Here is a 72,089-nt window from a genome sequence, read left to right as displayed (position 1 = left end):
CCCGATTCCGAGGCGGAGAAAATTTAAGATATGAATATGCAATAACAGCTATATCTGGGAGAAATAATGCTTTCTTTCATTGAAATTTGCTCTACACGTTAAAATGTCCCAAAAAGGCCCCAGTTTGTTCTGTGTAATAACCTTTTAAATAATTTTGTTTTTTCACACGCAGGGTAGTTTATTTCATATCATTGATCAGACCTTAGTGGACAAATAAGAGTTTGCAAGTTCCGGTAACACTTCTTAAATATCATATTACGAAAATCCTTTTTTTTTTAAAAAAAGCTGATTATTTATTTTTTGTTGCTCGCTTTGAAGCAAATTCATGTATGCGATCATGTGACCTAATTAAGCCGAGGAACGACATCTCTCAAATAATTAGAGGGCAAATTACGAGTAAGACTACGTCAATGATCTCGGGATTATTGGGTACACACAGTTTAATTTCACATGATGGAATACGATATATTCCACCCTTTCATCACGATTCAAGAGGTGCTAATTAAACCGTTTCGGTCGCTCCGTGATGAGTTTGATAGATGCTATATACTGATTCTTTCATTGCAATTCAAGAGGAGTTACTAATTAAGCGATTTTGGTCGCTCCATGATTAGTTGGATAGAGAATATGAAACAGATATAACAGAATTTGTGCTTTCCAATTAGCACAAGACAGTTTTTATTCACGTTTGTGTGTGTGTGTGTGTGTGTGATTTGGATTTTTAACGTAGCTTTTTAACGTAGCTTTAAAAATATTTAGTCATATCGCTACGATGTCTATAGTGTGGCAGTTTATAGTGATGTCTAGCTTCTTACATTTAGCTGTCTCCTCTTTATATTAAGAGTATATAGCTTTAATGTAAGAAGCTTCTTCTCCATCTTAGATCCTTAGTGTTCACTGCATTACTTTTTTTGTATTGTTTATCTTATGCTTGTGATGGAAAACCAGTTTTGAAAGATATTTATCTGCTTTTCTGTGCTGGCAATATGGAAGTACCTTCCAATAATTATGCAACATTATCTTATCATTATTATATGTTGTATGTTTTTTTATATTTAAGATAATGTGTTACATTGAGTTGACCACAAATACATGTAGATGAAATTGTTAGTTATACGAATTCACATCCAGAGTCTAGTACACAGGAATGAGCTCGATCTTGTTTAGAAATATTTAGAAACATTGATTTATATTTAGTAACATTGATTTATATTTAGTAACATTGATTTATATTTAGCAACATTTGAACATGATGAGAATATGGCTAAATTTAATACGATCAGTGGGGATATTCCATTCTCTCACAGCTGTAGGCACGAAAGGGTACTGATTCAATTTTGTTTTACAAATGAGCATGCACATTATTGATATTTCTTAGCTGGTGATATTTTCTTTGAATTTCATTGTTAGGAAGTAAGATACAGAGGTGGCAATGTTATTAACTGTTTCTGAAGAGCGCTACCATTCTATACTTATACGGCCTGATAACCCAACGTTGTTTCTAATATTTTTTTTCCGCCGAATCCTATCTAGTGGCACCAGCAACAAAAATTATGAAGCAGTTTGTATTTTCTTCTTTTTGTTTTTGTTTTTTCTTTTTCGTACATGCTGAAACTATTTCTAAGAAAGTAAGTATAGTCTAAAGTAAAACAGGGTCCTTAAAGAAAACGAACAGAACCGGCCGACTGAACTCAAACTAAAGCTAAAAATCCAACATGTATGATGTCCCGTAGCTGCAATCCGAATAAATGCAAGGTTCTGCAATAGTTTACGACGTGTTTCTCTTCTTTACGTTTTTTAATTTCAAACATCGTCCATGTATATTTTTAGCTCGTTGAATATGAGACCTTTACTAAGACTACAATACTATCTAAAGTCTTAATACACTTACAAACTTCAGCAGCATTCGTCCTCAAGAGTTAGTCAACCGACACAAAGACGTGATCTTAAGGAAAGAGCATTAACAGGTGTTAGATTATAGAATTTATACTAATATCTCAATGTAAAATGTTGGGCATTTTCAGCACGTATGTAGCGTTACGATCTTTTGGTCTTAAACTAAGCAACAGAAAAAAGCGAAAACCAGGAAGTTTTGTAAAATTCAACAAATAATTTATTTCAGTAGAAAACAAAATGAAAATTTAAAATGAACTTGCATCAGTGTGAATTAAGTCCCAGACAGTCCTAAGAGCTCTATCACAAGTCCAAAGGTATAGACTATTCCAAATGAATTGCACTGGTGTTCCGAATGAATTCCAACTTTGAATATGCTGATTAGCCAGTAGTCTCAAATGTGCTAAAGTGCCAACACTATTAATGTATCACAATAATATAATGTATGGATGATACATGTCATTGAATGACCTCAAAATAATCCCAACATAGTGAGTTAGTCCAAAAAGTAATTAGTCCAAAAAGTAAAAGCGCACTTTGTCATTCCAATGAATAATTTAAATATTAACTGAAACACAATTAAAACTGATTCCTCTAAAGACTGGCGTTAAGATAGGAATTATAATTTCTGAAGTAAATAACTTTATATACCTTTCCACCTGACGTATGTCGCAATAATCATTTTCTCGAAATACTAATGTTAATGGAATTTTCCAGCAGTTTCATAAACAACTTGCTTCAAAAACATTTTTAATTTCTAAATAAAGCTATATCTTGAACTCAACATCTGTAAACTTGTTTACCTCCAAGAAACAATGGTCTTAAAATATAATCTAAAATCATAGGCAAGTATTAGCTATGCAATATGAGCAGTAGAGTTTAAGAGTATTTTGTGTTCTGTGGTTGACCTTAGTCAGTACTTGAGTATAAGAGTATTGTGTGTTCTGTGGCTGACCTTAGTCAGTATTTGAGGGTAGAAAGTACATATTAAAAGTAGATATATAAGGTTTATTTTTCCCAACCCCTATTTTGAATAAGACGACAGTATGATTTTACCCCCTTCATACCCCCTCAAGTTTGTCTTAACAAATACGAAAACAGCTTTGTTGAGACAATACACTTTATTTCATTATTCAATTACCCGTCGAGGACATGTTATTAATCAGTATCTTCCTCAAACAAAAAAGGGTTTGATCCAGAAGCCCCTTTTACTCTACTGCTATATATTTCACACAAAAATTTACTTGAGATCTCAAATGATTTTTAATGTTTCAGCTTTTGCAATATTCTAACTCTCATCATCATGACAGAACAAATACAAATTAATTTTACCGCCTATAAGAGAGTTAGGTTTTAACATTTTTATAAAGTTTCCATACGAAACTATTGTCTTGTCAACGTAGCATTTTTAACTCATCACCGACTGTAGTTTTTGTATATTTGTTTTGCGATATCGGATTGTAAAAATTGTCAATCGTTTTAGAAAGCTCTTCCGTGATCAAAGCAAGTTTATCAAATTATTCCGAATAATCATTAAAAACCAAAGACAACTTTATCTTGTTTCTATTTTTGAAGTACGTGCTCTATTTCTCGTTGTTAAGTATAATAATCATATGGTTACCCTGGAAGAGAATTCCCTTCATCTTTAACGTGGTATCTTTCACTGTAATATCTTCCATTATATTTGAAATTCACACAAAATTTGCCGAATATAGTTTTCATCGTTCACAGCTCTATTTGGTATTATATCAACTAACATATTATCTTTAACTCGAAGTTCTTGATTCAGATCAAACATTATTATATGCTCATATTTGTTTCACTGTTAACTTTACAGTGTCAGAATCGTGCAACATTTTACAACATAGCACTCACGTGCACTTCATATTGTATTCACGTGTGCCTAATAGTGTTAAAAACTACTCTGTAAACAAATCATGTACACTCATGCAGTAAACGCTTTATGTTTTGATTGATTAAATTGGTTTCTGAATTAACTAAAGCAGATGTTTCGTGGACTGCTAAATACAAGCTGCTTTCCTGCATTCCGCGTTAACTTTTTGATACAGTGTTTCGGATATAAGCTATCAATAGATGCCAGACAGGTCATACCATTTCTGGGTCCCTACAAATAACATGCGAGTGACAAGGTATAAACTGTCTTCTTTAGCTGGTAATAAGAATGGCAAAAAATATACTTTCAGTTTTACATCCTGAATATCCTCAAAATGTACTTTCTTACAGATGCAAATCAGAATTACACGAGCATTGTCGTGGGTTCTCAAGCTTGATTAAATACTTCGAAATTGTACTGTAATTTCGACTTTATTTAAAGTGCAATTGCATCCTCCTTACTGCACTCAAATTGAAATAAACATTATATTCCATAGCGTCTTTTTGATGATTGCAATTGAAGGACTTCATATTTTTCCCACATTATGATTTCAAACATTCAATGACAGAACAGAAACACACTAGCAGATGTCAACACGCTGCTCTCTAGCTGCTGAAATCAGATGTTCTTCATGTAGAACTGACTCAGATAAATCAGTCACTATAACAAAATTTAGCAGAATCGACACAAATACCAAAATCTATTAATTCCAGACTAAATGAAAAAGCTGTTGCAATGCACAACCTTTCACAATATAAATCTAAGTCTGAATCTTAAGTAGATCAAAAGGCCATTTTCTTTCGAAAGTGATGTCTAGCGCGAATAAATTCAAATTTATCTAGACGTAGTTATGTGCTCATTAATAATGTTGTTGTTATGTAATAATGAATCTGCGCTTGTGTATTTAGTTTGGAATACGGTATAAATTCTGTTACTTTCTTTCTTGTAGTGTATTTTTGTTTATATAATTAAGCCTTAAGTAGAATAAGAAAACGAGCATATAATAAAACGTTTACTGCATTTGTATGGGAAAATATGAACTCGTTTTGTCGTGCAGCATTTCCATCCGAAAAACTCATTAATATTTTTCTATACAAATGCAGTAACCTATAATGATACATTTTTCACCTCGGACTTGCTATTTTACAGGACGTACTTTTTACTCATATTTTGGTTCGATTTTTTTGTTAATCGCTGATAATACAATACCTGCACCAGACACTATTAACAGTAATATATTTGCTGTACCTCCTGCTTATGCCATCCCTGCTGTTGTTAACACAATTGAAATATTGTTTAGCACGTCTATGATTTTGATGTAGTATTTCCTGCTAGTATGACACAATAAAGTTTGTTTATGATAGATCTTGTAATATTTGATTAACTCGTTGCTGTTGTTGTCTGAGAGACTAGATTATATATGGCTGAAGTCTATTATTTCTTTCTTTTTTGTCATTATTGATCTGCGATAACAAATTTTACTGCTCAAAGTAAACGTTTTCTCAGAAGCAGATTTATCAACCAGATCACCAAATTTACTGTTAACAGGATCAGCAAGAAAATTTTTTATAACTATCATATACCTATAATGGTGTATCTTTATATCTAGGATCATCAAGATAATTTGTGATAATTGGTATCGATGGTGGATTACAATCTGTATTTTGGTGTTATGATTCACAATATCTTGGTAAACATCTTTTGTTGATTGTTGATTCGATATAATGTCATTCACAATATCTTGGTAAACATCTTTTGTTGATTGTTGATTCGATATAACATGTTGATATAAATAAAGCAAAGTCGTTGAGATTATTAATTAACAATGTTTTTGAATTATTGCATATGCTGTTACAAAACATAAAAGTTCACGTTTATCAACGTTCAAGTTGATGTCATTTGCAGGTAGTTTAGATACCAAACAATCAGATCCTTAATATTTTTGTATTTTTTCCCGTTAGTAACTTTCCAGCTTCATTTTTATAGACTTTTAGTGAAATATTTTGGTGAAGAATATCATCACCTTTATCTGGTTGAACAGGTTTGATAATATTACTAACACTTATATCATCTAGTGTGTTATATAATAGTTATTGCTTTGCATCGTTATACGACTCAATGTTTGACTCAGTATTACTTACTGCTATCAACGCGGCGTTTATCTGTTGCTCAGAATATTTTATATATTCTCTGATTGTCAGAGAATCTACTAGTATCAGATATGCGGTCGAATACGTATTTGTTTTTTCAGCAGATGACCACTTTCTAACCTACTAAATTTTGTGTAGTAGCTGATGTTATTGTAATTGCTGCTGAAAAAATTGCATGCATATGTTATATGATGCGCGTAATAAACTTTGACACAGAATGAGTATTAAATAATAAACATAATTACGAGCTCCCGGATTGTCAGTACCTAATAGTCGGACGAAATGAATCTGGCAAAACAAACTTGCTAATGAATCTGTTACTGAGTGAGATATTCAACTACTATCGGGCGTATATCTATACAAAAAAGAATACAAAGAAAAACTAAAAGATGAACTTGGTGTTGGTGATGATATATTTGTTATAAAAACACCTGTTGCAGAACTAGACTCAGACGGGAATAACATTATTGTGTTTGATGATATTCCGTTGAGTAATGCTGAATAGAACAAGATTAAATCTTACTTTTCATTGTCAAGAAACCGAAGATGTAATGCAATTTATCTCGCCCAACGTTTTCATAACGTTGATCGTTTCATCAGAAGAAATATGTGTTGGTTCATGCTGTTTAACGAACTGGGCAACATTGACGTGCAAAACATAGCACGAGAACAATGCAGTGATGTTTCAAGAGACAAATTTGTTGAGCTTTATCATGAGGCAGCTCATGGAAATCAGTTTTTTCTTATTTAATAAACTTACTCGAGATATCAATCACATGTTTCGATGTGGAATCTACAAGTTCTTAAACTGTAAAACAGCATAAAATTACTATGTTAATAACAAATAATGAATAAGGTGCGGATAGACGTCCTAAAGAAATCCGTGGCTAAAAGATCAGCGTAGAAGAAAAAAATTGAACAGGCACGACAAGGACAACAACAAACAGCAGATGAAACTGCAAGAGTTTTTAAACCTGTTACAGAAGCTGTATTTGGCAAACGACACGGCATCGCCAAAGTATAACCTGAGGATCTAAGAAAAAAGAAAAAAAGAAAGAAGGACAAAAGAAAGTTGTTGAGGACATCATTGTACAAACTGCTTCTGAACTTAAAGTTGTGTGAAAACAACAGCAGAAATCATGATGTTAGTTCAAAACAAAGTAGTTTTATCGCAAAGAAACAAATTGAACTTGCGGAAATTTAAGAAGGTTCCATAATATGATATCTAATGGATCAGAAAAAAATTATTTTAAGGGTAAGACATATTGAAAAACTATCAGAAAGTTTATACCAGAATTTACCAGTGACTACTTTAAATTTTTGAGAAAAAATATAATAAACATCGACACGTCAAAAAAGTTAAAAATGAGCGAAGACGAATACGATGAAGCTATCCTTAAACTTGAAACTTACATTGGTGAATTAGAAAAATGAATGACTTGACCAGCGATGATGAAAATCTTGTTAGTTTTACCGAAAATGAAAAATTGATGATAATGTTGTTAGTCTTTCTGAAATTCGCATTAAACGTATCATAGCAAATAATATGCATCGAACAATAGACAAAATATATACCAAAAAGAGATAAACCGCTAGCAAAATCGTTTAGTACAGTTTTATCTGAAGTTTTAAATGAAAAATATTCGAGAAAAGGAAAAAAGTATTTTGTACTCATCTGATTCTTTTCTCAAAAAATATATACATCAATGTCAGAAAACGTGATGAAATAGATGAATCACATAAATCAGATACTGACTATGATATTGTGGAAGAAACATCAGGTAAAGGATTAAAGAGCTTCAATTCGGCACCTGATATCATTGGTCGACTAATGCTGATTGCTGATTATTTCATCAAAAGAAGCTGGAAACGCTAGCATAGAAATCGATGATGAAATGGTTGAAAATACTTGATCATCTGCGATCGAACGAATCTTTAACGAAAGGCGAGTATTGTGTGTTACACAACGACCTGATAAACGTGTGAAAACTCCAATTTTATCCGCGAATAACAGATAAAAATATCGAACAGCGCAAACTTTTCTGTTATTATAAATCTGTTATTGATCTTGACACTGGGTCTCCAAAGCAATATGAGATCGGATTAATATCTGCTACTGTTTGGCACTCTATGGCAAATGTCAAGACAAACATCACCGACAATTTTACATTAGGCATTTAAAAAAATGGCGTCACTGATTGGAAATCTGTTAACAAGGTGCCTACAACGTCACAGATATCAACAAAACAATAAAATATCTTTTCACTGCTGGCATTAGTGATATATCATCTGATAATTTCGAGATCAGTCCGAACTACAACACGTTACGCGCAAGAAGAACACTAAAACACAAATTGTTTATCGATATTAGTAGCCAATACAAAATCGGATCATAGCTCGGATTCAATAAACAAGAATACGGATCTGACACATCTGTGGCATTATCATATGATAGTGAATCAGCTAGATAGTGAAACACAATCCTAGTAAACTGTTATATTTCACCTGGGTCAGACACAGCACGAGGTGGCCAAGGACAGACGTTTAGTCCTGATGTTTCACCTGGTTCTTTAGACAGATAATAAATTATCCGATCAATGTTGAAAATCGAATATCATCTATCACGATGACACTTAGTGATCAATTAGGTCGTCAGACTGATCTTAACAACGAAATTGTCAGTTACCTTAGTGAGCTAACTCACCATAATCAACTAATTACGGCCAATTCCATCAAACAGTTTATGTAACAAGATGAAACAACGAAAAATCTATCACAGAAAAATAGTACGTGTTTTTTTTTATCTTCTAAAAGATTGTTCAAAATATACCTGGGATTCAAATTGAGAATTTCCTTGTTTAGTTAGTTTTTTACTCATTGAACAGAATTATTTAGATTTTTCCTGTTCAATCACTGAGACCACATCAGCCAGACTTGGTATGAATATTATTCTCTTTCTTTATTATTTCCCATTATCAGGCATACAATTTTTCTTTATTATTTCCCATTATCAGGCATACAATTTTTCTTTCACTTGGGGATGAAACATTGTCAAAACCCTTGAAACGACTGGAGCTTCATCTATTACTAAACAGTCATTTAACGATTTATGGAAAAAGATTCTTAAATGATTTTTTTCTGAATTTCTGTTGGTAGTTGCAATAGCTTAGTTGGTAAAGCATTGGGTTTGTAATTCAAGGGTTATGGATTTGATACCTGCTCAGGTAAACTGTGTCGACTACCTCAATTGTTTCCTATAGAAAGCCACTTAACTCCAATTTCTCTCGCATGATTCATCCAATAATGTATCACTAAAGAAAAAAACTATTTCCATTTAGGCTAATTCCTCTGCCCTGGAAATTTCCATTTCATCTCTCCATAGCTTTTTTCTTCTTCAATGTTTTATTAAATTTTCTTAATGTTTTGATGTATATAGAGACCTTATATTTTCCCATTATTTCATTTTTCCGTTGGTTGATAATCTGATTTATAATTTTATTATATAAAAGTGTATCAGTTGGTATGATACCAGACTAAATATCTTAGTCAACAAGATGGTTTGTTATGCTGTTGTCAATGCATCAAGACTGATTTAGGATGCACTTGATTCAGTGCATGAAGTAGCTTAGATATCATCACTGGCTTGGGATACACTTGATTGTATAATACATCAAGTAGCTTAGACGTTGAGACTAACTTAACATGCACTTGATTCAATGCATGAAGTACCTTTGATACCAAGACTGACATAGGATGTGCTTGATTCACTGCATCAAGTAGCTTAGATGTCAGTACTGACTTGAGATGCGCTTGATTCAGTGCATCAAGTATCTTGGATACCAGGACTGACATAGGATGAGCTTGATGCAATGCATGAAGTAGCTTGCATACCATGACGGACTTCGGATGCACTCGATTCAATGCATCAAGTAATTTAGATATCATCACTGACTTGGGATGAGCTTGATGACTGACATGGGATGTGCTTGATGTCTGACTTGGGATGTGCTTGATTGAATGCATCAGGTAGCTTAGGGGGCAGAGGCCAGTTTTTATGTACAAATTTAATGCCGCAATTAGCGACCTAGTATAAAAAATCATAAAAAATCAAATGCACAAGTGAGATCAAAAAGGTCCATATTTTTAGATACCTATATTAAAACAAAGCATAAAAATAGTATCCACTTGACCGGAGAAGTCAATGGCAGTTCATAGCAGAGGAAGTTTATGCACCCCAATCCCAAATTTATACTTACAATTTTCATGTCCGAAGGTCATTTTTGACACCATGTGATGCTCACGGCGCAAACACAAACCCTTTTCCTAGATGACAATTCTGCAAAGCAGTATGTATTAAACAGGCTGATGCAATTGAAAATAGTTGTCATGCAAGCCGTTTTTAAGATAGTCTACTTCCCCAAAAACCCATGTGTTTACTGCTATGGGAGGCTAGCTCTTCTTCCTAGCCGACTATTGGTATTTCATTATCAACATATCGCAGGGTAGCTATGCAAGGTGTACATGCCTGACATGAGTTTCAAAAACAACACAAGCCCGAAACACCTAGTTCACAAATATATCCAAATCTTTAATTAGTAAACAATAATATCTCAAAAGGTCACACCATAGCCTTAAGTTAAGAAAATTGCCAGGGGCCAATTTACGAAACTGTACCCTGCCACCTTAGATGCCATGACTGACTTATGATTCAATGCATCAGGTAGCTCAGATTCCATGATTTTGGGATGCGCTTGATTCAATGCATCAAGTATCTTAGATACCATGATGGACATGGAATGCTCTTGAGTCAATGCATCAAGTAACTTAGATGCCATCACTGACTTAGGATGTGCTTGATTCACTTGATCAAGCAGCTTCGACACCATGACTGACATACCATACACTTAATTATTCAATGCATGAAGTAGCTTATGTACCATGACTGACTTTGAATGTGCTTGACTCAAGTAGCTTAGATACCAGTGATGACTTGAGATACGCTTGATTCAGTGCATCAAGGAGCTTAGATACGATGACTGACTTGGGATGTGTTTGATTCATTGCATCAAGTAGCTTGGATACCAGTACTGACTTGGGATGTGCTTGATTCAGTGCATCAAGTACCTTAGATACCATGACTCACTTAGGATGCGCTTGATTTTATAGCTTTATGTGAGTGATTGTTGTAACAGTTGACATGTACTATCATTTCAAATGTGCAGGAATATAAAGAATCATTTTTGATTTCACATTACTTAAAAACCATGCTAATCACCCTGCCATGTGAGCTTCACTTGTTAGTATATCAGTCAGATAAAAACTAGTGACACCTGGCGGTGGCAAAGGGAGTTAATAGGCAATATTTATCACCATTTGTCTATGAGATAGGAAAAGACGATGTTTGTCTTTTAGTAGTGCTGGATTTGCATGCAGCAGGTTAATATTCCTAATGTAATATGATTGGATACGTATTCCCTGAGAAACATAATTTGCTTAAAAATTTGCTTTCCATTTTGAGTTCTCTCATTTGATTATATACTGCTTATGTAAAGGTCAATTTATGGTTAAACAACTATATGTATGTTGAGTTGAGATGTAGTAAATGCATTACAGCCCTTCGTGTACATTAACATTCTCATTTATAGTGTGTAATATGTACGTAATTTTATCTTCATATGTATGCTTAAGAGTTGTGAATGTCAAATACAGATTAATTCATCCTAACCAGCACCCATCCTTATGAAACATCCTACAATATTTTTATTTCATGAAGTAGCACCAATCGCGTTAGACGCGTCAAAGGCTTTTGCAACAGAAGCCGCATCTGCAGCAGGAACAGAAGACGGACAAAAGATCGCTGATACAATAAAAGAGACTACGTCTATCGCTGGCAATATGATATAAAACAGGTTATTTCTGAAATAGCACCATCATCGGAAACAGCACGTGCGATGATGAGGACAACAAAAAATTGTTGTCTCCGGCCAGAGAAAATATTATTAGAAAGTTAATAGCACGAGCTAGACCAAAACCTGACGTTTCTGCGTTTTAGTTGTAAAATAATCACGATTTTGTCTGACGATTACAATAAAAATGTGTATAAAAATTATCTTGACCTTGCTGATCAGATAATCGTAGACGACTCTACAACGGAATTTGAGTACGTTGAATATCTCGACGAGAACTCTAATGAGCCTAACAAGATCGGAATTAGAACATTTGATACTCGAGACGAAGATGTGTTTTTATTGCCGCATAAAGCTGTACTTGAAGTTCAAGGTAGTAGAAGAACATCTGCTAAGGATGATGTTCGCGTCAATACACAAGTTGCACTTGTTAAAAACGGATGGAGCTTGTTTAAAAGTGCACGATATCAACCTGCCAATCAAACCATTACTGATATTTATATGCACTTCCCAGTTGCAAGTACTATTCTTAACGTGGTGTCGTTCAGCGACGAGTACTCGAGATCTATTTCAACAAACATGATGTAGTTCAAAGATACTGGAAGAAGTGGAGATGCAGTTTCAAATGAATTTGTTTATGATGGTGGACTTGCTGCTGGAGTTGATGATGCTACAAGAGAAGTTATAGTAAGAAATGTTCTTAAAGCAAACGCTGGTATATTTGAAATTGAAGCACCAACTCCAGTTGGTGCAGATTCCAATTTTAATACGGCTACAGTAAATAATTCTCTTATAAATTTTTGTAATATTCTTGAAATTAATCCACCTGCAGCTAATGCTGTTGGAACTGCAATGTTAGCGATAGCAAAACGTAATGCAGATAACACTACTATAAAACGTCGAATATACAACGAAGGTTACATTAAACAACAGGCGTTTTCTAACGGAACAAGAAAACTTACGATTTCTTTACTACTGAGCACACTATTTGGGTTTTATAACGACTATAACAAGGTATTTTGTGGTATAAAACATACGCTTATACTTGACAGACCTGATCAAAGCGACTGTTTGAAGAGAAATGCTGTTGCTGGTGGTGGTGGTGATCCTGCTAATAATTTTCAGTTTGTGATTTCACGACTTGCGTTATGGATTCCACGAGTTGTTGTATCAGTCTCAAAACAAATAGAACCTGAAAAAATGTTAGCCGCTTACAGCATTAAAATATATTTCGAACAGCATAAGCTTGATCAGATAGCTGTACCAAATTCGACCCATAACACATGGCGAATAACAACAGCCCGTAGCAAACAGTTACCAAGACATATATTTGCTGTGTTTCGACAAAAGCAAGGACGTAATAATCAACTACAAAATAGCTCTGTTTTTGATAATGCTGACGTCAGACAAATATTTTTCAGAATAAACTTTAAGCAATATCCTGAACAAGCAATCGAATGCAATTTTGGAGATGATCCTAACAAAATTTTATCTCATGTTTATATGCATCTAAGGGAGGCGATGCAAAAGTATCAGGATGCTGACAGTGGATCCGAAATCTCGGTCGAAGAGTTTGATTTCTTTACTAGATATTTCGTTTTGATAAAACACATCATACGAGCTATTTGATCAACCGCTGATACTGAAGTAACATCGACGTTAGGAGAATCTCCACCTGATGTACATTACACCTACGCTTGAGAAACCTGACAGATACATAACACTTGACGCTGTACGAGGTAGAATGAGCGTCCAAGTGTAGACCACAGCGGTTCAAGTGTAATGTTTAAAAAAATTCAATTTTATCTGACAAAATTTATAGTGAAACACATTTTGCCTGATATTAATTTGTCACATGGACAAATACAAAAACTAGCATTAGCTATAGCTAAATGAAAAGCAGTTTCACTAAAAGTAGATTTTAAAGCGCGTCGCGTTCCAACAAAATTACTTCTAAACAACTACAGTGAGCAAGATTCTAAATACCAAACCTTTTATACTGATCTGTCAGTTGCACAAATAACAGCATTTTCCAGATCGAAAGCGATCCATGATGGATAAATTGGAACATAAATAGCTATTATGGCTCGAACACTATTGCCAAAGATACTGCCTGTGCTAGGAACGTTAGGTATTGCTACAGCGTCAAGTGCAATATCAGGAGCAACAAAAAGAGCCGTATTCGATGACGGTATAAAACAGTTGTTGGAACGTGCAGATTGTAAAAGCAATGGAGTGCTCTGCACTCTAATTTTATCTGATCAGTAAATATAAACAATGCTGACAACACGAGCACGAAAATCGCATAGGACAACAAGAAGAAAAAAAAAAGACAACCAAGAACGAACCGCAACGCGGTCGAAGGTGGGTTCATAGGTCCGCTGCTAGCGGGGATAGCGGAAGTGTGTTATCAAATCTGCTAGGAATAGGATGCGGACTGCAATTACACCCTATGAGAAGACGAACTCGGGGACAAAGATTAATGCTACCTCGAATCAGACGTCGAAATCGTCGGCGATTTCTGGAACTGGAATGATGAAATTGTCAACGAATGCAGGCACTCGCACATTAAACAATTTTGAGATTGCTGATAAGCTTGAATCTGTCGACGGATTTCTCGGAGTATTTTCAAAAGATCACCAGCGGATACCACAGCATTTGTGTCATCGATATCCAAGACTTTCACGACCGATCTGGAACGCATTGGATAGCGCTTTACGACAACAACTAATTTGACTCGTTTGGTCTTCCTCTGAGTTATGCTATGAAACAGTACATCTTTGAAAAAAATATATGAAGTATAACTTGTATCAGCTTCAGCCAGTTGGAACTTCAGCTTGTGGTTATTATTGCGTTATGTTTATCTCGCAGATGTCCAAGTCTGATTGCAAACCATGTAACTTCTTAATTTTTTTTTTTTGCAATTTGACCCGTTTTCAAGTATCAGCAATGATCGCAGAGCTATACAATATTAATTTTCTCTGACGTCAAGTATAAACAAATTACAACGGAATGTCTCGAATACAGAACCAAAACTAATAACATCAATGAAACAACAGAAAAAACTAGCAATAACAGGAAAATGCTGAGAAGTTTATATGATGAATGTGACAGGCGAAAGAGTATGTTTCTTAAACAAGATAAATCCGGTGATGGAATCATTGGTGATTGTGCGATGCAAACTGTACCAATAGCATCCGACGATAAAGTTATTTTATTTAGCGACTAAAAAATTGAACTGTAATTGCGAAGATGTGAAGAACGGTATGTGCGTTGAGCAAAATAAAAATAAGTTGCTTATTGTCAGCATTGCAATCATAGAGCTGTCATCAGATCATGATTGGATATACATACAATTATTGGCAAATTACCGAAACCAAAGGGAGGTTGGACATTGCCAGGACATAAATATATTGCTCCTTGAAATCTACTTGATAACCAACTCGGCGGCGATGATAATCCGTTACCAAAACAAGAACCTTACAATGCAGTGGATGAAATTGCGATGCGTCATGCTATTTGTTACCTTGATCACATCGACGACAAACTAGGTTGCGATCGTATAATGCTTGACGAATTACGAGAGACGAAACCTAGCGGAATACGAGAACGAGTTGACCGAAAGATTGTTCAAGGTATGCTTGGAGTAAAATGTAAACTCGGCATTGGGATGCCTAGCAAGCTTGCGTCGGATATCAGTGGAACGCAAAGAGTTCTGGCTCGAGCTTCACGAAGGCCGTCGCAAACGCAGTCGATCATACCTGGGCGATAGATCTCGCAGATATGTAAAGCAATGCACCATACAACGATGACAAAAGATGCTTGTTGAATATTATTGACGTTTGCAGTAAATACGCGTTTAGCGTTCCTTTGCTGATAAAACTGGATCTACTTATAACAAATGCGTTACGAGATAGTATTACTGTTTCAACGCGAAAACCAAATAAGACTTGGACCGACAATGGATCAGAGCTTTATTAACAAGTTGGGAAGTTTTTAAGACAAAACAACATAAAAAATATGTTACAAGCATCGAAGGAATGAGAGTTGTTGTCGAATCTGTTAATTGTACTATAAAAGAAAAGATTTACAAGCAGCTTACAGCAAAAGACACCAACAGATATGTTGATGATCTGCAAGCGATAACATCAGATTATAATAAAACCAAACACAAAAGAATTGGAATATCATCAAATGACGCTATAAAAAGTCCGATTCTTGCAAACGAGAACTTGTATTGCAGGGATAAATTTAATGTTGGTGATTGTGTCAGAATTTCATTAACGAAAAAAGCATTTTAAACAGGTTTTACCCCGAACTGGTCTGAAGAAGTATTTGTCATGGACAAGATTTTAACAACAATATCCGTAATATATAAACTAAAAGATCTTGCAAACGAAGACCTCATAGGAAGTTTTAATAAGCAAGAACTTCAACTAACAATACAAGATATATTTATTATCAAACGAGTGATAAAGAAAAACGTGGTAATAAACGTTTGGTCAAATGGCGCGGTAACGGTGAAGTTTTAACAGTTGGATTTCAGCTAGTGAAATCAAAGATCTTTGATTAGATCGCTGTAAATCTTCTCGTATTTTAGAAGAACAGACCTACATTTTATAGGTCTACACAACGATATCAGATGTCTTCGAATTGCTATTAAATCTGTCATGAAGTTTAAAATCTATATTCTCATGTATTTTCCTTGCCGAAGATTTGTCAGGGTAGTTTTTCTACTCCTTGTACTGGAAGTGAAATTGACTCGAAATCTGAATATACGTTAAAAGGCACCTTCATCTTGTGCCTGTAGTTTGTAAATTGTAATATTTTTCATCTTCGCCAGGCATCGAGATTTTTTTAAATATTAGAGCAATATTCGAGGTGTCGATAATGTACGTGTTGGGAAATACATCCGTGCAAAAATCTGACAGAAATATTTCTTCCCCTATGTTTGTAATACTGACCTCCGACTAGCCCATTTAAATACTTTATCCACGCGTAGTTATCTTCATAAAATAGCAAATATACTATTGGTGATGCTATATTGCTAATGCATCTAGGATATATCTTTTGTTTTTCATCGACACCAAATACATTAATACCTCTCGGTAACAGGAGGTTGTTCTGTTTTTCGCATTTTGGAATTTGATTCGCAACAACGGGAAAGACAATCCTGCTAAAGTTTAGATTGCTAACATAACCAATATAATTTGATACTCGATAAGGATGGTGTCGTGCTGGAAATAACTCCGACAGTATGGCCCATTGGAGACATTTGTTATAATAATTATTTACATTCATGCAACATTCTGAGTTTTTGATTTTAGGCTAGAGTTCGACATACGAGCTATGGCGCAATGAATTGTATTTCATATTGTGGAAAAGTATTTCCGTTTATCTTATCAAATTTCAAGCCGGCCCCCGATGTTTTTTTTCCATATTTCCTTAAATACATTGTCTGACAACGATAATAAATCTGTCCCTGAGAGAATGCGATTAGATTTTGATGTAACATAAGAATTAGCAAATTCCTCACGTTGCTCTGACGTAGGCGTCAGATCAATAAAACTATCCTTAGCTTTCTGTAGGAATTCCAGAGATATATTTAGCTTAGAAAGCCCCATACGGAACTGCACTATTATTTTCAAGCTTTTATGTGTGGCAAGCTGGGATTTGACTGCTGGATGAAGCAGATTATATATTTTTGTGTCAGAGAAGTTTGTAATGAAACGTTTATTATCGAATCGAAAACTGTTATCAAAACTTGCAAATGAGGCTGCGATTTATATAGGTCGATATCTTTCTGTCAAGAACAGACTTTTCTTTGATATATCAACTAGTTTCAACATTCCTATATTTACTGTTTTATATTTCTTTAATTGAGGATTCTGTGAAAATTGTCAATTAGGGATTTGGAAAAGCTATTTGTATAAGATGGAAACTTTATACAAGTTGCCGATAATCGTTAACGACCTTGCTAGACATCAAGAGATTTTCTGGTGTCACCAGAGATGTAATATTTTGGCTGGCAATGAGCTGGGCATTATGATAAACATAAAAACAAACAAAAATACCTTTGGAATATTAACGCCGACGGGTTATAAGATGAAAGTAAAAGGTGATAGCAAATACACCGGGATGTTCCTACACGAATTTATCTGCACTTTGTTTAGTGGTGATGATATTCCAGACGGAATAAATGTTTGTCATACCAACGGCAGTGTTACTGATAATAACATCGCTAATTTATCGTTGCAAGATGCGTTTCCACAACATCCAATCTATCATCTATATGAGGCCAATGCCAGGGATATTGTTAGAAATGTAAAACCAAATATGGTTATTGGAAATATCATCAATACAGGATATTTAATGGCAAAAGTACGAGGAACACAAACTGGTTATATTAACTATCTCTCACATAACTTTATATCTGAAATATTTTATGGTTCGATTATTAGAGGGTTTGTCATTGACCACAGGAACAGAATTAAAACCGATAATAGACTTGAAAATTTGGAACTTATAACACAGAAAGAAAATGTCTATCGTGGTAGGGGAGGCGGTGTTAGTTTTAAACAATCAATCCGTCCTGTGGTAACAACTAATTCTGCCACAGGTGGAGAAATGTAATTTACGTCAATCTATGCTGCATATAAATATTTTCACATTGATCCAAGGGCAGTAAAAGTTGTCGCTAATAGAGTCTATAAATCAGCATTATCAAAAAAAATATTGTTAGAATCTTCTGTCGTTGCGAATCAACTGCTATATAAAATATTGCAACGCCGCTATTCGTCAAGCAGACATTTTGATATTTCTTTGATGTTTCTTTGTCGTATTCAACAAATGTCTTTCCGTATTTCAGCATATAATGAAGTATTGTACTGCTTAACAAAATTAAATTATTTTTCCCTTTCTACTTCAAAGCGAGATACCAAGTTGTTGTTACCACAAAACATATTACTTATCCAGATAAAAGGGACTATAATATTAGCTTGAGTAACAAATATGTCCATATTTGATAATTAATACAAAATTAGGGTGCAAAGCAGTCTACAGCAGAGCTGTTTTGAGATCAATTTTCAGAATACCTTTTAGATGTTTCCTTGTCAAACAACAATGGGTCCATTTTAACACAGTATCACTATCATATCGAACAAATATTTTTTTTATATTTCTCAAGCCCTGATACCTCCGGATCTGTCAGCAGCACATCACACGCTGAGTAAGGACCGTATTCGACGAGAAAATTCACATACTTTTTTCTGTTTTAGATCACTCTTAAACAACTTGAGAGCGTCGAATACGAAGTTGATATTTAAGATTTTAGCTCTGGCTATTCTTCTTATTTCGCCAGGCATTTTATTATAGTAAATTAAATAAAAGTCTTAATGTATTAGATGTCTCAAACAAATTTCTTGTTTGCGAAAAGACTGATTGATTTTTAGGAATATATTGATTGTGATACAGCGGATCAGCAAGAGACAAATTCCAATTCTATTAAAAGACAGCATGTAAAACATCAAGATGTAAAGCATCTCAAGTTCGATCTAGAAATATATCTATTTCCTGTCCACGACGATAAATTTGCAGGTAAGCCAGGTATAGCACATCAAAACGAGCAAGTTTATGTAGCAGAAACATTGCGGTATAATATAAAATATCACCTCGATAAGAGGAAAAAAAAGTTTAATTTTACTGTCGTGGCAAATGAAATATTCTGGGAGTTATTAAAGACCTTTACGAGCCGTGGACAGTTAGAGGTTTATGGCCGCCGAAAAATATAAAATTTGATTTTCTGTTTGCTAAGATTTTTAACTTGATGCGAGAGCTTGCACTAGCAACAGCACGAAGACAATATTTAATATCGTTGTGCAGGCCAGTGAAATGTAAGTCTTACCTTTTGAAATATGAAAATATTTATTGTGACTGGATCATTGGATCCTATGCATCACGTGATTTAATCAAAGGTTTTTGATCTCACTAGTTGGTATCCAACTATTAAAACCATAGCTTAACCAAACTTTTCTTGCCTTTTCTTGTTATCACTTGCTCGATAACAAATATATCCTGTTATGTTCGCTGTAGCTCATGTTCGTCAAAACTTCCAATAATGTCTTCTCCCGCTGAATCTTTCAGCTTGTAAGTTACAGGTATTTTTGTTAAAATTGTATTTACAACAAATTCTTCCTCGGACCAGTTAGGAGTGAATCCTTTTTCAAAAGTCTTCTTCACCAATGAAATTCAAACTTTATCACCCACGCTAAACTTTTGTCTCGCCAGTACTGGGTTATTTACAGCTTCATTTGGTGTCATTCCAATTGTTTTATGTTTTGTGTTATTGCAATCTGAAATACTCTTTGGAAGATCGCCGACATATCTGTTAGAGTATTTGGCTGTAAGTTGCTTGTAGATCATCTTTTTTAGCGTACGATTAAATCTCTCGACCACAACACTTTTCCTTTTGTATCTACTGATGTATTTTGTGATGTTATTCTGTTCAAATTCCTTATTAAAAAAACTCCGCTCCGTGGAATATCTATACCTCATTTGGTTTTCTTTCTGTGCTTATTATAATCTCTCTCAACTAATCGGTTTTAGTTTTACCTGTCTTATCTGTAACAGGACCACTAAATGCGTATTTGCTAAAAATATCAACTATATTCATAAGGTACCTTTTGTTGTCATTATGATCTGCAATGTGTGACATATCAACTAGATTTATTGACATAACTCATCAGCGGAGTTTGCGACATTTTTGTTGAGGAAACATTTTTTTAGGTTTGTGAAGTTCGTGTACGTCAGCGCTCTGCACTCCATCATCAGAACGTACATTTTTACCGAGCCCCAGTTTATATTTCTCTCCAATAATACCTTGCACTAGCTTACGATCAATTCGCTCCCTTATTCCCCTCGGTCCCATATCGCTTAGCTCATTAAGCATAATATGGTCTCAACCAGATTTATTCTCGGCAACAAACATGATGTCGCATTGCAATTTCATCGACTTGATTGCAGGACCTCTCGACGGGAATAGGATTGTCATTTTGATCAATCTGCTTATCGAGAGGATTCCTTGAATCGGTATACTTGTAGCGTGACTTGGTCAATCCATGTTTAGGTTTCGGTAATTTACCAATTAACTTGTGAATATCTAAGCCGGATCAGATTAAAGTCCGTGGATTGCAACAATGACAAAAAATGCTATTTTATCTTGCTCGAGACAAAGATCGGTGTCAGCTTCACATTTACACTCGTTGTTTACAAATTGGCCTTTCAGTTTTGTTATAATGTAATCGTCGACTAAAATAGTGTTAGAAATTCTTGGTATTCCCTGATCTCCAGGTAATAGTGAATCATGTTTGAGGAACATGCTCTTTTACTGGCGACAGGCAGCACAAATACGTTTCATCATAAGTCGTTCTTTTTTTGTATTTTCCGTTTTTTCTTCTATATGTTTGGCAATACGTACACATTTTTATTTTTGCTTGTTAGATAAAATTGCAATTTCGCTGTTTTCCATCTTGGTTTAGGAGTAAATTTTAATATAAATTTCAAAAAATCTTGAATTCCGGACATTTTTTTTGATAAGCATGACGCAGTAATATTCATTAGATGCAGTTCCTACTGGCTGAAGTAGATCAGACAAATAATTGATTTTTTTTGTACTTTTGGGACGGACTGTTTGATCACATGACTTGGTGGTAGCGCAAACGAATCAAAATAATTGTTTTTATAGAGAACTACCCAATACGTGCCAGATCTATTCTTTAAACTTTGAATATGTATTACACAACTTCTCCCTCCAGGTTGAAGTGACTGGACCACAAGTGATCGGAGCTCATCTTTAGAAAATACTCCTAGATATCCGCTGACATCTTTCAGTTTATCTAAGATCTCAAAGTTGTTTAGTGGATGGACCTCAGAACGATCTACCTCCTGGTACCAGGTAGCATTAGTCCTATCCCACACCTATTTCCAGCAGATTGGGAAGTATACTTTCCGCTATTCCTGCTAGCAACGGACCTATGAATCCACCTTAGACTGCTTTCCGATTCGTCTTATTTATTAGTTGTTTTAAGTTGTTTTGGGCATTTTTATTTATAATTATTAGAAAAAGTGTAATGCTACACTGACTGTTTGATATTGTCATCGGGAACAGCCTTCTTCGTGGCCCCGGATAAGGCGCCAGAGGCATCAGCAGTACCCAGGGTACCGAGGAATAGCAGTAATTTGGGTAGTACCGTTTTCACAATAGTTGCCAATGCAGGTCCCAGAAAAACACCACTGGTCGCTTGCGATCTAGACATTGCAGTAACTTGTGCTGCTGATAAATTGAAGATAAAAGTCTTTTTAGTCGTATTTTATTGATTTGCCATTGTGTCAGCATTAGTTTTACTGGCAAAACGCTACTGCTCGGGGCTTTGAAATCTATCTTCAGCGAAACAGAATGTTGTTTAATAATAGCTTCCGCTAGTTTTTTAACTTGTCCCCGCGAGAAATTCACTTCTTGTATGATGTATTTTATTCTGTATTTATTTTCTTCTCCTGGATAAAAATTGTTTGCAGTAATTCCACCGATTGTTGGAGGACCAATATATTCTGCCAGCTTTTCTGATAAAATATTTCAAGTGCAGAGGACCTGGTAGTGTTTCTTAATCAGAAATTAGTAAATTTAGGACTATCATATACAGAATTGTTTTAAAGCTGCTATCCACGACTATTCTGTCTTTCAAACACAATAAACATGTGCCTTGGCAACTGTTCACTCCGTACAATTGTTGTTGTTGTTCTAGGGTTGAACGCCATTTTCAGCACAAGATAGGCTATACATGGCGGCCAGTATAACTGGTGGAGGAAGAACGCTGGAAAACCCAGGGAAGAACCACCGACCCACGAGAAGCTACTGGCAGGCTTTCCCACGTACCCACGCTAGCCGAGCCTTGGACTCGAACCCACGCAGACAGAGGTGAGATAGCAGTGATCCTGAACGGTGAGCGCTTTAGACCACTCGTGCAATTGTTATTCTCCAAGTGTTATTAATCGAATATGGTATTGCGGTTTGATAAACTTTGTTTTGCATTAAATTTATCTTTTTTGTAAATGCTGTTAGCATCGTCTCAAGCTCTATTGATTTATCGATCGACGGAACGACACGTGGCATCCACAATGATGGTCTTGAAATTACAAAGTGAGCATCATCACCACCAGCTCGCATCAGACAATCGCTCTCGTCACCTCGGTCAAGTATAAGTGTATGTTTTATTCCACGAAATACCTTATTGTTGTCTCTGCAAAATCCGAATAGTGCGCTAAGTGGCAGCATCATAGTTATTTAATGTGAATTATCTGCAAACGCTTTTAGGTTAGCGTAACCTTCGTTATACGCTTTATTTCTAATAGAGGTACGTGTTATTCTCTTTACGAAAGGTATCATTTGCGTTGATGTAACTGCAGCATCTGGTGCAGTAATTCTAAGAAAATTACACACGGTTGTCAGCAAAGGTCTTACAATTTCAACATTTGCATCTGCAGCTGGTGCTACAGTTCTAAGATCTACAGCATTATTAACAAGAAAACATCTCACTAAACTTAGATCAGCAGCAGCATTTGCACCAGGTGTTTTAAAATTTGTTGGGCCAAATTCAGATCAAATATTCCCTTCTCCAGTATCTTTTAGCCACAGCATATTTGTTGCAGCAGATCTCGAGTAGTCGTCGCTAAACGAAACTATGTTAAGAATAGTACTTGTAATTGGCAGGTGCATGGAAATATATTCTACTGTTTGATTAGCTAGTTGATATCTGGCGCTTCTAAACAAACTCCAACATTTATTAACAAGTGCCCCTTGTATGCCAACAAGTACTACTGCACCAGCTTCTGTTCTTACACTTCCTCGTACTTCAACGACGGCTTTGTGTGTAGCAAAAACACGCCCTCGTCCCTTGTATTAAAAGTTCGAATCCCTTTTTTTTGTTAGGATCGTTTGAATTTTCGTCGAGATTTTCAACATACTCAAATTCTGTTGTTGAGTCATCTGTTGGTATTTCTTCGGTCAGGTCAAGGTAATTTTTGACAGACATTCTTTATCTGTTATTGTTAGACAAAAAATAGAACTCCGCAATATCTGGTCGAGTGTGTTAAGTTTTAGTTACCAGTTTTCTGATAAATTCTTTGCCTGGTGTAGATAGCAGTTTTTTTTTTCGTTTTCATCAGCGCCTGAGTAGTTTTTGATGTTGGTGATATTTCAGAAATTGCTTGTTTAATATCCCTGTCGCTTATTGGTGGTCCACCCTTGATTTTGATCAGCAATCTTCTGTCCAAAAGCTAAGCCTGCTGCAGAAGATGTTTCTGTGGCAAAAGCTTTAGATGCGCCTAACGCAATAGGCGCTATTATTTTGCAATTCCAGGTACATTTTCAATTATTTTAGAGAGTATATTTCCAAAGAAGTCGCCGACGATATTTCTGTCATAAATGTTTCGTTGCTTCATTCTGATGTACAAAACAGTCCGATAAAATTGATCGTGATCAGCATAGGTGTGGTGAGCTAGCTGTGATCGGTTAACCGTGGTGAGCAGAAGTGCAGATAATATGTTACAATTTCGTTTTTTTTTTTAATTTAGCTGCTGGCCTGATTGATCAGTCAGTGTCATCGTGATAGCAGATATTTGTTTTTCAACACTAACAGGATAGTAGATTATTAGTCTTGGATTTGCTACCATTAGCGATGCAGGAGGTACACCTGGACTAAAAGTATAAATAGTTTGACCTTTACTACAACGTACCATACATGACCCGCTGGCAATGGAGCCGTTTATTAAAATCGAATTTACTTCCGGTATATTAATGGGTAACTCGCCATCGTATGTAATTGAAACGCTTTCCGATTCAGAACCATATTGTTTTCGAGAAAATCCTAATAACGGCCCAATGCTATTTGTGATCCTGAAATTTAAATTTAGAAGAAAAAAAACGTTTTTCAAAGTGATTCTGGCACGCGGTGTGCTATAGTTTGGAATGAGCTCAAAATTATCTGACGTTGATTCGACCTTAGTCGTAATTAATAACTGTATTGCCTTATTAAGAACTGTAACGTTATAAGTGCCTTGCTGTATCGTGACAGAAACCTAATCCCGGTCAGCTAGCTGAATTGATTGAAATGTGAAATCATCATTTACGTAAGTTCTGATATATGCCATTGCGTGCCAAGCAGTGGCAGTGGCTAAACATATTTCGCATTGCATTGAGACGTTTACGACCCTGGGTCAAGTGTGTTTGGTGGATTATAAATAACAGAGAATATTGCCCTGTCCGCCATAGTCTGTGTTGAGTCAAGCAGTAATGTAGTTGATAACATTTCTAATTTATTTGATAGATAAATCTGAACTGCTAGCAGTTTGTGCTTTGCGGTTAGCGAATCCGATCACTATGTAAAATATAATACTCGTCGGATGTTAAATAACCGTTTGATCTGAGATTATCTAAAATTTCATCAATTTCGTTGTCAATTTCTGTGCTCGTATTCGTGGCTTCCTTTGATGCTATTAATAACATCAATCGGTCAACTATTTCAACTGTCGAATTAAAGATCTTCAGACCATATGCTTATTTAATTTTTACTCTTTCGTCATCAAAGTTTTTAAGCTAAGTTTTCTAATAACCCTGCTTCGTAATTAAAATATTTTTTCTTCTTATCTTATCAAGTATTATATTATAAAAATCAGCAATAATACCTTCTCGGTGCATATTAAAATATTTTTGTGCGTCATTGTAATTAGTAGATTCTTTGAGCTTATCAAGAGCCACTTCATTATTCTTTCTCACAATTCTTAGTTTTTTTAATTATCTATCTTATTATAACCCATTTATATTACATACTCAACTGTCATTTTGTTCTTGCAAAAACATTTCTCCTCAAAATCTCTTAACTCGGTAATATCTATTTGATATTTACATGATATTTAGATTCCTTTATTAAATTATTAATCGTTTCTTGCAGAAATATCTGGCTGTTTACCAAGTACTGTTTCGGTCACTGTCTTAAAACGTCTAGCAGCTTATTCTGCTATCTGCTGTAGACCTCGACGTTCCTGTTCAGCCTTCTTTTTGAAAACTACTATAGTTGCAACAAATTTCTTTGGAACCTCTATTGTTTTGCGTCCATTTTTTTGTTTATTTATTTTGTTAGGCTAATTTTAGATTGTGGCCGTAAGACCAGTTTACCGTTAGACTAATTTCGCAGTCGAAAGACATGTCTATTCCACATCTTAACATAAGATTTTGATCTTTTGCTGGCTTATCAAATACAAAGAAACTGTCTGCCTCCCACTGTTCTCGTGCTATATTTTTTGAACGTCAATATTTTCTAGTCCAGCAAATATGATAAAACAGCCTGTATTTCGCATGATGAATCGATCAATATTATAGAAGCCTTGAGCTAGGTAGAGTGCATTACATTTTCTGTTGCGCGATAGGGAATATAAGATTTTATCTTCCTCATTTCTCCATTGCTGAGCGGAATATCATCAAATGGTATGCTCCTCAGAACCTAGCTTGGCAATGGGAATTAAATCTTCGGATTGTTTTATGATAAATATATCACTGCCTACGCCAAGTTCATTTTCAGCTTTTCCAATAAGACAACTTCTACTTATGTATCCGTTTCTACATCCGATCTTACCAATAAACAGTACGTGGACAGTGTTACCAAATCGCAACCGATTGGTGGTATTACAATACGATCTAAAAATAACGTTGGTCATATTCCACATCTTACTGATGTTATAAATAATCGTAGGGGGTTTGTTGCAAGTGCATCAAGTTATTATTCGGAAAATAAGCCAGATTATGCGTTTGCTTTTAACAGCCCTCTATCTGACGGTTAGAGTGGATCACAGGCGGAGAAACAAGTAACTTTTGGATTAAAATACAGTCTCCAGCTGAAGTTGCAATATGGAAATTTCAACTACGAGGTCAAATAAATGCTAATATCAGAAGTATTTATAGCTTTGAATAATAGGGATAGAATGATGATTCGTCAGCAACTTACACTTTATCCTGCAGAAACCACAAACAAATACTAGTAGTCAGAGACTTTGATATAATTAGCAAATACTATCCTGTAATTGATTGTGAGGAAAGACTATTAAAGGTTGAAAATATTTGATAAATACACTGCTCGAGCTAAATAAAGAAAATATTTTGACTATTGGGAAATCTAACCTTGTAAAAACAAATTTCATGGTGGTAAAAAAACAGAGCAAGATTGACTAAAGAAGATTCATGATGAGTTTGACAAACTAGCTGAAACAAGGAAACATAAGTTTCTAAAAAAAATCGTAAGCACAAGGACACATTTCGTGCACTCGGTATGGACAATTATGATACAAAAAGACACTGTTAAAAATAGTGAATAATATTGCTGACACTAACCTGCTAACAACATCATATCTAATTTTGATAGACTCTCTCACCGGCGATATAGAAAAGTATAACGTATTAATACTGCAGTAAAACGCAGTATCAAAAATTGAGTCTATGATTTATTAATATGATAATGTCGAACGAGATATATTTTATCAAGGGCTTGACGAAATTGCAACTGTGGAACCTGTTACTGACGAAGATTATATAATAGTTCTAAAAATATTGTGTTGAAAAACTATACAAAAGAAGCTGGAAAGTTACTGTCAGAAGCAAACTACAAACATATCAAAGAGCCGATTGCTGGATACCTAAATCTACCTGCCATATATATATATATATATATATATATATATATATATATATATATATATATATATATATATATATATATATATATATATATATATATATATATATAAAGCAAACTGATATTTTCGGTCTTTTAAGTTTTGCAACAGCATATGCAGTTCTCAGGCAGCATCTAGTACTTAAAATATTTTAAACTTGGTCAGTTATCTCATGTTGTTCGTTATATCGACGAAACAGAAGATACTTATCGTGATAGAATCAATGGTATTACTGAAATACCAACACATTTTAACCCTCTGTTTTCATCCTCAGTTTTAACAGATGTTAGATCTGATGATATCTCCTCTGAGGTATATGATAATCACGGAGAGTTTCTTGCCGATCCTGTCAAAACAAATTAGTGCTCTGATCGATAAGGTTTTACTACGGCGATTGAAATAATTACATAAACAGTTTCATAATGACGAAAAAAGAAATAATCGACTTCAATCGTGTTTCATCAGGTCTGTCAGATAATAATAGGGATGAGCTGATTAAATACTATAAATATTACCATGAAATTTTATTGTCAGACAAGCAAGAAAATTTTTAGCAAAATAATAAGCGCGCTTAATTATATTCCTATGTTATTAACAACTAATGGAATTATTTCGGGAAGGTGGGGGGGCATTAAATCCATTATTGTTAATAGCACCCGGCATAGGTATTGTTTTGTCAGTGGTTAATAAAAAGATAGGGCCAAAATACGAGAATAAAAATATCTTGTAAAAAAGCAATAGCGACTTGTAATACAATTTTTAATCGACTTCGAGCTTATCTGCGTGGTGAAAAATTTATCATGGTAGATCTAATACAGGAACTGCGACTCAAAGACGATTTGCTCGTAGATATGATAACAGTTGCAAAATAAGAAAAACGATACTCAGTAAATTTTGTGTGAAATTGCTAGCGATAAAAATTTCGAAAATAAGGATAGCAAAAATATTGTGTGAATTTCAAAAATAAGAATAGTAAAATTTTGTGTGAAATATAAAAAATAATGGAAGATATTACAGTGGAAGATATCATGTTAAAGATGAAAAGAATTCTTTCTGAGGTAAGCATATAAGACAATTATGCTTGACAATGAAAAGTACAGCACGTATTTCAAGAACAGGAATAAGATAAATTTGTCTCTGGTTCGCACAGAAAATTCAGGTTATTTTAATAAGCTTAGCTGGGTTACAGACTCACTTTCTAATGCTGCTGATAATCTTTATAATCCAATATCACAAGACAAATACACAAAAATCACGATGGATGATGAATTTAAAAAGTGTTATGTTAATAAATATATAGTCTCACGTGGAAATTTTATCAAAATCCTAGAACCTGGCTCTGTCATTAGTGGTAAGGTTAATATGTACATGTTTCATCTTGTCGATGAAAGTTATATAATATCAAAAGCTGAAATTATGAAACTATCTCGACAGGTGGCTGTGTAAAAAAGAAATCGTCAAGAGTCTACGTTGTAAAATCATACGATTTTGGATGATCTAAAATGTATGTGAGACCATCCGCAGAGCGCGTATTGCGAAATACACAATTATTGATTATTTTGTAAAATCTCAGCGAGTTATTAAAAGCGCATTAATAGCAGTCAGACATGTGACATGTGGAAAATCCCAGTGAGTTATTAAATGCAGATGGGAATTTTGTGTGAAGTTAGGAATAGTAAATTTGTGTGAAAATATACATATAAATCGTTAGCGATTTCACGTATAAACCGCAATAGTAGAGTTTAACGAACGTTTCTATGACAAAACCCTATTTTGACGACGATGATGATTCAGTGGTAGGTCCTAGAGCTAGGTAATCAGTAATGAAATAGATTATGTTGCCTCAACAAAGTTGTTTTCGTATTTGTTTTAGGCGGTAATCATGCTTTCGACCTAATACAAATTGGGGTTTGGCAGAGAAACCTCATTATGCTCTACTACTATATCATCTTTGACTGGTTGTGGATGAATTTTATAGCGTATATTGAAGGAAATAATATTTCTTCATCTGTGACATAGATTTTTTGCTAAAACAGGTCTAGATGGATTTTCTAAATTAACACCATCTCCTCGTCCACGTATTGTATTTTCCTCTGATGATTATCTAGTCGAATACCGTTGATGTGGATAAGACCTTTGGGGAATTGGTCTATGAAATACCTCATAAACAAGACGATGTGAGAGATAATTAATATAAGCGGTTTGTGTTCCTCATACCTTTACCCGAAAATCTCCTATGTTATCGATACGACCAACAACGTTTTTTTCTTGTTCATGTGTTTTTGGTGATACCTTTTCTGCTAGCCTCGTAAAGATCGTCGACAGGATGTAATTTAAACTCCTCTTTCAAAGACAAATTGGCGATAGTATTATCGGTGACATGTCCATTAACATCATACACTTGCATTCGAGCTGGAATTTCGTCATTAAAAAAGATCCAGATAAAGTCGTGGAATAACATTTTTTATATTCATTATCATCTTCTGCTTTTACTGTTATCTTATAACCATGAGGTGGTAATACTCCGATAGCATTTTTCGTTTTAAGATATATAACAACACCAAGTTCATTACCGGCAAACTAGCTATATTTTGGATGACACCAGAATATTTCCTGGAACATTGTAAAACTATTGATAATGATAGGTCGTTGGTACAATTTTCCATGATATACTATAGTGTTTTTAAAATCTCTAATTGACAATTTCGTATCTTGCCATTAGAGAAAAATAAAACATAGTAGTATATGATGTTGATCAAATTATCATAAAATTGAGACGGATAAAATCTGGTGTGTGTAACTTTGATGATAAGAGATACTGTTCTGATGGTATTAACACATTTGCGTTAGGATATACAAATTTGACAGTATTGATTTTAGCAACGTAGATTTTTAGATTGGCTATTACAGTAAATCTCTAGCAATCTCATAAAATTTCATGTAAAATATCAAAAACAAAACAAATTGGTAGTAATTTCATGTAAAATATCAAAAACAAAACATAAATTGGTAGTAATTTCAGGTACAACTTTGTGTGAAATATATAGTAGTAGAGTAAAAGGGGCTTCTGGATCAAACCCTATTTTGTTTGAGGAGGATACTGATTAATAACATGTCCTCGGCGGGTAATTGAATAATGAAATAAAGTGTGTTGTCTCAACAAAGCTGTTTTCGTATTTGTTAAGACTAACTTGAAGGGGCATCGAGGGGGTAAAATTCACATTGTAGTCAGATTCAAAATAGGGGTTTGGGTTAAAATAAACCTTATACTCTGCTACTAATATGTAGTTTATTCAAACAACCAAGAAGATGTGAATAGTCAAGTAAGTTTCTACCCTCAAATACTGACTACGGTCAACCACAGAACACAAATGAAATATAAGTAACACCTCCTTACAATCAAGCTTTCTTTTACATATTAGTCAAATATACACATTATACCATAATAACTAAAATTTTATAGGAAGATATCCTATGAATGTCAAAAGATTTACACATTATAAAGCAATATAGTCTTTCTATATACGCGAAGTACATCCACAGTCATATTATCTTTTCCCTTGATGCGCTTAATGTCAATGTTGTATTCTTGCAACAACAAACTTCTTCTCGACAATCTCTGATTTTTGCTTTTCATTTGTTAATGAAAGTAAAGGGGATTTTATGATCACTGAATACAATAACCGGAGAAGGAGCTGAACTAATATACACTTCTAAATGCCGTAAAGCACATTTATATGGTGTATATTTAGAGAAATAGCACATTAGATGACCCAAGCCATATGTGTCTTCCTGGATCAATACACCACCAGCTCCTACATCAACAAACATTTCAAATTACTGACTATAATATGGAGCTGAAAGAACTGTTGTACTCTTAAGCATGGCCTTTAATTTATCAAAAGCGTCCTGACATATGTCCGACCAAAAAACTTGATCTTTTTACTCGACAAATTGGCCAGAGGTTCAGCAATTGCGAAGAAATTGAAACAAAGTTCAGATAATATCTAGCCATACCCAAAATTTGCAACATTGCTTTCTAATTGATAGGCTAGTGGAATTCGGAGATAGTCTTGACCTTTTATTGTATAGATTAACTTGACCGTGTCCAGCAATCTGTCCTAAAATTGTAACAGAAGCACGACAAAACCCACTTTTGCTTAAATTAATTGTCATATTAGCATCAATGAGGCCATCAAAGAATTTCGAATGGTTTCCAGGTAATCTTTCCAGGTGTCGTTGTAGATGATGACATCATCGATGAAAGTGACACAATAATAGGAACTATACGTAATCATGTTCATTAAACGCTGGAAAGTTAAAGGTAAACCTTTAATACCAAGTGGCATCAGTTTAAATTGATAAAGTACATCTGGAGCTATGAATGCGGAAATTTCCTTTATTCATTCTGTAAGTGGAATTTGCCAGAATCCATTCAAAATGTCAAACTTGGTGACGTATTTTGCATTTCCAAAATTTGTCATTGCAAACATCGATTCTTGGCATTGGAAATTAATCTGTTTTGGTGACACTGTTCACTATTTTACAATCGTTCACATGCGGAAAGTATTATCTAGTTTCGGCACAAGAATACACGACGAACACAATTTACTTTAACTTGGTTCTATGAAATCATTCTCCAGTAAGCCCCCCCACCCACCCATGTCCAACAAATACTGGATTTATTTTGTCAAAGATTCCTGTTTGAGAGGATTCGTCTTGTAAGGATGCCTTTTCAAAAGTGTAGAATATAAATTTCAACGGCATGGTAGATTTTATTTGTTTGGGTTGGAACACGTGGTAACAAGTGTTTATATTCTCCTAATAGCTCTTTTGGTTAACTATTTTCCTGTGGCTGTAGATGTGAAAGTTTCAGATCCCGATTATTACATTTTTCTGAATTGAGAAGGTTGGTTAAACGAAAACCACGACAGTCCAATTGCATGCCATCGCTTAAATACTTACTGTGTGGGACTGGCTAAACTGACTGAATGATTAACATTTCTATCTTAATCAACATACTTCTTTGACATATTTATATAGTAAAGTTGTTTCTGTTTTCGCCTCTCAGAATTCTTATTGAATAGGCCGATAAAACAGCCCTTCACCCGTGATGATGTTGATTTTCGGGTTAGGGGCTGATATCATCTATTCATTAAAAGCTGCAATTATCTGCAAATCAAATTTGGCTGCACGCACTGATGTACATTTTATACATTTACCGGTATTTCTCGTGGCTGTGCAGCTACCGTCGGCTGAAAGGTTCTTTTGGTGACACGTAGATTATATTTCCTGAGTAAATCATATGTTTGGTGACTTGTAAATCCACATGGAATAGAACAACCATCTGTCCTGTGGCCATTTTGAATTTCGCGCTTGATATGGCTATTACCAATTACCGGAATATGTCTAAAGTGTACGCAGGTTTGTTCCGGAATGATTTGCATGCAAAACTGACATTCGCGCAAACTTCATATATAATTTGCTATATGTATAAGGTTCATTTTCTGAAAATTTGTACCTTTTATTCTTACTCGTTACGAAGAAATTTATGAAAAACCGATCATCTCTCCCGATCCGTCTTGAATGGAACAACGCGCTTCCCTCCCCCTGTAAAAATAGCGGGTGTGACGTCATTTGAGACACTGTGTACACACTGGCATTGTTGATAATGAATTATGGAGAACTCGCCCTGGGAGAACTCATCCCAGGTGTTAGGAGAAGTCGCCTCATGGTGGTCGGAGAAGTCGCCCCAGTGAGCCTGGAGAAGTCGCCCCAAGGATCATATATAGTAATTCTGAGATGTCGCCACGTGGTGGTTAAAGCTTTATTTATTGTTGTTTTTGTTCAAGTTAATAACTTATTAAATCTATAAAATTTGCAACTTTTCAACTTTTCCATTTGATCAACTCCGCTTCTGTACTTAACAAAAAAGAAGTAGTATATATCCCTTTTGCTCTGCTCTTCAAATCATTAAATGCATTTCAATTGGAAAAATAGAGCGGATGTAAGCATGATGTGACATCCGCAGTTTTATAAATGAAAGGGCTCCAACCTAATAACTAAAGTCATTCTGAGACTTTATGGCATGGACCTCTATAACCCAAAATCGACTGAATTCTTGCTGACCGTCAATAATCCAAAGGGTTATAGCATCATCTCTCTAACTGAACAATTTAATCTGATTTTTCATTGAGATTTGCTAACCAATGACGAATTATACTTGAACTTGATAAAAAGCATCATTGACGAATACTCAGGAAATCCGGTCGCTATTGAGTTCAACATCATGGCTAATGCATAGCATTCGGACGGTTTCTGAAAGCTCACATGTACAACGCCCATCATTAAGTTTATTTCTTCTTTTTTGTCAGTGATCGTAATTTTATTATTTCTCAGTAAAACCAACTATTTAAAGTTGAACGAGAAGTTTAAAAGGTATTTCACTACTAAATTGCCGATACACAGTAAACATGATTACGTTATTTTATTATATATAACAATACCATGATCACGCGTACTAACGGGATTTTGTTACTTTAAATGCATATTTGAACTGCTCAATGTACTTGGGACGTAAGAGAAGATCATCTTTAAAAACAAATTTAAATGTCACATTTAAATCCTGGACTAAACTGAGTAACATTTCACATGGTCCGAATCAGCTTGGAAGTTTGGAGAATCAGCCAGATATATGGGCCGAATCAGTCAGAGATTTGTACCGAATCAGCCTGGTCCGAGTTTGAGAGTAATTACCACATTAATGAATAATGTTACTTTAGTAGATTTATCAATCAAGAAAGTTAACAGTAACATTTGTTTAAAAAATTGTATCGTGGTGTTCCGGTGTGTGTTGTTATAAGAAATCTAACGAGTTTATATGAACACACAGATTTTCAATTATAAGTGATTTATTTTTCTATTATCGACATTACACAAACAAGATGAATGCTAAATGGGAAGGAGGGGTTTATTATACAACGAGTGGAAAACAGTCTTGAACGTAAGTGTGGAAGAAAAATGCATATTGATCCGATGCAGTTACATACAAAAATCAAACGTGCATAATAAATTGATGTTGGAAAAGCGTAAACATTTCTTTAATGTTATTTCATTTGGTAGATAATTTCTTACTTTTCAAAGATGAAGAAAAAAAAAGGAGTAAAACAATTGAGGATTGTTCCAGAACTGCTATTATTCACGCAATTTAGAGCTGTGCATTGAACCATTTTGTTTCTATTTGACACTTCGCTGCGCAAATTGAATACAACTTTATACGTTAATCGTCTCAAATGACATCACATCCAGTTTGTATTGAAGGGAGTTAACAAATTCGGGGAAGGTTCTTTCCGTTTAATCTCGGAATACAGGACAATATTTTGTATGAAATGTTTGTGCAAATACAATAGATGCAAAGAAAAAAATAGTCGGGATAGATTATATACACAAGCTACTAAATATCCTTCTATTTACAATAAAATTGTGCAAGTCGGGGGTTTTGTCCCTTTTAATGAACATGTGACATCAGACCCACAACATCGTCCATCAGTATCAACACATATTTGTGAGGTTGATTTATCGGACTACTTATTGATATAATGCTGTATAAGGACCATACTACATGGCCTGAAGAGGATTTTGAGGTGTGGATAAGAGAGTCAGAATTCTATGACTAGGCTGAAAACCCCTTTTTTTTATTTCTGTCATACCTTAATTTCGTTTTTGACAGAGTAGAGTGAGGATTTCTTGCTACTTCACAAGCCTTTGACGACTTATGTTTGAAATCAGAATCATTGTCAAGAATATTAATCTCTGACTTTTCGGTTGAAAGTAGTTTCTTTGTTAATAACATCAATGGTCCATTGACATTATGTTAAAGCGGATTGTGTCTTGCACTTTGTATACAGTATAAATGTACCAACATTTAGTTTTACTTTCGCGGGAATCCGTGTCAAAACTACCATGTTGACGGTATTGTAATAGCCGGAAGTTGTTGTGACCTTACATCACAAGACTAGAGTTTGTAAACATTTCACCTTACACTAGTGCGGGAGAAGTAATTAGAAGATCAAAGACAGTCGTTTTATTTATTAGTTTGTAAGTTAGTTAATATAACTGTTTTATTTGTTTTTCGTACTGCTTTGTTGATTTTCAGTTACGAGATACTGGACGGTCACGTCTTGGAATTTTCTTATTTTCCGTTTGCTTTTTTTTTTTATTATTTTCTGTTCATTGCCTTTGGGGTGTTATTTTATGATTCATATATGTTTTTATGATGTATCAGATTTTCCCTTCTTTCTCAGAAGGATAAATATTAAGGCTTATGCTTTATATTTAGATTAATAATTTCATATCAGACCACAGTCAATACACACACACAGGTGCTCGACGCGAGCTTGATGTTAAGAAAAAAATAATAATCTAAAGGAAAAAAATCATACAGAGTGACAAAAATACCTTAGATTACCCCCATGACCCGTTCTGACATAGGACCCTCTCTATCATAATATATAAGAGAGAAGGTACGGAATTTCCAAATACTTTGCTCCACCCATGACCCTCGATTTCCTTCTGCTATTTCCGTCTTTAAAGGCACGTGACCATACTATATGGCTTGTTTTACTTCTGATATATTTTCTATCCATTAAGCCATCATTGACTTTTCTGCATTGTACCAAACTGAAGTTACGGGCTGTGAAACGTGAGATTTTCGCGAAATTTCCCTTTGTGGACACTTCCGTGCTCCTATGACAATAAGAATAACCTTTTGAGCCAATCATATTTTGGCGGTGATGTTAGAGCCGTCTATTTTGAAAATAGAGATGCATGTATACGATGTGTTGTTCAGTGAAGAAGACAATGTATAATACTTGCATGGAACAGGATTCCTGAAGTTGAATCAAGTTAATGGTAAGTAAAAAACTTACTTTTACATCTACCGCTGTTCTGTAATTCAAGAAGGTATGCACCATAGAGTTAAAAACATTGTCCATATCGCTCTTGTCACCGGTTTTCAGATGAGCACGGAAGTGTCCACAAAGGAAAACTTCGTGAAAATCTCACGTTTCCCAGCCCGTAACTTCAGTTTGGTACAATGCAGAAAAGTCAAAGATGGCTTGATGGATAGAAAAATATATCAGAAGTAAAACAAGCCATATAGTATAGCCGAGTGCCTTTAAAGACGGAAATAGCAGAAGGAAATCGAGGGTCATGGGTGGAGTGAAGTATTTGGAAGTTCCGTACCTTCTCTCTTATATATTATGATAGAGAGGGTCCTATGTCAGAACGGGTCATGGGGGTAATCTAAGGTATTTTTGTCAATCTGTATGATTTTTTTCCCTTAAATTATTATTATTTTCTTAACATCAAGCTCGTGTCGAGCACCTGTGTACACACACGGTACAGAATTAAGGGCTCTTGGAAATACGAGTTGGCCTAGAGGGTGGGTTGGTGTGGTATCGTAAAATATCACAAATTTACGAAATGAGTTTAAAGTTATACATTATTAAGTTTTAAAAAAAACTCATCTCAGCATACTGTTTTACGGAAAATGTATGTATGAGAGCTAAAATAGTCAATTTAATATTCTATTACACACGCAATAGATCATGGAATTGGGATAGTGTTGCATTGTACTTATCTTCTTGCATGAGGACTAATCAAGATGCAGTGAGCATTACATTTTTTTTATTAATTGGGCCTTGCAAATGGCAAACATCACAATGCTAGATAATGGGGGCTGCCATATTGGTTGTCTTCTAGTCAACATGGTCCCTAGTCCAAGTTTCCTCTGACCTTTGTCACCCCATTTTTCATATTTGGACATTTATGTTGGGGTATAGGGTCAGAGTCCATTCCCTATCGAAAAGTTGGAATTTGCCAACACCATTTGGTGTCAGCATGGGGTAGCCGCTTACTAGCTGGCATAGCAATCTTGAATGACCTTTCATCAAGATATACCTGCATGAAATTGATAGGAATATGATTTATTTTCTCAGAAATTGCAATCATAGCATTCATTATGTCTTTAATCCGCTGACAGACGAGATGAAAGTACATCGTTGCTGAAATTTGACCTGGATCTGGCCATTTGCATTCCTAGTCATGTGACTACACAACTCTTGCAACCTACATGTCTATGACATCAGAGGTCATATGGTCACATGATATCGACAGTAAACCATTTCTAGTGTTGCTGTAGGAAACCAAATCTAACTTATAAAAGAAAATCAATGTATGTTACTGTATTTTGTATAGAAAAATGAAAAAACACAAACTTCTCAAAATATTTTTTGTGAAAACAGCGACCACAAATCTGTAAATGTTGCAGCAATTTGAAAAAACCAGATTCACTATGCAGAGAGCACATGTCAATGTGGTAGTCACATGACACCAATAAAAACATCGCTGACACATGCTCAGTACTTCTTGAAAATGCTTTTCTCCACTCTACTGCAATATCGACAGGTTTCTGGTCGTTGTTCACAGAATAAATATGTTGAGAATTAAGTGAGCATTATATTTATTTACAAACATTAAGTGACTTCTATATAATATGTCCAAATTCTATGTACAGCTACTTTGGAAATTTGTTCCTTTTCGATATCATGTGACTATATGACCTCTGATGTCATTGACATTTTGGTTGCGAGATTTGTATAATAATGTGACTCGGAATGCAAATGGCCAGATCCAGGTCAAATTTCAGCAACGACTTACTTATGTCTCATCTGTCAGCAGATTAAAGACATAACGAATGCTATGCTCACAATTTTTGAGAAAATAAATCTTATTCCTATCAATTTCATGCAGGTATATCTCGATGAAAGGTCGTCCAAGTTTGCTGGACTGGCTAGTAAGCAGCTACCCCATGCTGACACCAAATGGTGTTGGCAAATTCCAACTTTTCGATAGGGAATGGACTCTGACCCTACACCTCAACATAAATGTCCAAATATCCAAAATGGGGTGGCGAGGGTAAGAGGAAACTCGGATTATAGCACATAAACAAACAATAATTTACTAGCATTGAAAGGGACAGGTACTGTTACAGCAACCCGCAAATGCTCAATTCTCGTCATTATCCAATCAAATTATACACAAGACTGAATTAGGCAGAAACAATAAGAAAACAGAAAATTAAACATTAATGACTTTAAATAAAAGCATGTTATATTAACTTAAAACATTTCCATGTAATAATCATACATGGCAAACCTGATAGAGAGAGAGATACAAGTAACTTTTGCTAATATAAATTTTTCTGAATAAATGCATTTAGAACTTACTGCTTGCATCTTGCAATGTCTCGGACTTATGGATTGGCTTATACACTGGTCATACACATCTTAATGTTTATACCTATTCAGTTTGAGGGGGGTCATCTTATATGCGAATAGATACGGTTGTTTATCCACCTACCTTTGACAACTGGCATCATGAGCTGCCATATTTTCTGCAGTTTTGTCTAACTGATTACAGTTTGATGGGCAATCACATAAATGTCATTATTTGATAAAAAGTTCATCCTGTGAAGATATAATTGATTCCCTCTACCTCTGTCATAAACAGCCAAGATAATCTCAAAACAGTCTAACCTTGACTTTGAAGTTATAATTAATTCCCTTGACATGTGACAAGAATAACATCCAAGATAATATCAAAACAACCTAGCTTTGACTATTAAGCTATAATTGATTCCATCAACCTCTATCATAAACATCAAAGATCATCTCAAAACAATCTAACCTTGATTCATTTAAGCACATAAATGTGACATCACTGATCTATTAGTTCCACCCAGTTCATACTGATTTGACATATTATTGACTGATAAGGCGTATAAAGTAGTTTAGCAAATGTCAATCATTGGCGGATAGAGTAATTTTCTATCAGCAGTTCACACTCAGTAGAAAATTAAGCCAGGAGCAAATCAAGGAAAATTCAAACCAATGCTCTTGTCCAAATTAACATGCATTTTAAAAACATGAATTTTGTAATTTCCAATCAACAGAAATGGGTCACATTTAAATTCCAAGTATCAAAACCCGAGGGTACCCATCAGTTGAGAACCCTGACCTTGTAAGGGTGTTAAAAGCTGGTACGTGTACAAATAGACCGACATCAAATAACAGATTGTATGCTGGATTATTGAATAAACGCAAAGAATGTCTTGAAGTAAATAAACTTAGATACATCCTCCAAACATGCAATCATAGAACATATTCAGTTAAAAAAGAACAGATATAAAGGATTCATATATAGAAAATCAAAAATAAATTCAAGCAATTTCAGACTCTAATCATATTCTAATCATCACATGAATGTACAGTTGTAAGACAGGTATGCATTTTAATATTTAGGTTTTGTTGTTCATGTACTTTAATTGTGGTCAGTTAAGAAAAATAACTCAATTTTAATTCACTCAAAACCTTTAGCCACTTAAGGTGACTAATCATCTTGTGTAATCTTCAGTACGAACAAAAACTGTCAATTTTTTTCTGCCTAATATGCTTCTCACACACATGAAGTACACACATCCATAATGTCTATCCAGGATTAATGCTTTCACTTCTGTGCGACAGTTATTCTCTCAGCCACTCTGCATTTTTTCTGACTAGGTTTTTCCCACACTGTTTTTATTACATATTTAAACTGAATGTTACATAGCTTCAACAAATTTGAAGTGCTTGCTGAGTTTTTCAGGTTAAAATAGTTACAATGTATAGTTTCAGCTGCACTCATTGGAGGTCATAAGGCCATAATACCAGATGTAATGACCACAAAGGGCTTTGAACCTTAATTTAATTAAAAATACTTACGGTGAGGTCGTCAATATAATAAAACGTCAGTCATGAAATCAAGGCTCAGTAGATTTATTTTGTGCTTTAAATGAAATATATTAATTAATATTTGCTACATTTTCAAAGGTCACAGTGGGAAAAAGTTGGTTTACTATTTCAAGGTTTTATCCCTAGGATAAAAATTTGAAGGATACAGTAAAGTACATTTTAACATTATGTAACTCATCAGTAACACCTTACACAATATTTATTTGCTTAATATAATCCAAAACAAAGATGAATTGCTAGAAAATTAAATAAAAATCGCAGTTCAGTTTATATCAATTACTGTTTGAGAGTGTTGAAAACAGGCTATGAAGGCCTAATTTATGAAAAGTTTCTAAAATGTTTTTAAAGATACCAATTCAAATAATAACTTTTTGTTTTCTTTATTTGAATCATTGAAAAGTTATTTGTTTTAAAATCTAAAGATGATAGTTCATATCTAATTTGTTCTGATTTTAGCTAGAAATTTGCAAAGAACTATATTATGTAAAAAAAACCTCAAGAGTTGAAAATCAAAATTTTGCATTCTCTGACTATTTTCATGAAAACATTAATAGCTACTAAAATAAATCAGGTATGTGTGTTTTTTCATATTAATAATAAATGCAGAAAATCTGTTTTAGTAACATTTAATATTATTATTATTGCAGTTACCCGTTTTTACTTGATGGCATCAGAGAACACTAAAGGTGAAACCAGTGCCCCGCCATCATATCAGGAACCCCCTGGAGGACCATACCAACATGAACCACCTCCAAGCTATGAGCCACCCAAAGAAGGTTACCAGGGTGGACACTATTCTGGGTACCCACCTCAACAAGGCAAGTCAGATAATAGGACCAGTTAATTCAGTCAGAGAAACCTATTCTTAGAATGATTACATTTGGATACAGTTTAAAAATGACAGATCTTACAATGCTAGAGGCAAATGAATCTGTGTCCATGACAAACATATTTAAGCTGAATCAAAATTATCAGCATATTTCTAAATATTTTGCTCTGTCTGCAGCATGATGCCCCAGTGCTAGACATCACCATGAACTGCCACACCACATACATTGTAGTGATGTGACTGAAAAACTGTTAAAGCAATGTTAAAAATCCAAATCACACACACACACACATGAACAAACATAGATAGACACACAGTTAATCGGATTCGGCCAATGTGGGTATGTGAGAAAGCTTGCCAGTAGCTTCTCGAGGGTCGGTGGTTCTTTCCAGGGTTTTCCCGGATTCTTCCTCCACCATTAATACTGGCCGCCATGTATAGCCTATCGAGTGCTGAAAAATGGCGTTAAGCCCAACAACAACAACAACAACAACAACACACAGTTAATTGACATACCATATATACTCACTTTAAAGACAAGTCCAACTGCAAACTGCACACAAACCTATCTGCCATCACCTAATGCTAGAGTTGGCTGATTTCCACAAGCAGTTCCAATATTTGGTGTACTAGCTGAGTGGTGTATTTCTTGAAGAGATTTATTGGTCAATGAAGTGGTGTTACTTTTATCCCAGTGTTCAGTTTTGACAATAGTTTTATCCATATTCATTTTTTCATCAGTTTTCCAAAATGATTAAAACATAACTTTTTCTTTCCCAGGAAAATCATACATTTCTTTGTTGGCCATGATGATCTGACAAGTATGATTACAAACCGTTTAGCCGGAATATATTAAATATAGCTGTGTATTTCTGCATATTTGACAGTTAACATAACACAATACAGTACACAAGCTGACACAATACAGTACACAAGTTGACATAACACAATACAGTACACAGGTTGACATAACACAATACAGTACACAACTTGACATAACACATTACAGTACACAAGTTGACATAACACAATACAGTACACATGTTGACATAACACAATACAGTACACAAGTTGACATAGCACAATACAGTACACAAGTTGACATAACACAATACAGTACACAAGCTGACACAATACAGTACACAAGTTGACATAACACAATACAGTACACAATTTGACATAACACAATACAGTACACAAGTTGACATAGCACAATACAGTACACAAGTTGACATAACACAATACAGTACACAAGATGACATAACACAATGCAGTACACAAGTTGACATAACCCAATACAGTACACAAGTTGACATAACCAATACAGTATACAAGGTGACATAACACAATGCAGTACACAACTTGACATAACATAATATACTACACAACTTGACATAACACAATGCAGTACACAAGTTGACACAATACAGTACACAAGGTGACATAACACAATGCAGTACACAAGGTGACATAACACAATACAGTACACAAGCTGACACAATACAGTACACAAGGTGACATAACACAATGCAGTACACAAGGTGACATTACACAATACAGTACACAAGTTGAAATAACCCAATACAGTACACAAGTTGACATAACCAATACAGTATACAAGGTGACATAACACAATGCAGTACACAACTTGACATAACATAATATACTACACAACTTGACATAACACAATGCAGTACACAAGTTGACACAATACAGTACACAAGGTGACATAACACAATGCAGTACACAAGGTGACATAACACAATACAGTAAACAAGCTGACACAATACAGTACACAAGGTGACATAACACAATGCAGTACACAAGGTGACATTACACAATACAGTACACAAGTTGACATAACCCAATACAGTACACAAGTTGACATAACCAATACAGTACACAAGGTGACATAACACAATGCAGTACACAGCTTGACATAACATAATATACTACACAACTTGACATAACACAATGCAGTACACAAGTTGACACAATACAGTACACAAGGTGACATAACACAATGCAGTACACAAGGTGACATAACACAATACAGTACACAAGCTGACACAATACAGTACACAAGGTGACATAACACAATGCAGTACACAAGGTGACATTACACAATACAGTACACAAGTTGACATAACCCAATACAGTACACAAGTTGACATAATCCAATACAGTACACAAGGTGACATAACACAATGCAGTATACAAGTTTGATTCTGAAACTTTTTTCAGATATGTCATTGCAGTATCATACTCTGCTAGTGCTGCTTCTATATTGCACAGGGTAGTTGTTAGTAAGCAAAGGGCTAATGGAAAAATTTGAGGTGTTCCAAATTTTTGACATCTGACATGTGACACAGAAAATCCACACTTTTCAGCGTGGAAATTGATTATGTTCTAGAGATAAAGATGTTCTATCATCAAGGAACGATGTTGTGGATTTATGGAACCTAATTTTAAGCTTACTTGGTCAAGAGAGGTTGTGGTATACCTCTACAGCCATTGTGTGTTATGCCTCGTCCACTGTGTATCAGTGGACAATTGCTATTTTCAACTTTTCAAAAACTACTGAACCAATTTTAACCAGACTTGGCAAATGGTATCCTGGTACATCTATTAAGACATTTTAAATTATGCATGTTTCAATCTGTCATCAAATATGGCTGCTCTTACTAAATATGGAAAAACCTTTAAACCATTTCTCAAACACTGCTCAACAGAATTTGACCACATTTGACAGAAAGTAACTTGGCATAGAACTCTTTCAAAATTTGCACACATGATTCCAGTCCACTATCAAATGTACATGCCATTACTAAAAACAGAAAAACCATAGCAACTTTTTTTTCAAAATCTGCTTACAGAATTGGATCACATTTGAGAGAAAGTTTTGTGATATAAAAGCATTTTAGTCCATACAAATGATGCTGATCAGCCAACAAGTATAACAGCTGTTAGAAAAAATAGAAAAAAATTGAAACCCTTTAAGCCAATTAATCTCAAATGACACTTAACAGAATTTGATCAAATTAGAAAGAAAACCTCCATATTTAACATTACCAATTGCCCATCAAATATGGCTGCCTTTGCTAAAAATAAAACAGATGTTTAAACCATTTTTTGAGAATCTGCAGAGCAGAATTTGACCAAATTTGGCAACACATTCTGACATTAAGTGCTTGTGGTTATGTTCAAGTGATGCCAATTCTGCATCAAAAGTAAATATGGCTGCATTACTAAAAACAGAAAAGTCTTGATGCTGCTTTGTAATTTAAAATATCTCAACAGAATTCTGTCAGATTGGCATTAAAAGCCTTTCATTCTTTGTATAAATGATGTAGATCCGTCATCAGATAATGGCACTTTGACTGAAAATAAACACGTTTAAACAACTTCTCTGATACTTCTCAGCAGAATTGTATTAAATTTGACCACTTTCTGTCAAGAAGGGTTTTCAGATTTGTACAAATTTTGCCAATCCAGAATCAAATATCACCATCAGGGCTGAAAATGAAAGAAAAATTTAAATGACCTTCTTAGAAACCACCCAGTACAATTTGAGTGTTTGACAAGAAAGACACCTTGTATGAAAGACGTTATAATTTTGTACAGGTGTGCATTGTGTAGGTATTTTATACTTATTAGCCATAATAAAAAATACCTAAGGTCTTTATCAGCATTTTGTTCTTGAAATTAATCACTTCAGTTCTGTGTAAAGTCTGTATTGTTGTTGTGTAATATCACAGCTAGACAGTTTTGTTTAAATCTTTAAGACCCAAAACTAGAATTTTAAATTGTGTTCAGTTCTACCTTCAGGTTATCAGACTATCTACAGTCAGCAGCCCACAGTTATTTTGGTGAATGACTCAAGTTTTGGGCCCACACCAAAGCACATGGTGTGCCAACACTGCCAGGCTCAGATCAACACGTCAATTACATACCAAGCTGGAGGCCTTACTTGGCTAGCAGCAGGGATGCTCTGTTTGTTTGGGTATGTTTCTATACTATAAAGCTGAAACTGTTGGTTTCCCATCTCCATCCACCCACACAATTCGGTTTGGCTTATAAAATTGTCATAAAGATTTCTGCAAAAATTAATTTTTTCACACATTGTATGAGTGCATCTTCATATACCATGTACATGATCATTTCAGATTCAGACCATGGTAGTGTTTTCCATATATATACCATACTAAAAAACAAAAAAAAAAACACTGAAACAATTTACTCACCATCAAACGCAGTCATACAGTTTTGGGCCAAGAGAGAGAAAAACAAATGATACTGAGGTCAATTGATCTTATACCAGAAGAGTTTATATTATGGCCTGTTGCTTGTAAATGAAAATGATGTCAATCGGACATCCAATATGGTTGCCATTTTAAAAATCTTGTTACTGCTCCACCTAAACAGAAAGTCATACTGACATGGGAATTTCACCATAATTCTTATGATGTCTAGTTTTTCCTAAATGCAAATGATGGTGACCTGGCATGCAATCTGGCCACCACAATTGCCATCTTGAAACCTGTATATCACTACTCCTCCAAAATGGATGGTCATATTGACTTAGGTTTTTTTACCATAAAGACTTTTTACAGTATCAAATTGGTCTTTAATGAAAATGTTGTTGACCAATATGGCCATTATGATGGTCATCTTGAAAATCATTTTATTGCTCCAGAATATCAGAGATAGTTTCTACACTCGACAGTTCAAAAGAAGAAACAGGCTTAGAATTTCTTTTTTTGCACAGTAGAATGTCAGTCCCTTGAAAGGACTCTTGTTCACCTTGGCTTCATGTTATTAAAGATTGACCAGAAGGACTTCAAGATGTAAAATTTCATTAGAATGTTCATTTAGACTCTGAACCCCTGACTATAGGTAGGCTGATGTGCATGAATTGTGCATGCTTAGTGTTGATGTGATAACTTGTCCTTACTAATCATGCTTGCTTAGTGTTGATGGGAGAACTTGTCCATACTAATTATGCATGCTTAGTGTTGATGGGAGAACTTGTCCATACTAATTATGCATGCTTAGTGTTGATGGGAGAACTTGTCCATACTAATTATGCATGCTTAGTGTTGATGGGAGAACTTGTCCATACTAATTATGCATGCTTAGTGTTGATGGGAGAACTTGTCCATACTAATTATGCATGCTTAATGTTGATGGGAGAACTTGTCCATACTAATTATGCATGCTTAGTGTTGATGGGAGAACTTGTCCATACTAATTATGCATGCTTAGTGTTGATGGGAGAACTTGTCCATACTAATCATGCTTGCTTAGTGTTGATGGGAGAACTTGTCCATACTAATTATGCATGCTTAGTGTTGTTGGGTTAATTTGTTAATACTAATTATGCATGCTTAGTGTTGATGGGTTAACTTGTTCATACTAATCATGCATGCTTAGTGTTGTTGGGTTAACTTGTCCGTACTAATTATGCATGCTTAGTGTTGATGGGTTAACTTGTCCATACTAATCATGCATGCTTAGTGTTGTTAGGTTAACTTGCCCATACTAAGCATGCACAATATATCCCCATAACTAGATTTATTTCTCAAATGAGGAAAGCCCTAGTAAATACAAAGGTTAGTAGTTACACATACGTGCCAACCATTACACTTTTGGCATAATCATTAAGCTTTTTTTTTGTGCTAAATTACACCTTATGCGTAAACGTATTCAAATTACACGTCTTCAGTATGTCCCCCTCCCAAAAAAATTTATAATTTGTTTTCTTAATTTTATTATCAGACCATATTCTAGAAAAGACGGCTGCTACATAACTACGACATAAGAGTATGCTTGTCCATAACCTTGCATGCACTTTCCTAACAGTATTACATTCTATTTATAGCAGCTGCCCTATTTCCAAGAAACATGCTGGTTTTACTTTCAAACTTTTGACCTTGGTTTCTATTTATAGCAGCAATATGGCTTAGGAGAGAACAGACCGGTCTAATTTTTAATCTTTGCTTGCAGATTCTTTGTTCTAATTCATATTTGATACAGAACCAGTCTGAATGTATTTGGCACTAAAAGTCAAGTCAGATTTATCCTAGTAATTGTGTGTGTTAGAGCAAGAATGTTTTTCAAATAATTACACAGATGGATTAGAAAAAGAAGAAAAACTGATTAAAAAATGAATACATGAATTACACAATACAGCGTTCCATTATAGGGCAGCTTCAACGTTGGAAATTTGTTTGTTGTTGATATGATGTGACTGTATGATCTCTGATGTCATCGACATGTAGGTTGCGAGAGTTGTGTGGTCACATGACTAGGAATGCAGATGGCCAGATCCAGGTCAAATTTCAGAAATGACGTATTTTCGTCTCGTCTGTCAGTGGATTAAAGACACGATGAATGCTATGCTTGCAATTTTTGAGAAAATGAATCACATTCCTATCAATTTCATACAGGTATATCTCAATCAAAGGTTGTTCGAGTTTGCTGGGCCAGCTAGTAAGCGGCTACCCCATGCTGACACCAAGTGGTGTCGGCAAATTGCAACTTTTCGATAGGGAATGGACTCTGCCCCTACACCCCAACATAAATATCCAAATATCAAAAATGATTTGGCAAGGTTCTGAGAAAACTCGGACTAGCAGAAAATATGCATCTGCAAGAGGAAACTCAACTAATATTGTTAGGTGTTTAGCAGAAGATAATTTGCTTAAAATTGCAGAAGCCATGAAAATTGGGTCGTTTAGTATTGCAACCTACAGGAGCGGTGATTATGATGACAAAATGTTGTTCCCAGTCTGTGTACAATGAAAAAGGGTGAAGTCAGAGTGCTCTTCTTTGATTATAAGAACTAACAGTAGATTCCACTGAATAAAACATTTTTTATTTGCTTGATAATGCTTTGTATAAACATTAAGTTGGCAGAACTCTCTGGGGTTTTCAGCTGATAATGCATCAGTGATGACTTGAATTCATAAAGGAGTTGCATTCTATATTTTGAAAAGATGTCTCCATCAGTGTACATATCATGTTGTGCCTGTCATATGATGTACCTTGCTGCAGGAATGGCTGCTGATAAATTCGAAGGAGAACCCCTGAAGTATCATGTTGGCATTCTACCTGACAATGTACTTCATGTGGACAGAGTTGATGTGCAATGGCACTTTATTTCCCAGCTAAAAGACCAAATAACTGGAAGATATATATTTCCTCTTCTTTGTCAGGTTATGAAAGGAATATTGGTTCTTTACCATGCTAATGCTGACTGTGAGAGATTTTTCAGTATTGTTAACAAAAATAAAACTGAATTCAGATCCAGGCTCTGTAACCCAGCACTTGGTTCTCTAAACATACATAATCTCAGCTGGTACAAAGTGTTTCGAAATGCAGTGTAAGAGACTTTTGCTTTTTAAAGCTCAAAGTTCTATATACGAAAATATGAAGCAGTAATTAATGTCAAAAGACCAGAAGGGGTAAATAAATCATTTTGTACATATGCTGATTGAATTTTATTATGTTATATGTGGATTACTCTTTTTCTGCTCGGATTACTCTTTTGTTCACTTGTATTACACTTTTTCCTTGCCAGGGGTTGGCATGTATGGTTACAGCATACAGCAAAGAAGTAATAAAGGATCTTCTCAGTCACTATAACTATGTATACATGTATATGTGTTTGAGTATGTCATTCATGGTATGTCCGTATGTCTGTCATCCATTTTCTGTCCATCAGCCATCTCAAAACATTTGTGCTTCTTACCACTCTGGATGCCATATTTTTTATCCAGTTTTAATTAAACTCGGAAGATAGGTTTACATCATCGGTGTCTGTTTACATCATTGGTGTCTCAGACGATTTTTGATAATGAGTGAGATCCTTGCATAATAATGAGGTTATCTTGTATCTGATTGGCTGGTTTTTTTACTACAGTGGAGTGTGTATTTCAGACCTGGTTTAGATGAGACTTGGAATATATACATACAGCAACATGATCTCAGACAGGTTAAAAAATGACTTAAATACACTTATAATAATGAGTTAATTTTGAATCTAATTTGCTAAATCTGTACACTTAAAATAATGAGATAAATTTGTAATGGGTGTTACTATTCTGGAAATCATAAGTTTGATCCAGTTTTGATCAAACTTGGAATGTAGGTTCATATTTTAAAGCTAATGGATGAGTTCATTAATGATCAAGATCCACACATATTGCTGTGGTGATCGTCCAAGTGATTGACTTTACTTGTTACCTCTCTTGAGACCTTATTTTTTTATCTGATTTCAAGTATATTTGGTAAATAGACTTAACTGCTCAAGATGGTCTGTGAATTTATTAGACCAATATCTGCACATATTGAGTTCAGTGCAGCTAGAAATATATACCAAATCCTATGCAGTTTAGACCATTTCAGTTGCTTTTACAATTCCTGTTCACCTTCTCACAGTGCAAGCAAAGGGAAGTAACTGATATTGACTACTGAGAATCATGGGCATTTTACTTTACAGAGTTCTTCCCATTGCAAAATGTTATGCAAACAAGTAAAAAATTAAATGTTATATATATATACAAGACGCATACATTTCAGTATAATAATGTAAAAAGATAAGCTAAATAATATCCCTTAGGGATCAAATTGATTAATTTGTAGTTTATTATTTTGAAGGAGAATAATAAAATAGAAATAGAGAAAATATACAGTTGCAGGCTAGCCATGTTGTAATCAAGGATTTGGGGTTCGTATTTGAAGATGCTATGTCACAAGGTCATTAAGTTCATACGTTCTGTGTACAGCCATGTCACACGGTCAATTAGTTCATACTTTCTGTGTTTATCCATATCACATGGTCATTTAGTTCATACTTTCTATGTACAGCCATGTCACATGGTCATTAAGTTCATACTTTCTTTGTACAGCCGAGAGTACTCAGAATTATTTGGAATACTTGGTTGGAAAATTCATAATGTCATAGGTGAAGCATAGAGCTCTGACATTGAAGGATAAGATATACTATGCTTACATGTATGTATGTTTGAATATTTCATTTATTGTTTGATTCATGCCTTTAATATAAGTAATGTCATACCTATTGGTATTGCATAGTTGGTACTTTTCCAGGAGGAAAATAACCCCAACTGTATGACAAAAATGTCTTCATCCCATTAGTGTGATCCAGATGATTCTTGCTGCACATACTGATGATGCCAATCTCACTCTTTTTTAGTTGACATCTTGAATGCCCAACATCATTTATGCCTAGAAGATTTAGCTCCCCTTTGTGGGTCATTGAGCATATTACTGTTTGATTTTTTTGTGTGCAGTATTCTTCGTCGATGTTAGATTATACCCTGATAGAGCTTTATCGATCACTTTATAATTCAGCTCTCTTGAGTTTTTTAGCATTTGATCCATGCATGACATTTTATTTTATTCTTTTCACCCATCACTGGGCATTAGTGTTTCAAATCAGGTTCTACTTTTTCACAAGTAAATGGTAGGTATTTTGGTTGAATTTCTAAGCTATCCTTGTATAATTACAGTTGACAGATTGTTTTAAATGTATGCATGGTAAGCAGGTCACATACCAATTTTTTACTTTTATATATCATAGTTGGTAATTGAACTCGGGTTCTTTTCTGTTGAGGTTTGGATAGCCTTTCATAAATTTGTCCCATATTATTAGCAATTGTAACCTACTAGATTTTTGCTAATTTGATTGGTCCCTAGCTTTTGTTAAGCCTGGTTGACTTGTTTATTTTCCTTTTCTTCTGTTAAGAGCTTTGCATTGCATCCCTTTTAGCAATTAAACTTGTGAAAACACCCAAGTTAGGTGGCTTTCACTGAAAGTTTGTTTCTAATTAGTGTAGACTTAGTCAGCATGTTACCTTGTGTATCCTATTTTCTGTATAGAAGTTATTTGTGTAAAAACAATAATATTCATTTCAGATTTTCAGAATGAGAAAAAGCAGCTATATATAAGCATGGTTTGGGTAGGTTTACTCACAGGAGACCCATCTTGGACACACCCAACTTGTTTATCCTGCACACACTGGGATAGAACAGATAGTTGTCCATTCTGTTAGTTATTGATTGAATGAGATTTTGCTGAGGGTAGTTACACTTATTTAGCCAGGAAAAAAGGTATCCTCATACACTTCAGATTTTTCTGGGTTCTTGTTCTGAGTCTCTTGGGTCATAAAGAAGGGTTACCCAAATCTCTCCAGAGCCACCTGGGGTTAGTGGGCTCCCTCCCAAGGGCAGTTATAAATGGGTGGAGAGCAAGTCATGCCATCCCCATATGGAGGAACAACACCATTCCATTCTGTAAGATCAGAGGGCAAATCATGCATGATAAAGGAGTGAGCTTCTGTAGAGCTGGGCTGTATCGGGCTGAATGGAAATTAAGAACAAGTGTCTCACCTTTTCCAACCATGTTTTATTTTGTAACAAAACCAGCCTCCATTCATTGCTCCACTCCTGATTGAGGACCCCAATCTCAAAACCAGCCTCCATTCATTGCTCTGCTCCAGACTGAGGTCCCCAATCTCAAAACCAGCGTCCATTCATTGCTCCGCTCCAGACTGAGGTCCCCAATCTCAAAACCAGCATCCATTCATTGCTCCGCTCCAGACTGAGGTCCCCAATCTCAAAACCAGCCTCCATTCATTGCTCCACTCCAGATTGAGGTCCCCAATCTCAGCATTATCTTTGCTGGGGATGATCAAGATAGACTTTTATGTCCAGTTATGGCTGTATGTTTTTACATGGCAGCCTCTAAACAGAGAAGGAATGGTAGGAAGTGTCTTTTCTTGCCCATTAAATGTTCAGCTGATATTTCAGCCTCCACCATTTCTAGGTGGATTGCATTAATTATTGAGAGAGCTTACCAATTCCTTACTGATAGGGACATGTCTTTCATGAAAATTTAAGTCCATGTGGTTTGACCCATTGCTGCCTTATGGGTCTGTATAACTCGCTCATTTTTGGAGGAATCCATGAACATCACATTTTGGCACTCTCACATTACTGGTACTTTCTCCTCTTACCTTTGCTCATTAGTTGAACAAAGCAAGGCATTTTCTCTCTGGGCCTGTTCATCTTAACTTAGCAAGTGGCCCATGTGAATTCCATCCCATAGTAGTCTCCTACTCCTCAAGGAGGGTAAGTATTCCTTATTTTATTTTTTTTTTGCCAGTTGTGGGTTTATCTACCATGCCACCATAATGTCTGATATCCCACCATACTGACTAATATCCCACCATACTGGTATAATATACCACCATACTGACTAATATCCCACCATACTGACTAATATCCCACCATACTGGTGTAATATACCACCATACTGACTAATATAGCACCATACTGGTGTAATATACCACCATACTGACTAATATCCCACCATACTGGTGTAATATACCACCATACTGACTAATATCCCACCATACTGGTGTAGTATACCACCATACTGACTAATATCCCACCATACTGGTGTAGTATACCACCATACTGACTAATATCCCACCATACTGGTGTAGTATACCACCATACTGACTAATATCCCACCATACTGGTGTAATATACCACCATACTGACTAATACCCCACCATACTGGTGTAGTATACCACCATACTGACTAATATCCCACCATACTGGTGTAGTATACCACCATACTGACTTATAGAGCTATGCACTAGCTACAGGTGTGGTATTATTGTTTAAAATGTCGTGGGTGGGGTTGGGGGAAGGGGTAAACTAATTTTAATGATCTCATACTTCCCTGCTGCTATTGCATGATTCCATCCTCCAGCCCTGCACTAAAGTCCCACTAAGTTAGGCTGCTTCCTTAAAAAGAATGAGAGTGGCAGTACACATGATTGGTATGTTATGGTGTTGTCCAACCTTCTGGTCCTAATGGGTGGACAAAATTTTTGTCATATAGTCAGGGTATTTTCCTTCTGGTAAAGTATAGTCATGCAATAGTAACAGGTATTACATCATTAAAATTAGTTTTACTAACACCAAAATCTACATTTTAAAGAAATAATTCTATCTAGGAGTAACTCACACAAATATTCACACACACACTCATTAATTTATCAGAAATCAGTATTGCATATAACACTAACTCTAGGGTCATCTGATAGATTGTAAATAATGAAAGAGATTGACAGAGTTACAGGGCAAACTTAATTGTTGTGTGTTTCCTAATTCCATAAGAATGGCAGATTCACATTTATACATCCAATTTAGTTGTGTTTCCTGATTCCATAAGAATGGCAGATTCACATTTATACATCCCATTTAGTTGCTACAGTAGTGTATTTTCGGTATGTCAATACAGCAGAATCTAACTTGAAAGACCACACATTCTGCCCAAAAATCATGGTCTCTCAAGACAATTGGCAGTTCTCATGACAGGTTCTAACACTGTAGACTAAAGTCAGTAAATCTGTGCATTGAGATATTGGTCTAAAAAGAGAATTGTCTCAATTAACATTTGTGTTCATGACAGGTGTCACTGTACCTATATGTACATGAACACATATATAAAAAAAATTGGGGGCCCCAAGTGGCCGAGTGATCTGAAGTGCTCTCCATTACGGATCACTGCCATCTCACCTCTGTCTGCGTAGGTTCGAGTCTCGGATTCGGCCAATGTTGGTATGTGAGAAAGCTTGCCAGTAGCTTCTCGAGGGTCGGTGGTTCTTTCCGGGGATTTCCTGGGTTCTTCCTCCACCATTAATACTGGCCGCCATGTATAGCCTATCTTGTGCTGAAAAATGGCATTAAACCCTACAACAACAACAACAACAACAGTAACAAAATTGTAAATGGCATGTTTTCTGTATGTGAATGCTCTGTAATCAAATCGTTATCATAAAGCAGGTCCCTTTTTCTGCAACTTCAAAAAAATATTTTTACATAAACATCACAACTTTAATAAAATTACTGAGGCACACACCACACTATTCAACATATTTTTTGCGATATTATCTGGACACTTTTTATAAGCACACTTTTTATTAGGTATTTCTTCAGGAGTCTTATGTAAATAATTGAAGATAATTTTTTTTACCTGATTCATACATGTTTTGCGTGGTGTACACAAAATACAGACAGTAGTTATGTTTATTAAATACGGATTTAATCCAACATGGCTGATCTGGCATTCAATGCAGATGTTCAGTCATTGATTCCATATTGCACACCTAAAACTTCCATATTTCACAGCCAGCCTGGAACTACTTTTACAACTTGAAATATTCAATAAGAGTCCACTTATAAAATATCAGTAATGATTTATCACTACACATTTTAAATTATTAAAAAAAATGTCTTGTTTGTAATTTTAAGAAACGTACTCATACTGGGTGAAAATGGCCACTCTGCCATTGGGAATAAAGGGAGAGTACTGTAAGTAGCAATGAGTAGTTTATTGGCATTTCACGGTATCTGCCACCAAGCAATTAAAGTTAGTTGAGGTGAACAACATTATTTTGGGCAGAATATTTGACAGCGAGTTCTCAGATCAAGCGACATCAAAATGAGAGAGACAGACAGACAGAGAGCTCTGCCACTGAGCTCTTATATTAAAAGTTGAAAAAATCCAGACAAAGTAAGAAAGATTCAGGGAGTCATGTCAGGAATGAAGGCACCGGTTAGAAATGTTCCCACGTTTAGAGAATACTTTACCTCATGTTTTATTCCAAAGTGACATTCCACAATGTAAATCATCTAAAATACCAACTTACCGAAAGTCTGTTTCAGCTTCTGAGTATAACAAATATGGTCTGTGGAATTCTATGTTTTAAGGAGGAACTTTAAGAGGTGGGACTTTTGACAATATTACTGAGGAATCAAATTCATTTAGTAAATCTGAGGATAAACTAACCAATATTTGCAACATACTGGGACATAATGACAGAAGTGTGTGTTTGTTTTCATTTTAAATTCTTGCAACTGTTCAAGCAAAAAATAAAAAGAAGAAAACATAACCACCAATATTGTTTAGAATTTTGAATATTAAAAATCAAGTCCACATGTTAGAAAGAGACCAAATCCTTCATTTTTTAAAATATATGCTTTTATTTCAATGTATCAATAATTTCTTGTATTAAATGAAAACAAAATATAAAATTTGAAAGTATTGTAAATTAATGAGCTTTCTGTGTAAAATTAAATGTATTTTAATTACTGTTTGTGAAATTTGCTTGAAGTAATGTCCATTCAGTAAGTAAAATGTAAGAAAAAGGGTCAGTTACTGGTCTAAAACCTATGATCCATTTGAGAAGTAAGGAAGAAATCCACTTGCCTGTGACTGCATTTTAAATCCATTCATATACAACATTTTTAAAACTTCATTGCCAAAGAGTAAATCTATATCTGCAATGCAGAGGGACCAATGATCCAAGTGCGCAGTATATATCTAGGCCTAGCCCCATTTACATGCATATGGATTTTTCATTGGGTTGTACAAAATGTTTCTTAAAACTCCAAATGCCTAATTCATTTTTTTAAGTATACACTTTTTTTAAAATTTAAAATAATATGAGAATAAAAATAGGGTATGTAATATATGCAAAGTCACATAAGTGTTTTGTTCCAAGTTGGGGAAGGGAACAAATTTGAAAAGACATAGGAATACATCAAAGCCATCAGGCTGAGACACATGTTCCAATAGGATAGGAACATGTGTCTCAGCCTGGCAGCTTTGACATATTCCTATGCCATGTGAAACATGTTCTTTCCACCCACTTGGAACAGCTTATATATGTAGTTTTGTCTATTGATAGATGCATTTGGCTTTTACTTGTAGCTGTTGGATGGGTTGTTGCCTTCTACCTTTCTGTATGCCATGTATGATGAATGTTGTCCATGACTGCCCAGTCTGCCATCATTATCTTGGGGCCTTCTACAGACTGGAATAAAATATTCTTCCTTTAATTTCATGCATATGTACAACTTGTTTTGTTTATAATCATTACTCCTGTAAAATCTAACATGTTTACTTAAGGCAGTTTTATAATTACATTACAATAAATGGATAAAGGATTTCTGATCTTTTTTCTCTGTTATCTGTCTGTCTGTCTCTTTATGTTTCTCTTACTTAAGAACTTTTATACAGCACTTCTTCCCTCAGTATAAGGCCCTTCGTTGTAATACCATTTTTGTTATAAGGCCCTTCCATATTACACCGTTTCTGTTGTAAGGCCTTTCGCTATAACACAATTTCTGTTATAAGGTCTTTCATTATAACATAATTTATGTTATAAGGCCTTTCATTATAACAATTTCTGTTAAAAGGTCCTTCATTATAATACAATTTCTGTTATAAGGCCTTTCGTTAAAACACTGTTTCTGTTATAAGGCCTTTCGTTGTAACACAATTTCTGTTATAAGGCCTTTCATTATAACACTGTTTCTGTTGTAGGACAAGTATGATCATGGATCCCATTTCATTAATGTTGTAGTGAAATTATGTGTATAATGTTTTATAAGGCAGCCTCTGTATAAGGCTGTATATTCCATGGCTCCAATGGACAGTGTTACAATGAGGGGGTACTGATTTTATTTTAGCTCTAGACCAGGAGAGGTTATTTGATGGCCTGTTGTTTGATGTCTATCCATCCATTAGCTCAATTGTTATTGCAACTCCTCCTCAACTATTTGGAGGATTGCCATGAAACTTTACAGACATATTCATCCCAGATCCAGTTGGCTCTGATCAAAAATGGTGCTTCTCAGATATCCAGTATGAGTGTCGTGGCAGCCAGCTTGAAAATCTTGTTATCACTATGCCTGCTTAACATATGGTAATATCAGCTGAAAGACTTCTTTTAATGTCCGGTTGGTAAAAAATGAAAATGGTGCCAACTTGCCATCAACTATGATCACCACTGTTGCCATGTTGAAAATCTTGTTTTAGCTGGTCCTCCAAAATGGGAAGTCATATTGACATAGAGTATTCATAAGAAAACTTCTTTTGAAGCCTATATTGTCTTATATGAAAAAAGTACTGATTTGACCTCCAAAATGGCCACCAGGCAGCCATCCTGTTATTACTACTACTTCTGGAAGATTGATCATTGGTTTGGTCTTGGAATGTTTTAATGTTCAAGAATATCACAGATGGTTTCAACATTCTGCATTTAAAAGAAGAATAAGTCTTATCTTGTTTTACCTTGTTTTGTTTTGTTTAATTTTGTTTTTATTTTATTTTTTTAATTTATGGTGAAAAATTCATTTTAGCCAGAAGAGCATCATCACCTTTGAGAGACTTGGTTTTTTTTAAATGCTTTACCGTAACAGGTATGGCATATAGTGTAACCTTTGTATGTCCAACCATATATCTGTAAGTCTGTCCAGCTGGGTTTGGTCAGAAATGTCAATCCTTTAGAATCCCTGCTAATCCAATTGCACCTTGATTTACTAAATTAAGACAAAGTTTTCTTTGATTTTGCCTACATCATGCCTCCACATCATTCTTCCACATCATGCCTCCACATCATTCATCCACATCATGCCTCCAAGAAAGAGATACTAACTATTCTGAATGTTCTTGTTGCTACCATGCACAGACCTAACAGAAAGAATCCATGGTTAAAGAAATCAAAGTATTGAAAATACTGATGACTTGGAGGGTTCATGTAATACCCCCATTTAACAGCATCAGATTGATGTACATATATTACAGGATATTGATTATCATGTTCTTTATTTATGATTATAAGCCAGATACCATTATCCCTAAAAAAAACAGCAAACCTAAATTATGTTTTATGTCATTCATCTTGTTATATCTTAACAGAATTGAATAAAAGACTTATAAATGTTTTGCAAGAAATTAATTTTGTAATTGTGCTCTGTTAGCTATTTCTATAGATTGTATCGTTTCCACGTACTACACTACACAGAACCACTGTTTATCAAGGGAGGAAACCAGTTTAATCAGTTACTCATTTGATTCAAATTTTTGAGTTATGTCCCTTTACATAGCTTGACTAGCTTTACAAAACCAGTAGATAGCATCATTGCCAAACACAATTAATTATACCCACAGAAATAAATTAATTGCCAGTATTGCATTTTATTGTTTTGTCTCTGTTTTTATCAAAGAAATGACAGTGCACCAAAAAATAACTATTTGTCATGAGAGAAAGCAGTGAGAAAAATCCAAGGAATAATTTGTATCTCAGTGCTGGGAATGCTTTGATGCAGACAAAAGTTACTTTAAGACTTTGTTCACCTCTCTGCAGCATTTTCGTTTTCTTCACCACACAAGCATTAGCAGGTTGCAAGATGCATAGGCATCCCATTACTAGTAATGACTGCATCAGCAGCATTGCCATCCTCTATAATGTTACAATTTATTATTTTTTCTATCATACCATGCATAACAGCACATTTTTCTGTCAAATATCCCATAAAGCACATTTTTCTGTCAAACATTCCATAACAAGGGCCCCAAGTGGCCGAGTGGTCTAATGCACTCTCTGTTACGGATCACCGCCATCTCACCTCTGTCTGCGTCGGTTCGAGTCTCGGATTCAGCCAATGTGGGTATGTGAGAAAGCTTGCCAGTAGCTTCTCGTGGGTCGGTGGTTCTTTCCGGGGTTTTCCCGGGTTCTTCCTCCACCATTAATACTGGCTGCCATGTATAGCTTATCATGTGCTGAAAAATGGCGTTAAACCCCACAACAACAACATTCCATAACAGCACATTTTTCTGTCAAACATTCCATAACAGCACATTTTTCTGTCAAACATTCCATATAGCACATTTTTCTGTCAAACATTCCATAACAGCACATTTTTCTGTTAAACATTCTATAAAGCACATTTTTCTGTCAAATATTCCATAACAGCACATTTTTCTGTCAAACATTCCATAAAGCACATTTTTCTGTCAAATATTCCATAACAGCACATTTTTCTGTCAAACATTCCATAAAGCACATTTTTCTGTCAAACATTCCATAAAGCACATTTTTCTGTCAAACATTACATAACAGCACATTTTTCTGTCAAACATTCCATAAAGCACATTTTTCTGTCAAACATTCCATAACAGCATATTTTTCTGTCAAACATTCCATAAAGCACATTTTTCTGTCAAACATTCCATAAAGCACATTTTTCTGTCAAACATTCCATAACAGCACATTTTTCTGTCAAACATTCCATAACAGCACATTTTTCTGTCAAACATTGTATATTCAGTCATAGCATGCATAGCATATTTTGGGGGCCCCGAGTGGTCTAAAGCGCTCTCCATTACGGATCACTGCCATCTCACCTCTGTCTGCGTGGGTTCGAGTCTCGGATTCAGCCTATGTGGGTATGTGAGAAAGCTTGTCAGTAACTTCTCATGGGTCGGTGGTTCTTTCTGGGGTTTTCCCGGGTTCTTCCTCCACCATTAATACTGGCCACCATGTATAGCCTATTTTGTGCTAAAAAATGGCATTAAACCCTACAACAACATATCATATTTTTCTGTCATATGATGCATAGCAGCATTGTTTGTAAATATTAGCTAGAATCATGCAATCACCTTTATCAGTAAGTACTAGAATCATGCTTTCACCTTTAATCAGTAAGTACTAGAATCATGCAATCCCCTTTTATCAGTAAGTACTAGAATCATGCAATCCCCTTTTATCAGCAAGTACTAGAATCATGCAATCACCTTTTATCAGTAGGTACTAGAATCATGATTTCACCTTTTATCAGTAAGTACTAGAATCATGCAATCACCTTTTATCAGTAAGTACTAGAATCATGCAATCCCCTTTTATCAGTAAGTACTAGAATCATGCAATCCCCTTTTATCAGCAAGTACTAGAATCATGCAATCACCTTTTATCAGTAGGTACTAGAATCATGCTTTCACCTTTTATCAGTAAGTACTAGAATCATGCAGTTACCTTTAATCAGTAAGTACTAGAATCATGCAATCACCTTTTATCAGTAGGTAATAGAATCATGCAGTCACCTTTTATCAGCAAGTACTAGAATCATGCAGTTACCTTTAATCAGTAAGTACTAGAATCATGCAGTCACCTTTTATCAGTAAGTACTAGAATCATGCAATCACCTTTTATCAGTAAGTACTAGAATCATGCAGTCCCCTTTTATCAGTAAGTACTAGAATCATGCAATCCCCTTTTATCAGTAAGTACTAGAATCATGCAGTCCCCTTTTATCAGTAAGTACTAGAATCATGCAATCCCCTTTTATCAGTAAGTACTAGAATCATGCAATCCCCTTTTATCAGTAAGTACTAGAATCATGTAGTCCCCTTTTATCAGTAAGTACTAGAATCATGCAATCCCCTTTTATCATTAAGTACTAGAATCATGCAATCCCCTTTTATCAGTAAGTACTAGAATCATGCAGTCCCCTTTTATCAGTAAGTACTAGAATCATGCAATCCCCTTTTATCAGTAAGTACTAGAATCATGCAATCCCCTTTTATCAGTAAGTACTAGAATCATGCAATCCCCTTTTATCAGTAGGTACTAGAATCATGCAATCCCCTTTTATCAGTAGGTACTAGAATCATGCAATCCCCTTTTATCAGTAAGTACTAGAATCGTGCAGTCCCCTTTTGTCAGTAAGTACTAGAATCGTGCAATCCCCTCTTATCAGTAAGTACTAGAATCGTGCAATCCCCTCTTATCAGTAAGTACTAGAATCGTGCAATCCCCTTTTATCAGTAAGTACTAGAATCGTGCAGTCCCCTTTTATCAGTAAGTACTAGAATCGTGCAGTCCCCTTTTATCAGTAAGTACTAGAATCGTGCAGTCCCCTTTTATCAGTAAGTACTAGAATCGTGCAGTCCCCTTTTATCAGTAGGTACTAGAATCATGCAATCCCCTTTTATCATTAAGTACTAGAATCATGCAGTCCCCTTTTGTCAGTAAGTACTAGAATCGTGCAATCCCCTCTTATCAGTAAGTACTAGAATCATGCAGTCCCCTCTTATCAGTAAGTACTAGAATCGTGCAGTCCCCTCTTATCAGTAAGTACTAGAATCGTGCAATCCCCTCTTATCAGTAAGTACTAGAATCGTGCAATCCCCTTTTATCAGTAAGTACTAGAATCGTGCAATCCCCTTTTATCAGTAAGTACTAGAATCGTGCAGTCCCCTTTTATCAGTAAGTACTAGAATCGTGCAGTCCCCTTTTATCAGTAAGTACTAGAATCGTGCAGTCCCCTTTTATCAGTAAGTACTAGAATTGTGCAGTCCCCTTTTATCAGTAAGTACTAGAATCGTGCAGTCCCCTTTTATCAGTAAGTACTAGAATCGTGTAATCACCTTCTATCAGTAAGTACTAGAATCATGCAATCACCTTTTATCAGTAGGTACTAGAATCATGCAATCACCTTTTATCATTAAGTACTAGAATCATGCAATCACCTTTTATCAGTAAGTACTAGAATCATGCAATCCCCTTTTATCAGTAAGTACTAGAATCATGCAATCCCCTTTTATCAGTAGGTACTAGAATCATGCAATCACCTTTTATCATTAAGTACTAGAATCATGCAATCACCTTTTATCAGTAAGTACTAGAATCATGCAATCCCCTTTTATCAGTAGGTACTAGAATCATGCAGTCACCTTTTATCATTAAGTACTAGAATCATGCAATCACCTTTTATCAGTAAGTACTAGAATCATGCAATCCCCTTTTATCAGTAAGTACTAGAATCATGCAGTCACCTTTTATCAGCAAGTACTAGAATCATGCAATCACCTTTTATCAGTAGGTACTAGAATCATGCAGTCCCCTTTTATCAGTAAGTACTAGAATCATGCAATCCCCTTTTATCAGTAAGTACTAGAATCATGCAATCACCTTTTATCAGTAAGTACAGTGAACGTGACTGAATGTCAGGTGAAATACTGAGTGCACAGGTGCAGAAACTGTTATAATTCCATATTTTTCCTTAATATCCCTTGGTGATGGTTTTTAACTAATTATTTTGCTTTTTATTTCACCCTATCTTTTCAGGTGTTGGTTTGGTTGCTGCCTCATCCCCTTTTGCTTGCATGATGTGCAGGATGTCTTTCATTCTTGTCCAAATTGCCATCAGATGTTAGGTGTTTTCCGCCGTCTAAGTTAAGGTTGAATCCTCAATGTTAACACTAAGCAGCCAATTACTGGTACCAGGATGGCATCCTTTAATTATTATTATTATTATTATTATTATTATTATTTGATATCCATTTAATTTTACCTTATTGATCTAGTGATCAATACAGTTTTTCAATTTTTTTCTATATTGGAAACCCAGATTTGAACTACTTCACTGTTTTCCCAATGTCAATGCATTAATACTGTTTTATGTACCATATTAAACATTTATAAAAGCTAATTTGTTATGCAATCTATTTACTCTGTATAGTTAAATATATTGGAAGATTTCAAGCAGAGGGCATGTAATAAATACAAAATGGCATTTGTGTTTTGTTCCTTGTCAAGAAGAACTGATTTAATATTGTGTGAATGTGTCGGTGCCTGATGACTTTGGTGTAACCTTACACCATATTAAACTTGTTCTTTCTGCTGACTCAGAACAAAACATGTATGTAATACTGTGTACATATTGTTACTATGACTCACATTATTTGTACAGTCTACATTTTTAAAAATTAGTAAGACAAAGTCAAACTTTTTTTACTAGCATTGTATTGGTACTTTAAAACTAATAAGTGAAAATATACTGTACCATTAACTTTGTAAGAGTCAATACCATTATCGCTGGATTCATGATTTCTGTCCCTCAAATGTGTCATTTGGGCACGGTGAAATGAGCATCTGATCTGATGACGGAATACTTGGCAAGATTTGAGATAAAGGATCGTGTAATGGTAGCAATTTCTCTGAATGAGGTGTAAACTTGTATGTAATATATTGCATTTGAAATTACATGACTTATCTCCCTTTGTCTTAATGTCAGAATTCTTTGTGTTGTGCATTTGCAATTCAGTAAGTAAATTCTCCATTTATTTCTTTAAAACTGTGATACTTATGTCAAACGCTTTTGAAATGTCTGTTTCATGTGAAAATAATGTTAGTTTTGATTTTTCTGTGGATTAGTCAGGCAGATGAATGATGTTTTTATCTTTGAAACTAAAATTTTCAAATAAGCTGAAAAATAACATAAAATATTATCAACGAACTTCATTGGAAGTTGATTCCAACTCAGAAATGGAAATATGTTATAAATCTTGATTACCAAGTGAAGCAGACCTGTGGTCCAAATATCCATAGCTATTTGAAGTTACACTACAGTTGAACTTTTCACATGTCACTTGCATCACACAAAGATTTTAATCCATTATTAAAGGAAGAGCAACTTTATTTAGACTAAAGAGAACAGTTTTAAAATCTCAGATAACATGAAAGTAATTTCCATTCATTTGAACTTTGGTTATTGTAAAAGGATGTTTATCAGATTGATAGAAAATGGTCCATGGATACCATATACTTTTGCCCTAAGCTAAAATTTTAGTTTTCCAGGGCTGTTGAGCATTTTGTTATGTTTTCTTGCCTAGGCCAGCTTTAGGGTCATTTTCCAAACATTATCATTGTTGTTGGCATAGTCATCAACATTGAGTTTTTGCATTTAGCTCATTTGTCTTGTACCGTTGCATACAGTCATGAAAATTGATGGGTGGAGAGTGCTGCATGTCAGTGGCAAGAAAGGAGGTCACACTTTGGTGACTTTTCGCACTTTGTGACTTTTCACACTTTGGTGACTTTTCACACTTTAGTGACATTGCATGGTGTTTGGAATATGCAGTTATAGTGCAAGCAAGACACATCATTCTGCAGAATTCTTTTCCATTGTTACTTTTTACTAAAATCACATTATAATTGATCTATTAACAAGGGAGTCCTATCAGACTTAAATTTATCAATACTGGTTGTGAACAGCCAAAAAACAGTGAATATTTTTTTTTACATATGTTTGTGTCTGAGCGTGAACAGTTTTGATTTATCACAAAATCCATATTTTTATGTGACATTCCTAAGCCAGACTTAGTTGTGGTTTTAAGATTATCAGTGTTAATCAGCTTGTTTAATTACCTTGACACTCCCAAATGATCTAGTCATAATATTTTCACTGTTATGCTATATCTATGTTTACCATAATGACTATATGCAGGAGTTGTTTCAAAATCTGATAATTTGGGGTTCAAATGACTAACTTTTACAAGTTCAGAAATGGTGTATATTTTGCAGACATCATTAAATTGTGTACCATTTATGGTGCCTTATGTAGTGAGGGAAGACGGATATTATTTGAAAACTGTGCAGATATCCAGTACGATTTATTTTGCTTAGATTTTGCATTGACCTTATAGACTTCATTGGAATTTATTAAGTTTTACATTTAATTATTTTGATCAGGTATGTAATTTGAAATTATATGATGAATGCATATACATGTCCATATACATTGTTAATTAATCTTGTTGTGATTTTCTGTGGAGCAATTACATATTCATTTATCAGGTACATGTATATTTATGCCATATATGTTCCCTTATAAGCCAGGACCAACTTAACTCAACATAAACCTAGATAGATCTGATGTTGCATGTTCAAGGTTTATATTGCTTGTTCTGCAGATTGCTCCAAACAGACTGCATTGACCCAGATCTGCCAGTGCATTATGTGACAGTAGATCTGGGTCTGTGCAGCTTGCAGCTTGACTTATATGCAAATATATAATGATTTGTAAATATTGTGTCACTGCTTGGTTGTTGAATATTTTCTGGTGCTATTAATCAGGTTTGCATGTTATGTTATTGACAGTTTGATATAGTCTAATAATAGAACTATGTCAGATTGTATGATCAAATATTGCATTCCAAGGTTGGATACTACTTCAGTAATTGTATTTTTTACAGTTTGTATAGGGGTAATACTTGGAGCACAACTGGTTTATACAATTTACTTTGTCCATCATAAATTAAATTTTTATTCAGCACAAATTTTAATGAAAATTAAAACATTTTTTTAAGTTGTGTGCACATGTACTAATATGCCTCAATGTTAAAAGATTTCTGAACACTTCAGAAAAATTCAGAATAAATTAATGATATCATTAAATTGTAATCGTTGTGCTTTATTTCCAGTTCCTATATATTTCAGAAGAAATTAGAATGTCTGTCTTGGCCATCAGAATTGACCCCTCACTTTACAAAACTTATGCACTGTTGTCATGGTTGCAATTGCTTGTGTTTCAAAAGTCTTTAGAAAGTAACTATTTTTTACTGCTGTGACATTTTAAAATGGTTTTACCTTGTTTGGAGTATAAATACTATATATTTTAAACACTAGATATTTCACTGGTATAGATATGAGATTTACAGCTATTTAAATTCTATAATTGCCAGTCCTCTGGCAGGCATGGGGATGTAGAATAGAACCAATTAGTACTCCATCATCTCATTAAAGACATATGATGGAGGCCACCTTTTTGCTTCCATAGCAACCATATGGAAAACTTTTTTTAATAAATTGTCTCTAGAACATCTGATCGAGTATTCATCAGCCTTGATAAGTAAAATGCCTTTGACATGCTCTGTACAGAATGTTGGGAGACTTCCTTAGCAACCAATCAGAAATATTTGGATGACTTTCTTAGCGACCAAGCACAAAACCTTTATTTGAGTTGTAAAAAACATGCTTTATCAAAATTGTGTATGGTGTGGCTTCCATGGCATGGATGTTGCTTCCTTCATATCCAGGTAAAAAGCCAATTTTCAGATTTAATCTGAAATGAGTCAATTTTTATCAGACATTGTAGGAACAATTCTTTGGACATTTTGTTACCAGACTTCCATCTGGGGTTGCTCCACCCATGCAATATTGTAGCTTCATTAGCAAGCAGGTGAAAGACCTATTTTCAGTTTCTCTTGAACAACTGAGCCAATTGTGATCAAACTTGGAGAAATATTTCTTAGGACATGCTTTAACAAGATTGTGCCCAAGGTGGCTCACCTAAAAACAGTCTGGCTTTCATAGTATCCATATGGAAAAATATTGTTAGCCAATATCAGTCAAATTTTTCTAGGACATGATCTGTCAAAATTGTTTGTGGTGGCTTCCATAGCAGTAGCATTGCTTCCTTAGCAACCAGGTGGAAAAACCTATTTTTGATTTCTTCTCTAAAAGAGCTTAGCCAGTTTTGAACCAACTTGGTAAAAGTGCTTAATAGAACATGCTTTACCTGACTTTTGTGTGGTTTCACATGGGTTGGTGGTTTTTCATGGAGGTTTTCCCAGGTTCTTCTTTCACCAAATGTACTAGCCACCATTGTATAGCCTATCATGTGCTGAAAAATGGTGTGAAACCCATAACAACCATCTAACCAACTTCTGCATGGGATGGCTCCACCAGGCAGTGGTGAGGCTTATAGAACCATACGGAAAACCCATCTTATTTTTTTTAACAATCGCTTACCCAATTTTGCGGAAACATCTTAGGAATTTGTTTTAAAGGTATCTTACTCTTCAAAATATTCAGGTCAGATCACCCTACTTATGCACAGAGTCCAACAATGTATTTAGTAAAAGAGATCATTTCTTGTTGGCCATGATCCAAGCAGATAATCACAAATAACGTTGTTTTTCAATGGATATATACCTGTAAAATGATACTAATAGTTATACCCACCCATGACAAAAATCTGGCCCCACCAAACTCACAGGGAACCTTTAAAGTGCTGTCTCGCTCCACTCCTTCCTCACATGACCCCATGCCCTCTTAGGTCTTGACAAGTAGACTGCCAATGAATTTGTTAATGAAAAAAAGTTATGCATCAGTATATAAACTTGACTTAAGAGTGTAACACATGTACCTGGCTATTGATTGGATGCAGTTAAAAGTACAGTAAGAGTTGCATCATAGAGTAGTGTAAAATTCATCGGAAGACAATACACAAAAGGAGGCAGGACATACTTCCACACTAAATGTAGTATTGATACAAAAGTACAATTTGCTTTCTGAAGGGTCCGTGGAGCAGTGGTGCTGAAGATCAAAAGAGGCCATGTTTGAGAAATTGTATAGGCAGTTTGCAACAATAACAGCACAGTTGTGTGTGTGTGTGTGTGTGTGTGTGATCATATTGTTTACAGATTCAGCACTGTTTTTAATTAGTATGTGGACAATTTAATTTTTTTGGCATGTATTCATGAGTTTTTAATTTGTTTACCAAAGAGGGACCCCAAATATAACCTGTATCATATAGTGTATGGTTTTTATCGCTAGCCTAACATTGTATCAAAATAGTTAAATGGGGAAAATTGCAAAGCAGTCATTGTGTGACAGTACATTTAGACAGCGGAAATAATACTTCGCGTCGTCTTGCATTTTTAGCTCTGATGCTCTTAGTTTTCTACCAAAACCTTCAGGTCCATTTTTTCCCCCTAAATTTGGTGTTTTGACTGACTTGTAAAATGGTACATCTCTGATAGATATGCGATAGCCCATGGCTTCAATATGCTTTTCTACGCTGTTTTATAGACCTTAGAGAGCACTGTTCATAGTAGGAACCATTCTATTTGCGAAAAGTCACGAATATTTCTCCTAAATAACTGTTTAAATGTTAGGAATGGTATTTTCAATTACTGCATCTCACACATCTGTTGTTGACATTGCAGATATCACATTCATTCATTAGATTGTTATAAAGTTTCATTAGTGACTCTGTGAACTCGTCACATCGTTAACTATATCGTCTCTACTTTAAAATAAACACAAAGGCTTGTTTACTTCAACAACAAACAAATCTAATAAACCAGAAGCTAAAGCGTCTACAACATGAATGTATATTGTTTGTTTGCAAAGTAGTTCCTAATACACGATAATACTTTCAGACACACTTGCCATGCAGAAAAAGCTGTCTAACATGAAGAAGATTAAACCTGCACAATTCTGACAATGTAAAGTTAACAGAGAAAAAAAGGAGCATATAATAAGGATATATTTTATATTATATTCATATACAAGTGTAGTTACTTAAAAAAAATATAATGGTATATGTATGATATGTATGATACAGAATATTTATAAACTGTTAATTAGTTTAGTGGGCATCGAGGGTTCTCCATTTCTTCTCGTCTTTGGCGTTTGATTTTGAGGGTGAGTACATTTTCTGTAACCTTTGTAAAATATTATCACAAATCAATGAAACTTGTCCTGCAATGAGTATACTGTATAGACATTTCCAGTATTGAGTACACTGTGTAGAGAGACATGTCCAGCATTGAGTACACCGTATAGAGAAACATGTCCAGTATTGAGCACCACAGTCGGAACTGTCAAACAGCAACAATTCATTTTGGCTGTGGGAGTTGCTGAATAACGTAACAAGCTCTTTGGCTTCAATGAGTGATGCAGACGATAAAGGTACCATTGAGCGGTTGCCTATTATCTTAAGGCACAATCTGTATTTCCTCGTAAGCAAAAGTTCTGCACTGGGTACACCTGCCAGAAAGTTGGAATATAGATGGCTAGCCTAGGGTGTCAAACCTCTCAGCCAGGGTGACCGCCTCGAACGACCACGCATGCCTTCTTTAGCACAAAAGGCGCCTATAGATTCCGCACCCATGTATTTCAGTGCAGTCGCTTCTCTTCCAGACGTACCAACTGCCTCGCTGCCAGCGGTTGCTTGCGAACCCGCACAAATTTAACACGAATAGAATCAACAGGTTTTCTGCATATGAGCCGCGGTACCTCAGAGTGTATGCCATGGTCAGTCTAGTCTTCTGTTAACTCGTGTAAATTCACTAATGTATATTGATAGCAGCTAGGGTCTCTTTCCGTTGCAGTTATAGAGGCACGAAATAGTGGGTCCCAAATGCGGCAGCGATAGATGCGTCTGGCTTGGTATTCGGAGTGGCATAGTCAGCGTCGACAAATATTACGGTTGTGTTCTAGTTCTGTATGCCCTGGTAGACCGCATTGGTCCTCTCTTTTCAATCAGCCAGAAATCATTCGGAGCGCTCCATAATGTCAGCGTCTTCGATGCTGGGCTAATTGCCCTCGAGCTTGACACGTATCTTCTTGATGATGACGCTGTACGATTATACGGTTGGCATCTGCTTGAACTCCTTTGCCGTCGCACCAAGTAATTGTAAATGCCAGCCTGGCGGTGCCGGGTACAGTAACATCGCTGCCACCGAGCGTTAGGAATCAAGAAGGATAAGCTAACGGTCCAGACGCGAAGGAAGCTCATTGTGGGTCAAAAAGCTGTCCCGACCGAAACCGAGGTAAGCGTGCTGACAGAAAGAGGATAAGGCGCTCAAGAAAGCAGGGGCTCAAGAACCTAAAAGTATCCCAATGCGATATATATTTGGCTTCAACAGTCTGAAGAGTCTGGTTGGTATACTAAACACACCTGCAGAAAAAGCGGCGACGGCTGTGCCCGGAATTATTGGGTCAATCATGTCGTTTTTGCTTAGGACGGCTGCTGGCCGGAAACCTCGTGGTGCTTGTCATCGCTCTAGCTCTGCTGTTCGTTCTCGCTATGCAGACGAGCGAGAAAGCATCGCTAAAGCCCCACCGCAATGTCGACCCCTGACTACTGTCGTTTAATTTCTGTTCGTGTTCCTCGGCTTTTTCGACTTCTCTATGTTTTGCTTAGTGCTGTTTCGTACCGCCTCTGCTTGCACGGAAGGGTCCGAGCTGACCTCTTAACGATTCTTTGGCTGCGGTTGTTAAAGCTTGCTTGCCTGAGCAGGAGATAGTTGTTGCAAGTTGATACAAGTACAGACATCCTTATCGAATTAATATCAACATTGGTACTTATCACTGCGTTATCGTTCACTACAAAGAAGCTCGTTGTTATACCCTTCAGAGCTGCCAACTTTAAGTTCCATGTCCGTTAGGATAATATAGATTGCGCTTCTAATGATTAATCTAACTTTTTTTGTCGTGTCCGAATAATTACTAGTACTTATTTAACATATTGAGGGAGAAGGGTTCCGAACGTAGCCAGTACATGTATTTTACGTTGGCATTAACCTATTTTTACATACGAATGTTTTTCCTACACCACCACCACCACCCTCGGAAGCGGGAGGTCGTGGGTTCGAACCCCGGCCGAGTCATACCAAAGACTTACAAAAATGGTACTAACAGCTTCCTCGTTTGGCTTTCAGAATTAAGAGATTAGTGTTAGGACTGGTTGGCCTGGTGTCAGGATAATGCGACTGGGTGGGACATTATGCTACGTGTCTGCGGCATGATGCTCCAGTACTAGACATCACTATAAACTGCCACACTGCAGACCTCGTAGCGATATGACTGAAAAATTGTTAAAAGCTACGTTAAAAATCCTAATCACACACACTATAAAGTAAACAATTAGATTTTTAGCCCATGATTGCTCAAACGAACACATTAATTATTTCACTAAGGCGTTCTTTCCTTGCCACGTGTGAAGCATAAACACAAAAAAAGCTTGGTTTTCTTCGCTGCCTCTGTAATGACGTCAACTTTATGTTTCCTTGAATGATGAAACGCATCCACGTTATGTTCTCACACACCACCACGGAGTGGACAGTAGACGCCGATGTATATCGTACTCAGGCCTTAGATTTCGCCGTGCTTCTTCTTCCAGTTCAAGTTCTTCCCATTCTTAAATCCTTTATAGGCAACCATGTTGATGTTTTTAATCGCGGTTCACCGTGTTTAGCGAGGAAATACATGCCACGGCTGAGTAGGAATCCTTCACGCATGGTAGTATAAATGATATCGATAAAAACTGTGTGATATTTCAGCACTCTTGCTCCGCTATTCTTGTCAGAACCGCAGTTAAGTGAGAATCCTTGCCGCACGGTAGTATACATGACATCGATAAAAGCTACATGATATTTCAGTAATCTTGCCCCGCTGTTATTGTCAGAACCGCTGGAACAGCTGGCAACAGGCGATTGCGAACGCTGATCCACAACCGGTGGTCGCGCACCAAACAGCAAAGTTCACTTGATTTTGTAAAAACTCCATCTCGCTCTAATCATCTTTGACCTGCTCTGTGTTAGGAATGTGGCAAGTAATTAGAACTCATATAGCAATGAACATAAGTTTAGTTGGCTTAGTTATTCTTGAGGAAACAAAAGTCTTTATCAACCTGGTTATTATTGAAGGAACAAAAATTCTCCAATGATCCTTGAAATAAGAATCTCCCTCGAAGGACCGACGTTTCTTTGACCAAAATGAATTTTCATAAGTTCAATATATAATCGTGTATCCTTGTTTTTAACCGCGTGTTGAAACCATCTCTAATATGTTTTCTAAGCAGTAAAATGATTTTCAAATTATCCGCTGTGGCGGCCATATTGGATGCATGATCGGCACCACATTCATTTAGGACCATGTATACGTCATTAAAAGTCTTTTGGTAAGAACCCCATGTGAATGCCCATACATGCAGAAGATTTAACATATTTTCTAGTCATATCGCTGCGATGTCTGCAGTGTGGCAGTTTATAGTGATGTCCAGCTCTGTGGCATCATGCCGCAGACATGTCCTGAAACCAGGCCGACCAGTCCTAACAGTCGCCTATTAATGCTAAGCGCCAAGCGAGGCATCTGCTAGTACCATTTTCAGTATATGGTATGTGATATGACTCGGCCGGGGTTCGGACCCGCGACCTCGCATCCGAGACGGACGCTCTAACAACTTAGGCCACAGGACAAGATTTTCCAGACAGCCATCATTGCAGCAATATTGGACATCAGTTTGGCATAATTTCATTCAGGA

The 72,089-nt window shown here is 35.5% G+C and overlaps 1 protein-coding gene across 2 annotated transcripts; it reads left to right on the top strand.

Annotated features, from left to right (window-relative positions):
• Positions 1-35,559: 35,559 nt before the first annotated feature.
• On the top strand, positions 35,560-65,428 carry LOC149792531 (lipopolysaccharide-induced tumor necrosis factor-alpha factor homolog). Of its 2 annotated transcripts, none has more exons than XM_089971170.1 (4): positions 35,560-35,717; positions 41,119-41,289; positions 45,129-45,303; positions 56,116-56,353. In XM_089971170.1, the coding sequence occupies exons 2-4, from the start codon at positions 41,136-41,138 to the stop codon at positions 56,225-56,227; spliced, it is 441 nt and encodes a 146-aa protein (XP_089827296.1). In that variant the 5' UTR covers positions 35,560-35,717; positions 41,119-41,135; the 3' UTR covers positions 56,228-56,353. The 2 variants fall into 2 exon arrangements, with proteins under 2 accessions (XP_089827296.1, XP_089827295.1); XM_089971169.1 differs by lacking the exon at positions 56,116-56,353 and adding an exon at positions 62,318-65,428 and having other exon boundaries at positions 35,561-35,717.
• The last annotated feature ends 6,661 nt before the right edge of the window (positions 65,429-72,089 follow it).

The sequence above is a fragment of the Sinohyriopsis cumingii genome, chromosome 9 (genome assembly GCF_028554795.1).
Source record: "Sinohyriopsis cumingii isolate HCF-2022 chromosome 9, ASM2855479v2, whole genome shotgun sequence".
NCBI classification, from domain to species: Eukaryota; Metazoa; Mollusca; class Bivalvia; order Unionida; family Unionidae; genus Sinohyriopsis; species Sinohyriopsis cumingii.
This window is presented reverse-complemented; position numbering and strand designations above follow the sequence as displayed.

Excerpts from the sequence above, each read along its gene's own strand:
- LOC149792531 (XM_089971169.1), top strand. The coding sequence starts at position 41,136 with ATGGCATCAGAGAACACTAAAGGTGAAACCAGTGCCCCGCCATCATAT. Across the intron at positions 41,290-45,128 it reads TGGGTACCCACCTCAACAAG|GTTATCAGACTATCTACAGT; the intron begins GCAAGTCAGATA and ends TTCTACCTTCAG. Across the intron at positions 45,304-62,317 it reads GGGATGCTCTGTTTGTTTGG|GTGTTGGTTTGGTTGCTGCC; the intron begins GTATGTTTCTAT and ends CTATCTTTTCAG.